This window comes from Pleurodeles waltl, chromosome 4_1, assembly GCF_031143425.1.
Source record: "Pleurodeles waltl isolate 20211129_DDA chromosome 4_1, aPleWal1.hap1.20221129, whole genome shotgun sequence".
Taxonomy (NCBI): domain Eukaryota; kingdom Metazoa; phylum Chordata; class Amphibia; order Caudata; family Salamandridae; genus Pleurodeles; species Pleurodeles waltl.
This window is the reverse complement of record NC_090442.1, coordinates 482,507,024-482,579,112: the sequence shown is the minus strand read 5'-3', so window position 1 is coordinate 482,579,112 and position 72,089 is coordinate 482,507,024. Positions and strand designations below refer to the sequence as shown.

Below are 72,089 nucleotides of genomic sequence, written 5' to 3'. Positions count from 1 at the left end.
ATAAGGAACAAAGCGATTCAAGTTCAATGAGTAAAACTTTCCGGCCTATAGTTGTGAATGTGAAAGCATTTTTGAAGGTAAGCAAATTACAGTTTCATGGGTTTATAGGAAAGCATAATATGTGAAAAGTATATTTAAGCCTTTTGAGAACGTCTAAACTGTGATCAAAACGTTTATGTTATAAATGCATAATTGTTACAGGATTGATATTCAGAGTATGATCATAGTCTAAAGCTCTTGCCATCTCTTGGTTCTAAGTTTGTTCTTGTTCCATGATTCAAAGAAGGGGCTTCGCCGTCAATTCAAAAGGGGTCTCAATCTGATATCACAGAGACACCTTTAGTCAAGAGTCTATTGATTACTTATACTGCTATAAAGGAGTATATGCATATTTGTTCTAACCTTTTCTTTTCAGACCTCTCTCCCTGCAGTTCCCTACCCTAATTCCCTTTCCCCGCCTGGCTTCATCATAACTCTGTGCTATAATAGCTTTCTGAGTTGGTGACGCCGGGAGGCGGGCCTTTTGTTCAGCAACATGCAGATCCTGAGGAAAGGACAATGTGACAGTAGCATCAGGTACCCACTATAAGCCAGGCCAGATTCCTACACTTATGGTTTGTCAATTTACAGATGTTGGTGATATGGCAGCAGTGTCCAGATGTGATTACTACAGACAGTTACAGGTCACTAATTGTATGCTATCATAGTATTCCGATCATTTGCACTAGATGTGACTGTTCCCCTAAATGCACATTCTGAACACATAAAATACTATCAGTCAAGTTGTTTTCAAGGGTGTTTATTGTAGTGCTATAAAATTGAGGGTAAAGTGAAATGGAATGGGGTGATGGTAGAGGAAAGTCCAGGGTTCTATTCCAGTCTGTTTGAAGCACAGGCCCAGTATCCAAGGGGCCATAGGAAGGGTAGCAACGGCAGTTCAAAGGAGACAAGGTGACAGGGTGGGTCACAAGAGGGACAATCAGGAGAGTCTCATTTCCTGGTGGTGGTCTTGGTCTTGGCAAGTGTCTCTGCCTTCTGTCTGGGTCACAGGGAACGTTTACGGGGTGGTTCACCTTCTGCAGGGGGAGAGGTGCTGGTGGCCTGTGGGTCCTGTGGCGGGGCCTCGGTCCACTAGCTGCAGCAGAAGTGGAGGGCTGGTCAATAGGCTTGCTAGTGGTAGGGGCCCGCTGATGTGCTGTTAATTCCCTCATGATGTTGGTCATGTCTGCCAGCACCCCTGCTATGGAGATCATGGCCGTGTTGGGGACCTGCAAGTCCTCCCTGATGGTGTTCCTCCTGCAGCCGCTTGTTCTTCTGCATGTTGTCAAGGATCTGGCCCATCGTGTCCTCCCCAGGCCCCCAGGATCTTGGTGAGTGCGTCCTGGAGAGTTGGTTCCCTGGGCCTGTCCTCCACCTGGCGCACAACGGCCCTCCCAGTGTCCCTGTTCCCCTGTCCCCTGAACGGTGTGCCCACTGCCACTGACCCCAGGTCCCTGATTGTCTTGGGGCGAGGTGTGGACTGGGGTCCCTGTACAGGCGGGCATACTGCTGATTGATGTGTCCTGGGGACGCTGGGTGGGTGCTGTGGTGTTGGATACTGCTTGGGGAGGCTCTGTGGTGGACTGGGAGTGGGCTGGGGTGACCGACTGTCCAGTGGTCCCTGATGGGCCAGGTTGCTTATCAAGATCCAGAAGTCCAGAGTTAGTGTCATCACTGGGGGCACCTTCTGTTGGGAGACTGGATAGTCGTGGCACCTCCTCTCCGCTGACATTTGCTGGGGCACCTGCGGGGATGTAAGTGATGTATTTTGTTTCATACCTGTGACATACTGTACATCCCTAGCTTCCCCTTTATCATTGCTGTTGCCCTGCCACCTTTGATTGTGTATGGTGATGTATTGTGGGATGGTTAGTTCTCCATGCTGTGCATGCTTTGGTGATGGGTGTCCATGCAGGGCTAGAAGAGCTGTCCATGCATTGGTATGGCATGCAGGGCTTGCCATTGGGGTTAGTCATATGTGTATGTGCAGTGTGTGGGATGGAGTGGGATGATGGGAGTGAGGGTGAGAGTGTGAGATGGCATGCAGGTATGGGGGTTAATAAGTAGTAAATGTTGACTCACCAGTGTTCAGTCCTCCGGCAACTCCAGTGAGTCCCTCAGGATGCAGTATTGCCATAACTTGTTCCTCTCATGCTGTGAGCTGTGGGGAAGGAAGTGGGAGTCCATCGCCAGTCCTCTGTATGGCAAGCAGGTGCCTTGCTACCACGGAACGTACCTTCCTCCGTAGGTCATTCCACCTCTTCCTGATGCCCTCCCTTGTTCCTGGATGCTGTCCCACGGCGTTCAACTGTCCACGATTCACTGCCATAGATCCATCTTCATGACAATGGATATTTGCTGTACTTGTGCTCCAAACAGCTGTGGCTCTACCCTATTTCCTCCACCATGACCCGCAACTCCTCATCTGTGAAACAGGGGTGTCTTTGTGGGGCCATGGGTGTTGTGTGGTGTATGTAAGTGTGTGAATGTTGGGTACTGTGTTTGGGTGTGCATATTGGGGTGCGTGAGGGATGTATGGGTGTGTGTGTCTAGTTGTCGCAGTGGTCTTGATGTCTGCGTGGTGGCAATAATTTTTATTTATAAAGGTTTGTGGGTGATGTGGGTGTGTGTTGTATTATGCTGTGGGTGGGTGTGGTGTATCAGTGTCAGGTGTGTGTATTTGGTATTGGCCAATGTTGTGTAGTTTAGTATTTGGGTGGCCATTCTGAGCGTGCCAGTGTGTACTGCCAATGGTTTACCGCCACTGAATGTCTGCCGTGGTGATTTGTGGGTCATGATGTGGTGGGCGTTGTTTTGTTGGCGTAACGGTATGGGTGGTGCTACTGACCGTTTAACACTGATGTTTGGGCTGGCAAATTTGTGTATGTGGCTGTAATCTGTTGCATTGGTGTGTGTGTGTCATAATATGGCAAACGGATATTCGCCACCGCAGCGGTATGTTGGCAGCCGTCACAGTGGCGATAAGCGGGATTTACCACCAATGTCATGATGAAGGCTATAGTGTCCAGATTGTATCCATTACTCAACAACTGTTTGCTGTGGTTGGAAATGCTGACAGCTGAACCAGGTGCAATAATACTTGCATTGTGGTACTCTCCAGATGTGGGGTACAGAAACGTGCAAAATTATGTGTGGTTGACTCGATCATGTAACTCCTGCAGTCAAAGATTCTGTTGCCCTTTTTTCTGTTCAAAAGGCAAATAACGTGCCTATGCCCCCCCCCAAGTAAGGTGTATGTTCCAGGGCAACAATTGCACACATCCTTAGCTTCTGAGACAGAAAGGAAATTCTGCTTATAGCAAAGATGCATGGTTCTCTGATATATGAGAAGACTTGGATGCTTGTATTTCTATGCAAATGGAAATGCAAAATGAAAAATAATAGACTAAATGGGCTTCTCATACATCACATTGTTAGGGTTTGTGCACAGCAAAGAGCATGTCCCCTCTCACTGCACTAGTGGGTTCTGTAATAGCTCCCTTTTAAACTTACTATTGAAAGCCTTTCTTGTTATCTCACCTCCCCCCCCCTAGGCTTCTGTGTATGTTGTTTAATGTGCTGTTTTGTTTACACATTGGGCCTTGCTTTTACCAAGGCTTCTTTAAAACACTCCTCTCTAGGCCATGTGTTAATTTAACTCATTTGCATAATAACTGAAACTCTGCACACCTTTCAAGAACATGTGCAGCATGTGAGGACCACACCCAGCTCTTCAAACCACACCCAGCTCTGCACACCTTTCAAGAACATGTGCAGCATGTGAGGACCACACCCAGCCCTGTCTATAAAAGGCAGCCCTCGAGCCTCGCCCAGTGCTTGTGCTCGTCTACCTCCCGCTTACCTGAGGACAGATCCCTCGGCGCTGGCACTCCTGCTCTATACAGACTTTCATTGGCTTCAATGGGCACAGCTGCTGGCTCTTCCTTCTTCCGGTTTCCGGTTCCTCCTTGCCTCAGCCTCTCTCCTACAAGCAACCTGCAAAAGAGAAAGAAGACAAGGTTAGACTGATCAGTATCTCTTGCCAGCAACAAGTAAGTGCAAAACTTTTATTACCTGAAAGAACTTTGACAACAATTTCTGGATTCGTGTATAGACAATTTGAAACAAGATACCTTCCACGAACATTGTGATTCAAACTCTTTGTTACAACAATACTTTGCGGAACTTTGTGAAGCAAACATTTTTTTATGGAACTTTTAAGAATCGAACCGTGGAAACCATTAACAGCAAGGCAAACAGTAAATCAAGGACTTGCACAAATTACATGCTGTATTTTGACGTAAAAGTACAGTATTTGTTTTATAAAAGATTCTGGAAATATGGGAAAAGTGAGTCTGCTATTGGCAATTTAGGCTTTAGTTATATTAAGATGAATGTTTGATATTGATAATTCTGATAACGGTATTTGTTTAATGTTTTAGAAGCTTTAGAGTAATAGAAAGCACATCCCAGAGCAGTAACACATTCCAAACCTGGAAACTAGAGACCAGGATCCAAGAGGTACTTTTAGAAGAAAATTTCTAATAAATAAAGGGATAGTCAGGAACCCAGTTAGGAATAGGATGTACTTATCTGTTCTTTGTTTATGTTTCATTAGGCACCAGTTTCTACCGAAGTCAGAGAGGGCCGCAGATTTGTGCAGCACTTCAACAGTGGAAACGCAAGAACGCTGTTGTCTCTATTTTATTTTATCCACTTCCCCCCTTCCCTTGAGCTTCTGTTCTTAGTGCACTGTTTTAAAAAACTAGTGTGCTGGAACAAGCAGTTTCAGGGTGGGGTCGGATTGTCTTCAACCTCAATCAGAACTGAACAAGGACTCAGGTGAGCTGGGCTTTGACACACATGGGACAATTTACATTTCTTACTTATTATGTTGGACAAAACTCTTCTGAGATGAAACTTAGGGCCAGATGTACGAAATTCAAGAATTGCGAGTCGCAAATTGCGAGTCAGAGAGACTCGCAAATTGCGAGTCGCAATTCAGGATGCAGAACGGTGTCTCAATATTCATGAGGTGGGTCGCATTTTGCCACCCCATAGCGAGTCCCTGCACTCACAGGGATGGCGGCCTGCTGTAGTCAGCAGACCTCCATGTCTGTGACTGCTTTTTAAATAAAGCAGTTTTTTTTTTTTCATTTTGCAGCCCGTTTTCCTTATAGGAAAACGAGTTGGAAAATGAAAAAAATACCGAAACCATTTGGTTTCATTTTTTTCAGAGTAGGCAGTGGTCCATAGGACCACTGCCTGCTCTGAAAAAATATTTTTGTCGACATTCACAAAGGGGAAGGGGTCCCATAGGGACCCCTTCACTTTTGCGAATGAGTTACCACCAGTGTGACACTGGTGGTAACTGCGAGTTGGTTTGTGACCGCATTCGCTGTCACAAAGCAACTCTGAATTGCGATGCGAGTCGCAAATAGGAAGGGAACACCCCTTCCTATTTGCGAGTCGCATTCCCAAATTGCGAGTCGGTACCGACTCGCAATTTGGGAATGAGCATCGCGTGAGGCCGTTTGCATGGCGCAAACGGCTTGCTACATCTGGCCCTAAGTACACAACCTCTTCAAGAACTTATGTTCCACTATTTCATAAACATAGGCCCTCATTACGAGTTTGGTGGTTTTTGGGCAAGACCGCTTTGTGAAAAGTCGACACCATACCGACAGTGGTGGCAGTATAGTGACCACCGGATTACGTGTCACAAAACACAAACCGCCTAAAATACAGACGCAAAACCAATACCACCAATCCAACCCACGACGAAAGAGTGACTGATCAACCGCTGGCCCTGCCACGCCGACACCATTCCGACCGTCATATTCTGAGGCAACCTCCAGCACAGCGGAACATGCATGGCAGACACCGTTGGCGGTTTGCACCACGGCGGAACAAAAAGGCACTGCTGAAAGTAGCAAACACTACATTGGCTATTTCAAATATCCTAAACCTGCTAACCATAAACACACACCATGCACACGTCACCCTATAACACCCCCCACCAACAATCCTTTGCGACAAATATGAGCAGCCACAGCCATACTCGAGAGGAAGCACACCCCAAACACAACTAATAAATATCACACAGCACACATTGCACAAATTACCACCACAGCTCACCAGCACACACAGCCAAATACCCCTACATCACCACACACCTGCACTTCACCCGACACGCACAACACATACCCACCCCACAACATGTCACGCCAGAAGCACCCACGGTTCAACGACAATGAGTTGCAGGTCTTGGTGGACGAGATCATCAGAGTAGAGCCACAGCTCATGGGAATCTAGGTACAACAAACATCCATAGCCAAAAAGACAGAGTTATGGCAGAGGATCGTCGACAGGGTCAATGCAGTCGGCACATACCCACGCACAAGGGAGGACATTAGGAAGAGGTAGACCGACCTCAGGGGGAAGGTCCGTTCCATGGTGTCCAGGCAGAGGATAGCCAGTAACAAGACCGGCGGTGGGCCGCCTCCTCCTCCCCTACAGTTAATATCCTGGGCGGAGAAGGTCTTGGACATCATGTTTCCCGAGGACCTGACTGGCATCAGCGGAGGGCTCGACTCTGGTAAGTCAGCAATATTCCCTAAGCACCAACCACCCATGCCCAGCATGCCTCCCCACCACTCTCCAACCCACCCCACTGACCCTGTCCCAAACACCCCACGCCCCTCCTCTGCATGCCACACCACCCCACTCTCACCATCCCTATCACACACCCCTAATGCACGGATGTCAGTCACAATGTGAAGAACCATAGCTCCCACAATCCAATCCAAATCAATGTCTGCAGTGCAGCAGCTGCCATTGCTATCACTGGGAAGCAGGTCGAGCTACTGCATGCATCACAACAGGGACACAACAACTACAGTCACACAATTAACATCTACCGTATCCATCCACAGATACCCCTGCCACTGACACCCTGCAGAGGATGCCAGGCTCAGCCAGCCCTCCCCAGGATGAAGGCCCCACTGGATGTCTGGATGAGAATGACTTGTCGGGGCCACCAACGGCACGCCCACCTGAGACACACCGGACACCCCTACCCATGTGGCAACAACACTACAGCCAGACCATGAACCCCAAACCTGTGCCCCAGGCACTCATCAATCAGAGGTGTGCCCGACAGTACAGGGGCCAGGGACAATGATTCCCACCCCAGGCAATGAAGGCCCTGCTGCTACTGGGACAGGGTTGGGACAGCCACACCAGCTGACTGCCCAGGAGGGCCTCAACCAAGTCCTTGGTGTATACCAGTACACCGAGGACACAGTGGCCCAGATCCTCGCTACTGTGCAGGAGACCCGGCAGCTGCCGGGGCAATACCATCAGGAGGCTATGCAACAGTGGGAGGCCCAGAATACCACCATGGCCTCCATAGTAGGGGTGCTCAAGGACCTGACCACTGTCATGTGTGAGTCCACCACCCACCAGCAGGTCCCTACCACTGGCCACATCCCATCACAATCCTCCACATGAGCGGCAGCCAGTGGCATGGAGGCTCTGCCACAGGACTCGCAGGACACTAGCACCCCTACCCCTGTAGCTGAGGAACCCCCACGCAAGCAAGGACGTCCAAGTATACATCCAGCCGGACATTATGGCCAGACCACGACCACCACCAGTTAGTGACCCTCTCCTGAACATTCTCCCTGTGTCACTGTGACACCCTGTCAACTGTCCACTACCGTATTTCTGTCTACCCATGGTCAGCAGACTGTACCTGGATTACCTGCAGCTGGCCTCACCATTCTAGTGATCTCCGCCGCCATGACCCCACTCATCATCACTTACACTTGTCCATCCCAAATAAACGGCAATTGAGCACAGTCCATGTCTACGTATTTATTTGCCATGGAGCTGCCAACTGGTGTACAAGTGGCAACCCATCCCCCTGCACATTCATGGGAGGGTGAGAGAGAGGGGAGCAAAATGCTGGGAGGTCGATCGTGGAGCAGGCATTGGCTGGAGATATGTGTCAATGGAGGCAACAGCCCAGGCCGGGAGCACAGCACACTACAACATTGTCCTGAAAGTACAGCAAGACAGGGACAACAATCACTGTAGGAGTCACAGAGGCCAACTTCACACAAATGCACTGTAGGAAAGGTATCCAAGGCAGATATGCCAGTCAGGTCCACAACCATATGGCCAGTACCAACACACATAAACAACATATACCAACCCAATCGTCCCACCCTCAAAGCACCCAGCGCCAGACCTGAGTCCATATCCACTGCCACCAACAATGTAGCACTGCCACCCAATATCACCTCCCAGGATACATGCTGCACAGATGCAACAACCCTGTGTGGCACACACATAGCACTTGAACTGGCAACTCAGGGAACATTCTACATACACATTGATGGCACTAGTGCACCAGCACAACACATGCCTGACTATAAGCCTGACCTGTACACTGTGACTACCTCAGTCATGGGCACATGTGACACCCCCCAACCCACCCAGAGTAACAGATGCAACCAATACCGTCAGAGGTCACAGAGAACTGGTGGCATCATGGACAAGGCAGACAGTGGTAGAGGACACATACCAGACAATTGACACCTACCTGCATCTCAACCGAAGTAATGTCGAATCAGCTCCGCCCTGGAGTCAGCTGCATCCTCGTTATCCTCCTCTTCATCACTCCCCAAGTCCCCTTCATCAGCCACTGGCACAGCTACCCTCTCCTCTGCATCCAGCAATGGGATGTGATGCCTCAGGGCTAGATTGTGCAGCATGCAGCAGGCCACAATGATCTGGCATACCTTCTGTGGGTTGTAGAGCAGGGGCAACCCCGGAGACGTGCAAACAGTGGAACCTGGCCTTCAGCAGGCCGAAGCATCTCTCAATGACCCGTCTGGTAAGACCGTGGGCCTCACTGTAACGGTCCTCTGCAGCTGAGGTTGGATGACTCACGTGTGTCAGGAGCCGGGGCAGCTTGGGATAGCCAGAGTCGCCTGTGTGCATAGAGGGAAGAGGCATGTCAAGACCGGGAGGGCAAGAGGGCAGAGACACAGGGTGCAGTGAGCTGAGGGGCACATATATGCAGAGGTACATACCGATGAGCCAGCCATGGTCCTTCTGGTGTGGTGCCATCATGTGTGGGATGCTGCAGTTCCGCAGGATGTAGGAATCATGCACTAAGCCTGGGTACCTGGCCGTCACCTGGGAGATGTACTGGTTTGCGAGACACACCACCTGCACATTGACCGAATTAAAGTTTTTGCGGTTTCTGTACACCTGTTAATTCCTCCTGGATGCCACCAGGGCAATGTGGGTGCCATCAACAGCCCCAATGACATGTAGGATGTGTCCCACATCGTATATCGCAGCCTTGACAGTGGGCAATTCTGCACGTCGGGGAACCGGATGTAGCTGGTCATATGTTTTATCAGGTCACACAGTACATCCCTCAGGACGCTACTGAGCCTGGGCAGCGACATCCCTCTTGCGAGGCCCACTATGACCCGGAAGGAGCCTGAGGAAAGGAAGTGGAGGACTGACAACATCTGCACTGTGTAAAGGATGGCATTGGGATTGCGAATAGCAGGCAACAGATCCGGCTCCAACTGGGCCACTAGTTCCATTATGGTCATATGGTTCAGGCGATAGGTCTGGATGATGTGACGTTCCTCCAGGGTGGCAAGGTCTACTAGGGGCCTGTACACTGGTGCATTCCTCATCCTCAAACGCCCATCGTACCTGGGAACAGGAGAGAGTTGGTTTAATGTCGTGCACCATAGACTGTGTCGACGGCGTTGATGTGGCAGCAGCCCAACGTATGTCACCCATGATGCACTAACTTTCACACACATTACACATTGTAAATATGTAAAATGTTGGCTGGCTGTCTGACTGCATGGGACAGATAGAAGTGAGATCATCCCGCCGGCGTAACACGTCATGGCAGTAGGCGGTTACGACCGCCGTGCAACTCACCATTGGTTAACACTGTTGCCTATGGGAGGCAGGAGGCAAGGGTGATTGCCTCCGGTGGTGACGGTGATGTCCGCGGCGACCATTTCATCAGCACATGCTAATTTGACTCCTGAACCTCGTGCACTGAAGACCTCCCCTGCATGTGTTGCTGTGTTCTGACTCTGGTAGCCAAGATGCCACGTTCTGAAGGAGACAGGGACACAGCCTTCACCCAGGAAAAGTTGGTGCAGCTCGTGGGCGGGGTCCTGCCCCTGTTTGGACAGTTGTATGGGGCACCAGAGCAGCAGGTGAGCCCAATGGCATTGTTCTGTATGTGATTTGTGCGCATGGGGATAGGGGCCTTGTTAGGTGGCAGTGTGTATGGACCATGAACATGCGTGAGGGGCCTAGGGCTACGTTGGCTGACGATGTGTGGGTGTGGAAGTGTCTTATGTGCTGTCCACTACTGTCCCAGGGATGCCACTCTACATGACTGTGTCCTTCTGTCTGTGTCACCTATGCAGGTCAGCGCCCATCAGAAGGGGATTTGGCCTGCCATCGCCAAGCAAGTGCAGACCCTAGGGGTCCATGCCTGTCGGAGCACCCACCACAGAAAGCGGTGGGAGGACCTGAGACTCTAGGCCCGGAAGACTGCGGAGGCCCAGCTAGGCACGTGCTCCCAGTGAGGGAGGGGTGCCTGTCGGTCCCTGACCTCCCTAATGGCCTACATATTGGCAGTCGCCCACCCTGAGGTGGATGGGCGCTTGAGGGCAGCACTGCAGCAACATGGGTGTAAGTACTCAGGTGAAGCCTTAAGGCTTTCCTTGCAGTGCCATTGCTTCAGAAAGCACAGAGCTGCTTTGACAGCGGCTCCGTGCTTGCTGAAGTATTTTCATCTCTGTCCCTTGCACGGGCCAGATGCATACCCCCATATTTCGCTAAAATAACGCAATAATAGATATCACTGAATGTAAATATCTTAAAACTTATAAATTAGTCGTACTACCTACCTAAGCTACACAAAATAATCATCTGGGCTCTCTAATATGAAATCCTGCCACACTGTAACTAAATGCGATTGACGGTTTTCTCGCAACGGAAAATACAAAAGTGTATGTAAGCACGTTTTGGGACCCAGCAATCCTCTTTTCTTTGGACACCTTTAACTAAAATAAACATTGCAAAACTTTTACTCCTTCCACAATGAAATGGGTGGAATAAGTCTGCTAAATTTTGTGGACATTTGGCAAACAGGTCTAAAGTTATTAAGGGAGAAATGTTTTTAAAATGCATTAGGATGATAATATATACACATTTATAAACACAAAAGTAAACCTATTACCACTGAAATAAAGTGTTAATAGGTTGTTAATAGCAATAAAGCGATTTGTAATACCCTAAGCCATATGTCAGCAAAACGCTGACCGCACAATAATGCTATTTGTGATAAAAACTAAATGGCTGATTTTTTTGGTAAACAAAGCCATAAACCAATCACATAGCCACTTGGGAGCCCTATGTACCATGATATACTGTGAAGTTAGCCTGGTATAGCATAGCACAATATGTTTTATATACGTTTAACATTACTTACACAATTAACGTATACAACCAGAAAATGTATATTTAGATATTATAATACATATTTTGCAGATATGAAATTGACATCTTTTCACACGTTTTAATGCTAACTTTCCTTTAATTTACACACTCCACTTTATGCCACTCTATAACAATTCACTTTATAGCATTCCACTCTACGCGATTTAAAGTATGCTACTCCACTTTAAAATTCATATAACTCATGCACATCCGTACACCGCCAGTTCACACAACTCGCCACACTACATTAACTATAACTTGCCCTTTCCCCATTCACTAACTATATCCTTAAATCTTACAGAAGTTAGAGCATGTGTAAACCACTGCATTGATAACAACACTTACGATAGCTGAAATTCTATAATTTGGCATAAAAGATTGCTTGGTACGGGGTGAGTTATAGTTAATGTAGTGTGGCAAGTGAGATATTGTGCTGGATTATCCATAGTGTCTTAGATGTAGGGATCTCACAATTTCTTTTTTTTTTTTTAAAGATGTTAAATTATTTTCCCTTTTTTTTTTTAAGGTGTGTCAATCACCGCAGAAAGCACAATAAGAGCAGAAAAACGTGGTGAACTAGATAGAACAGGTGTGCCTATCACCGTTGTAGGCAAGGTTTAAAGAGCAACATTGTTCAAATTTTCAATTGTTCAATTTGCGTCCATTAACACGTATCATGGATAAGAAATAATGGGATTCTTCCCAAAGCAAGAAGATGGCCGCCACACAATGTGATGCGTGCCCCAGTTGCTTGGCAACAACACAATCACAGTGGAAATTCACTTAGATGAGCGCTTCCTAGCGCGGTATGCGTTCCAGTTGCTCACGACGTCCAGAACGTAAGAAGGATGGACGCTCTAACATGCCTCCACGGCGCCGTAAGATGGCCACCAAAAACGTTGTTAGCACGCGTACAGCTTGCCCAAATTGCTAAGCAATGTGAACAGCGCGTATACGAAACAGCACGCACTTTGGAAATGGCACTGAGCCTCATGTTGAAGATACACGCACAGCGGGCCCACGTTGCTAGGCAATGTTAACGGTGCATATGCGAGACTGACTGCGTCTACAAAAAGTCATTGAAAGTCAATATCCGGAATACATACGGCAATAAGTCCTCTTAAAGTAGTATCTGGAAACTCCGATCACGTGGAGCCTGCGGGTGCTGTAAGGTAAGTGGGTCCAGAGCATCCACGATAAGTCGCAGTCAATCACCTCGGCTTGCTGCCCAAGCTCGTCGCCAAAATGAAGTAATTGGAAGCAATCCAATATAGGAACAGGTAAGTGTTTTTATTAAGCGAGAACCTCAATTGCGGTGCTCTCTCTCCCGAGGTCAGCAAGCAACTGCCTAGGGAGAGAACACCACAACCAACATTCCACAATAACATTCTGATGCAGGCTTGTCTCGAGGCCTACAACACAGAGGACCCTCGAGACACATTATAACATATCCCCTATGTCGTCACCAGTTGTGGCGTCCTTCCCAGCCTCCATACATGTAAATTATTATGCCACACAAGGAGCTTGGTTTTACACATCTGTATTCCTCGACATTCTATTCATTATTTTATTAACAACACCCGAACACTTAAGTCACAGGTCTACCGAGTCCATCAGGAGCCTAAAGGGTCCCATCATCTCTAACTCACAAGACACTACAGCTCTCGCAAGGTAATTGTTTTTTTTTTTACCCAGAAGCCCTTTCACCAGTGTACTTATTTGCCACATCAAAAACGGTATGCCACCTCTGTGGGTGGGCCTTGCACACAGTATTGGAAAGGGATAAAACAAAAATGAACAGGAAAAAAATGTATTACCTCTGAGAGAGCGTATCTTATATAATCTATATTAACATGAAATGTTCATGAACTAATGTATAATGCTGCATAGAAACTGTATTAATATATCTTGCTAAAACATGCGCTTGAAATGTGCCCACGGGGAGTGGCTGTCAATATATACGGGGACTAATGAAACTGACTAATAATGTTGAAATTACATGTAATAATATGATTTTACACTAATAACAATAGACATATGTAAGAGTTTTGCTAATAAATCATTAGGCCTTAGTTAGCATGAGTCGAGGCCTAGCTACCTGACTCTCATATTAAATGTATTTTTCTAACGTGCAGTGTGCTGACTTGCTGAAGGACATGAACTCGTTTTTCTCCAAACTAGAAGCTGAATGTAACTGTAGTAGATCCGTTCTCATGAAATTTCACTTGCTTATAGAAACATTTTAGCTGAATGCAACACTGTAGACCAGTCGTAGGTACAAGGTCGCCTGAACAGGTACAGTCAATGGAGCCACTGACCGAAGATGCGCAAAGGACCACAAGACTATGAAATCATACCGGACATTCCACCCGCTAAAGACGTCAATCATAAGAACCAATAAAATACGGGAGAACTGTTATGGGGTGACAAATTTGATGATCTAATGTAAAGTTAATTGGTTAAAGATAGTGGGATGCAACCCCTTGTCCAACCAGATTTTAGGGGAATGTACAACGAAAAGGGGATAAAAACCATTGACACCAGGAACTAAATTAAAACTAGGGAGTAGGAGACTAGGAGAGGGGGAGATGCTGATGCGATTTGCAGTGATCCAGAGACTTTGTCACTTTGCTTAGTGACTTGCTAATTTTTAGAACCATCCTTGCCCTTAGATTGCCCGTTTACACTTTACCTCCTTATGAAGGAAGTGCCCCTTTTTCCGGAGCTGAACCCTTGATGGCGAATCAACTGATGTCGTGAGGACAAAGACCGAACCTGAGTGCTGACCCAATCTGGATGGTAACTATATGACAATGAAATTGTGATTGTCTGTTTGCTTTTCCTTTCTAGGTACCAACTGCTTCTTTTGACAGAGACCATACTTAGATGTTTTCCAAATTGGTGTTTTTTAATTGTTTGCATGAAGCCCAACATGCCAATGCTAATTAGAGGTTAGAGAGGGGTTCCCTAAACTGACGCAAATAGACAAATGACCGACTCTATGCTTTGTTGAATAACGTGATGATACTCTGCTAGAATAACCTATGCTGACGCTGTGTTATATTCTAATGTTTGTGATTCTTGCTTTAGTGAAGTCTTATCAGAGTTGCCATATTGTGACTATGCTAATGTGTTTCTTGGTTTTGAGACTAATAAACTTGCTAGTAGAATTGTAACCAATAGGGAATAAAACTCACAACATCATATTAATCTGGTGTGGTTATTCATGACTGAAAGGTCATGGTGTTTCCCGAGTTTCATTAAATGTCATTGACTAAGGTGAATTGCATTGTTTTAATAAATATTGATGACATTATTGACATGTTGATTAGCTATCTCGTCCTAAGGTGTCTTCAATCAGGGTCAAAAGATTAATTGGCCTAAAAGAGTCCCAACGTGAGTAAACTGATCATAAAGGGACACGTTAACACCTCTTAGAAAGATTCAAAAACAGTTTTAAAAAAATGTTTTTGTACACCCTTGCTTGTTCCTAAAAGCTGGGAAGATGGTAATCCTACCACACCACGTCGTTAGTTGATACAATTTTTAGGAAGTAAACATATGTTTTCTTGCACCTAACTTTAAAAAAAAAAAAAAAAAAAAAAATACAATATTTTGGCTGTGATCTTGGTTCTCGCCAGGTAACCTACACATCCTAGCTAGCTTAAGAACGTCCAGGATAGCTAAACAAGCATTTGTAATGCAATGGGTCTCGCATTTGCACAAGTTAGAACTATTAGCATTGTAAATTCCTAACTGGATTTTTCTTGCATCACAAACTAAAAATAAAAAGTAAAACAGTTGTGTTATGATGCTCTTTATTCACAGAAACCTTCACAGACTGCAAGTTTAATAATTCTGGTTTATTAACTCCAGTAAATACAGAGAACAGGTCTGGTTGGCTCCACTGCTTCAGTCGCTCTCCAACACAGAATGCCGGACAGTGGAATATTGTACATGTCATGACAACCCCACCATTCCATGTCACCCGCCAATAACTAAATAGAACAGTATGTATATAACCACAAAAAGCAAGCTGATTTAAACCGCCACCGCCGCCAAAAGCGTGAGCACAAAGGAGAGACACAAAAGGGAAAAAAAGTTTGCCTGCAGCCAAAGTTATCGACAAAAATGCAATGAACCATGCAACATAGTGGATGGCTAAAGTGGTAACAAAAAACCTCCCCAAGGAGGGAGAAATGTAAAGCACTTACCAACGAAAACAAAGGATTTTTTAAAGGAAAGCCTGTGAACGAGTGATAGTGATGGGCTTGGGGTGGGCGTGATTAAAAACCCAGATACGAACTGTTAACGCGTCCGTCTATGTTAATTTATACACATCAGGACTCGTTTTAGGCCAATGAATCTTTGGACCCAGTGGTGAGACACCGTAGGACGAGATAACTGATCAAAACATCAATCAATAGGTCAATAACATTGTCAACGTTTAACATCAAATTAGACGTTCGGTGCAACCATGACTTTTCAGTCATGAATAACCACACCTTAATGGAGTTAATAAGTTTTATTCCCTATTGTTTACAATCTAGTAGCAAAGGCATTAATCTCGAAGTCAATAAACACATAAGCACGATGACAAGATGGCAACCACAATAAGCCTTCGATAATGCAAAAATTAGTAACATGAATAATCAGATAGATATAAGCGGATTATAGCACTTCGAATTTCTAAGATACTAGTTCAGCATAGCACCACGTCAGTCACGTCAATTTGTCAGTCGGAGTGAATACCTCGTCTAACCTCTAATTAGCATTAGCATGTTGGGCGTCATGCAAAAACAATTTTGAACACCAATTTGGAAAACATCTAACTAAGGTCTCTATCAAAACATACAGCAGTTGGTACCTAGAAAGAAAGGCAAATGAATTTCCATTAGCAATTATATAATTACCCTCCTCTGATTAGGTCAGCATTCAGGATCAGTCTTCGTCTTCAGGACATCGGTTAGATCGCCGTCAGTCTATCTAAGTTAGAGGCAAGAGACACTCTCCTCATAAGGAGAAAAGTGTAAGGGCAGTAATATGGGCAAGGATGGTTTGTCTAAGTCTCAAGTCACAGAATAGTGTGACAGAGTTTCGGGATGTAATTGATATCATTCCCTACCTAATGGACGATTATTTCCTGTGTCATGGGTTTTTATCCCTTTCTAGTAATTCATTCCCCCAAAATTCTATTGGTTAGTCAATACACCCCATCATTGTTAACCTATCAAATTATACATTAAGTAATGCATTTGTCATTTCTCGATAAAATATTGGCTTCTGATTGGTCTTCATAATCAGTCTTCCGTAGGTGGCATATCCGGGGTTACTTCATCAGCTTGGCACACGTCTCAGGTTAAAAGTTCTCGTTCCCTCGTCTCATTGTCCTTGGAAGTGTCTACAAATGTTTCGAGGCACAATCATTTTATACTAAAAGATTCTAGCATGCGGATGGGAACATCTCCCCATGTTTCAAACTAATACAGCAAGAACAATAGCTGGGTCATGGTCGTTTGCAAGTCAGCACACTGAAGAGACAGGAAAAATATGCCTTTAATATGAGAACTACACAGCTTCTGCTTGACTCACGCTAACTTAAGATATACGAGTTTAATGAATGCAGTTCTATACGTTTTAATGTGCTCAGTTAGGCAAACTATAAACAATTATTCCTTACGTTTGACATTAGTTTGTACATGTGAACGATTCTCCATTTTTATGAATACGCTTTTAATAAATGTTTATTAATACAGCATTGTTAGACATAAGCATTTCACGTCTATAATATGTAATATCAAAATACGCTCTCTCAGTCCCTCCTCTGATGACGCTCGTCATCACAAATCCTTCAGGTTTTAACTTTTTGCCTTGCGCATAATGCGCATTTCAACATCTTTTCCTTTATGTGAGCTTTCCCATATTTCATTAAACATTTTCTCTCTTTCACTTTCTTCGTTTCTTTTGGTTCTGTTAGCCAAATTTCTTTTCACCTTTTCATTAATTTTGCATATTCCCCAAAATCCCAATAAACAAATCAGAACAATTAATAATCCCATCATGATTTTTGCAAGTACCCCATTCCAAATGTTGGTAAACCAGCTTCCCACTCTGGCAATTCCCTTTCCAAATTTCTCCAAAACACCCAGTTCTTTTAGATCTTTCAAATCTGTACTATCTCTAGTCAGGTTAGTAAGCATGCTTCTAATTTTCTTACTATTGTCAGGTATATACTTGCAACAATGTTGCTCATTAAGCATTTTGCACACACCTCCACTCATTGCTAAAAGAATGTCTAAAGCAAGCCGGTTTTGAAGAGTCATAGCTCTTTCTGCAGCAAGTTCTGTATCCATCAGGAGTATAGCTCCTGTGAAATTAGTCAGCATGTAATCCACAATAGTAGACAACCTTTGGATTTTCATAGATTTCAAGACAACCCCTATTGATGGGATTATAGCACCAAATATGTCACCAATGACAGCCGCCACTGATTCTCGTTTTTGTCTGGTATGTTGTAATTCAGACGTTTTAGGTAGTTGTTTTGAGTCATCAATCTGGTAAATCTTTGGGAATATTATTCCCAAATAACATGTCCCATACCATCCCTTAGGGAGACGGTAATACGCATTTAACCCACAGATGTAATAGATTCCAGGAATCGCTGGGTCTTGTCCATTTAACATAAAGGTCCATTTGCTCTGAAACAAAAACACATGTCTACATTCACTCGTTCCTACAAACAAATTATCTTGATCAGATTTTGGCCTATATATACAGAGTCTACCTACGTGTAATGCATCTATAGCTAACTTGCCTTGGGTTTTGATTTCAGTATAAGCATAATCATTGGCATAAGTGCGTTTTTCTAAACCTTTTTCTAACCTTTCCTTTAGTGCTTTGCGTCTATCATCTGTGTGATCTAAAAAGCTTTTCTCTACAGGAGACAGTAAGCATGTCAGGTTATTGCGGTGTGCATAAGCAGTTCCAAATGTTAGTGTTGGCTCAAAGAATCCTCTAACTAGTTTTATATCATGTTCTTTAGCTAACTTATTTAAGAATTCAATAACGGGCACAAAAGAAAACACAACATCCAAATTTGAATAAAAATATTGCACATTCTCTTGATTATAAAATCTTGTTAGTAGCAAGCTACAACTAATCCCGTACGTAAGAGGGAGGCTATGATAAGTAACCCCCTCCTGCACAGACGAAGGAATTTTAGTACACACATAACAGTCTTTCGCATTCATAGTTTCCACATACTCATTTAGTAGGCGATAGAAAACATTAGTAGAAAGCTCCCCGTTTGGATTAATTCCCTCATGCAGATGTTTTGCGTCTTGCTCGAATTTCTCCCATGGTGATAGTTTATTAGTTGTAGTAGTAGTCTCAGGTTTTGAAGTTGCATTAGAAGTTTCACTCTCTCTCCATGGCATTCCTACAATCACTCCCACAATCATTATTGCACATACAGCACCTATCATAAGTCCTAACCAGCCACACACTTTACTTCCCTTGTTACTATAAGCCATGTTTGTATAGAATCAAACAGTAGATCAACAATCAACTCTGAGTAGCAAATTCTTTCTGCGTAAATTTACAGCGTCTTCACTCAATCCAGGACCTTTTCCGTCAATTCAGGTTAGCAACTTGTCGTAATCAGGTTTCTATAAGTCAAATCCAGGTTTAATGTCACTTTCCGGTAAAATTTTCTCTTTTTAGCTTTCACAATTTTTAATGTTTTTCTTTTTCAATCTTCCTGTTGTATTTTCTTCAGGTACCGTAGTACTGGCCTGGTACTTCTCTATCAAAACAGAACGCTAAGAATTCTTATTGCCATTCAGCGGTTGTAGCGTATGCCCATTCAGGACCGGTATATCTTCTGTTTGCTATTCTTTTTCTTTTTATTCTTCGTTCACCTTGCTGTTCTCCTTCACTCAGATCGTCTGTTCGTGAGGTATCGCTTTCCTCTATTATTGTTTCATTTGCTATTTCTCTTATTCTAAAGTGTGAATTTTCTGGCCAATTGTCACCTCTGTTCGTCTTGCTTCGGCGTTTTCCTTCAGTACCTCGGACAGCACCCTCCTCTGATAATATGGTGTTTTCTCCTGATAGGCTTGGAACTTGTTTGGCAGATCTTAATTTGTTCTGATTTGAATTTGACACTTCTCCGTTTCTCTCTCCTTGTTCGATACTATATTCAGTTTCTGAATTGTATTCGTCTTCTTCTGGGAGAACCTCTTCTTGACTTTGTTCTCCTGCTGCCTCCACTGAGATTGGCACTTCGTCACCTCTCTCAAACTCACTGATAGTTTGAGGGACACGGCTGTTCTCAGAGGGCTCTCCTGTAGTCTCAGATCCTTCTTGACTAATCTCTGACTCTGAGACTTCTCCTCTTGAGGTTTCTGCACCGGAATTTTCAAGTTCCTCTTCAACAGGACACGCTACCCTTTTTGTATGACTGGCATGTATCCAGTTGGGAACCCCGGTACATTTCACAGCAGTAGTGGTCGTCAATATCACTTGATATGGCCCTTTCCAACGCGGCTCAAGACACGACTTTCTTACGTGCTTCTTGACAACCACCCAATCTCCAGCTTGCAGAGAGTGTCCTGGTTCGCCGATTGGTGGTAACGTGTTAGCTTCCACCTGGTGAGAGAAAGAGCGAATCACGTCAGCCAAACTTTTGCAGTAATCCAACACCATATCATCTGTAATATTCACTAGTGCATTTGCAGGTACCGCCGGTAACCTCATTGCTCTGCCCATGAGGATTTCATGTGGGGACAATCCTGTTTTCTTATCTGGCGTGTTTCTCATAGACATCAGCACTAGAGGTAATGCATCTGGCCACTTCATGTTTGTTGCTGCACACATTTTTGCTATTCTTGATTTCAAAGTACCATTCATCTGTTCGACTAGTCCTGAAGCTTCAGGGCGATAGCTACAATGCAGCTTTTGTTCAATGTTGAGTGCGGCACACAGAAGTTTAATCACCTCATTGTCAAAGTGTCTTCCCCTATCTGATTCTATAGAAACCGGAAACCCGAACCTGGGTATTAATTCTCTGAGTAGTAGCTTTGCAACTGTAAGGCTGTCATTCCTTTGTGTGGGATATGCCTCAATCCAATGGCTAAAAACACACACAATCACCAACACGTATCTCAGACCTCCACAAACAGGCATTTCAATAAAATCCATTTGGATCTTATTAAATGGACCACCAGCTCTCCCAATGTGGCTCAAAGTTACCACAGTTCCTTTTCCAGCGTTCATTTGTTGACAAATGACGCATCTGTGACAAGTGATTTCTGCGGCATGTCTGAATCTTGGATTGAACCAATCGATTTTAAATTATCTGATCATGGCATCTCTTCCCAAGTGAGCCTGCCCATGATACAATCGGGCAAATTGTGACAGAAGACTGTTTGGCAACACTAGCTTTCCCTCTCTCGATACCCAAATATCGTCTTCTCTCTGTACACACTGCATTTTCTGCCAAGAACGTTTTTCTTCCTTACCAACGTGGCTTTGTAGTGTCTTTAATTCGTCTAAGGTATCAACCACTCGTAATGCTAAACTTAAGGTGTTGTCCTTCTCAGGTTGTGGTAACAGCTCCCATTGTTCTTTAAAGGATATACAGTTTAATGCACAGAATCTGGCAACCTGGTCTGCATAACCATTCCCCATTGACACAAAATCTTGTGATCTGGTGTGAGCACTGCATTTCACCACAGCAATTTCAAGAGGCAACTGAATCGCATGTAACAAATCTCTTATCTGTTCTCCATTTTTCACTGGTGAACCAGAGGATGTCATAAACCCTCTTTGTGACCAGAGTTGGCCAAAATCATGCACAATTCCAAATCCGTATCTGCTGTCTGTATAGATTGTGACCTTTAAATTTACAGCAGCATGGCAGGCTTTTGTGAGAGCTATCAATTCTGCCACTTGTGCAGAAAACACTTTCTCGAGCCAGGAGGCTTCGACTATACCGGACATGGTACATACTGCATAACCAGCTCTCAAAGTTCCTGATGAATCTCTTAGACAGGACCCATCAACGAACATAATGTAATCGTTTTCCTTTACCTGGGTATCTTTTATATCTGAGCGAGGTTTGGTACTGAGCTCAGTTACCTCCAGACAATCATGCTCAAATTCTTCCCCATCTTTTATTTCTGTATTCTCAATGGGAAGTAGAGTTGCCGGGTTCAATACAGTGCACCTTTTCAGTGTGACATTTGGTGACCCCAGAATAATTGTCTCATATTTGGTAAGTCGGGCATTTGTCATGTGTTGTGTCTTAGTTCGTGTCAGCAAAATTTCAACAGAATGTGGAACCAACACTGTCAGGGGATAACCCATAACTATGCCCTCGCATTGTGAAAGGCTTTGACCAACTGCTGCGACTGCTCGCAAACAACCCGGTAAGGCTGCTGCGACAGGGTCCAAAGTAGCCGAAAAATATGCTACTGGGCGATTTGCATCTCCATGGACCTGTGTTAAAACAGACAAAGAACAAGCATCACGTTCATGACAGAACAACGAAAATGGCTTCTCATAATCAGGCATTCCTAAAGCTGGAGCTCTGCACATGCATTCTTTCAGCTCTAGAAATGACTCAAGCTCTTCTTTTGTCAATGTGATTGTGTATGGTTCATCCTTAACTTCCTTTCCTGTCAGTTTTGTCAATGGTTTTGAAATAATCGAGAAGTTGGGTATCCACTGGCGACAGTAGCCCACCATTCCCAAGAACATTCTGACATCTCTCTTTGTTGTTGGGGGATTCATTTGTAAGACAACTGTTATTCTCTCTTTGGATATTCTTCGGGACCCTTTCTCAATCAGATGCCCCAAATATTTTACTTCTTTTTGACAGTACTGCAGCTTTTTAGGTGACACCTTATGTCAGTTTTTCCCTAAATGGTTCAATAAGGCAATTGTATCATATTTGCAGCTGTCTTTGGTTTTAGATGCAATCAACAAATCATCAGTGTACTGCACAAGAGTCGAATTGTAAGGTAGCACAAGAGGTTCCAAATCCTTCTTCAATATCTGATTGAAGATGGATGGTGACTCAGAAAACCCCTGAGGAATTCTGCACCAACTGTATACCTTATCCAGGAATTTGAAACTGAACAAAAACTGGCTGTCTTCATGAAGTGGAATCGAGAAAAACGCTTGTGATAGGTCTACTACGGTAAACCATTCAGCATCACAAGGAACCTGGTACATTATTACTGCTGGGTTGGGAACCACAGGGCAGCATTTTACCACGATTTCGTTTATTTTTCTCAGATCCTGCACAATTCGAACTTTCCCACAGGGCTTTCTCAAACCCATAATTGGAGAGTTACACGGACTACTCAGGACTTCTTTCAGCACTCCCTGTCTGAGGAAATCTGCAATTATCTGTGTCACGTCAATAAGGACATCCTGAGTCATGTGATATTGTGACAGTTGTGGAAACACTGCATTCGGCTTTATCTGCACCTTGATTGGTTTAACTCCCTTTATTAATTCAACCTCCTTTCCAGTCAAATCCCATACTTTCTCTATCACCGATCCTTGCAGATCAGCAGGTAGATTGATCAAGGTAAATACTGGAAAAAGGGTAATTAGAGGGTAATCTTCATTCATCTCTCCTCCTTCTTCCATAAGCTGACCCTCATCTGCCTCGTCATCACTGTTTGTCTGAACCTCTATTCCACCATCGGAACAGGTAATTGAACATTTGGTTTTGCACAATAAGTCTCTTCCTAGCAAGGACACTGGACTTGAATCGCACACAACAAATTTATGCAGGCCCTGGAAATTTCCAATTTCAACCTGCACTGGGTCAGTGATTGGATTAGTCAGATACTGATTAGCTACACCAACCACTCGTATGGTGCGCCCTGAGAGAGGTAATCTTGGTACCTCTGCACTGCGAACAGTAGAGCGTGTAGCTCCTGTATCAACTAAAAATGAGACTTTGTAGCCCATTACTTTTCCCTCCACATATGGGCCTCTCTGGTCTACTTCTAAGGATGCGGCGAGTCTGCACTCTTCACTGTCTGAGCTATCATCTGACCAGTCCCCATTCATCTCATTTTCACCTCTTAGTGGGAATTGTTGTACAGTGTTGTTTTGACTTGTTACTTGACCTGTGACCTGTTGAGGAAGCATCACCTGTTGCTGTCCCATCGGAGCTAGGGGTAACTGCATTTGCTGTCTAGGCACCATAGGGATCTGCTGTTGCATCGGTTGTACTGACACTGTTTGGAAACGCTGCATTTGCATTTGCTGCATAGGTTGCACCCCTGTCATTTGTACCAAATTATTGTGATAGTTCTCATTCGGGTGTCTCATTCTTGAACCTCGTGAATTTTGCAATGTACCGGCATTGTTACTCTGCTGAACTGTACCATCCTGCATTATATTTGGACAATCCCGTTTCCAATGTCCCACGCCCCCGCACGCATGGCATGGTGACATCTTTTTCACTCCTTGACCATCACCTTGAACAATAACATTATTCATGTCCGCACCACGGTTCACAAACCCTCGACCTCTACCTCTCGGCTGTGCCTGAAACACACCATTCAATTGCGGTTGTTGCTGTATCATTTGCTGAACACCGTTTCCCTGTATTCCAGCCTGTGCAGCTCTTATCTGCATCACCATCACCTTTTCCTTCAACTTTTTCTGCTTTAACTCAATTTCGTCACTACAGTATTTCGCGTACTGCAATACTTCATCAATCGGTTTAGCTTGCCAACAAATCAAATGATTTTTAATCATTTGGCTGACCTCCGGTCTCAGCCCTTCGACAAATCTGAACACAAGATGATTCATGTCCTTCGGCTCAATTGTTTCAGTACCACTGTAATGTTTGAATGCCTTTAACAATCTTTCGTAATATGCATGTATTGACTCTTTAACCTCTTGAGAGGTCCGGTCAATTTTCTGCCAATCAGTCACCTTCGGCGACACCTTTTGTTTCAAAAACTCAATTACTTTATGATAATATTTCATCACCTCTTCAGAAGGCGCTCCAGTCACTTTATCCCTTGCCGGTTCCCTTGTGGGCCAATCTACCCCTCTCTTACACTCAAGCCACAAGTCTGGCGGAACAATAATCTCAAACAAGGTATTCAAGTCTTCCCAGAGACACTTCGCAAGCTTCACAAATCTATCTGTCTGTTGATACCACTCGATCGGTTTTTCTCTTAACCTGGGATAATCATTTGTAAAGGACAAAATGTCTCCCCTGGACCAAGGCACATGTACCAAAACACCACCAGCTGTTTCTCTCATAGGTAGGATTTTTACTGTCTCTAAGTTTGGTGTGACTGTTGTTTCATTAGACACTGGACTATCTCTTTTTCCCTTATCTTTTTTTTTTATCCATCTGCCTTCCCATTTCTCTAGTGCTCCCCAAATTTGTGCGCTTTGCAGCAGCTCTTTCAAATGTGTCTTCATGCCTGCAGATCTCATGTGTTCAAAATCTTTTGAGTCAAAATCTAATCTGTAACTCCGTTTCAAATGTTTTGTGTTCCCAATGTCGATATTGTATTTGTCTGCCAAATTCGTTAATCTCTGGTGTACTTTGCCTACCTCTTTGGTTATTTTAGGACATAGGTACCTTAATTCTGCCTCAGTGTAAGATTCCAACCTATTTACTCCCATTGTTCCATCCACCAATTCAGCAGCTTCTGCTCCTAGTCGTACTAGGTTTAGGTATTCATCCTGTTTCTCTTTTTCAGGTTCGATTGCAGTTGCTGTAGCCCTTTGCGATGTGCAGGTTTTCTCTAACCATTCATTTAGCTGTTGTACTGTAAAACCCTGCAGTGAAATGTTCCCTGCATGTATCATTGGAGTGTATGAGGTATTTGTACTCATGGTTTGGGGAGTCAGGACTCCCAATCCTGCTTGTCGCATTGCCTCAAGAGGTGCCCCTATTGGACTAAGGTCCATTAAGGGTCTTGATTGTTCACAAGCCTGTCCTCCCTGTGTCATTATTTGTGGAGTTATAAGAGACCCTCCTCTTATCATTTCATGAGTTAGGACTCCCTGCTCACACATCCTTTTTTTTCTCCTGTGCGTATAATGGCAATGGGGGACCAACTGTAATGGGTAGTGATATAGCAGCAGGTGTCTGGCCTGCTCCCAAGCTTCTTGGAGCTTCAACACCATAGGTCTGATTTAATAATCCTGGTGCAGGTTCTTTTAAAGGACCCGCTACTGGGTTATACCCAGGTATCAGTTTCGGCGGTTGTGACACTAACTGCGGAGTTGATTCGATCTGTACTAACCTTGGCTTTGTATATATCGGGTCTGGCTGCACCACCAAGTTCGTAGTAGTCTCAAGCACTGGAACATCAGGATAAATTCTTTTTATCTGTGGTGGAGGCTGTAACTGTATCGGCGGGTCTGGAGCAGTGGGTACACTGACACCATTCTGTATCAAAGCTGTATCGCTATTCTGCACTGTATCAGTAACACCCTTCTCTTTCGTCTGGTTCCCAAGATCCAAGCTAGTACTTGGAGCATTGTCGTTCACCGCGTAAGGTGGCGGACGATCATGTAACAGCCTATCCATAAACGCCTCATCATCTGAATCGTCCTCTTCTTCCCAAGATCTTTTATTCTCTTTGTGTTTGACTGGCTCTTTATCAGTTTTGCAAGAAGCTTTCTTTCCCTGTGTTTCCTCTCCCTGGGTTATTGCCGGAAACAGCTTCAACCCATCCACTATTCCTCGTCTCCACATTTTATTCTCATTATCCCATCTAGCCTCTGCATAGGATTTTTCAGCTCTTGTCAGTCTCCTTTGAAATCTTTCTTGTCTATGTTTAAGAGCCATCAGGTCCCAAATTGCCAAAGCCTCATACTGTGCTGGTCGTGGAGGTGGTTGCTGCGTACTTAACATCCACCTCAGGTTTTCTAACACCTTTTGATTAAATGTTCCATGTTCAGGAAACGCTAGACACCCTTCTTTCTCTGTCAGTTTACGCCATTGTTTTATCCATAAACACGGTGCAACACCCTTTTCTTCCATAACCTTGTAAGCTGGCGTACCCTCAGGTGGTGTAGGTTCCCCATCAGTCGCAATGATATACACATCTCCTTTCAATGCGCTTTTAAATGCCTTAACAAAATTCATTTTATTTTATTTTTACTCAGAAAACGGCTTAGTTCCCAGGACACTGTTCACCTACCCTTTGCTCAACCTATTGCCTCTCACGGACGGCAGCCAATCCGTGCGCGACCCCTCTCGACATCTGACCTATCCCAGCGCGGCACCACTGACGTCACACTCACACACTGCAGCTGACAAAGTCTTGCGGCTTGTCCACACTTCACTAACTCCTTACAACTCATACAAACTAATGCAAATTATTGCTAGCACTTGAATGACAACACAAATCTGCCGGTTTACTACAGGAAGGGTAACACATTCGCTTCAGAACTTTACAGAGATTTCACTTGAAGCCTCGGCCGCTACTCTCTCCTTCTCAGTTCCCTCATACGCAAGCAGAATTCGTCCTGCAAATCCTACTCTCGACTTGTCAATGACTCCTTCTAGTGCACTTTAGAACTTGTCAAATCTCCATCGAAGGTTACACACATGCATCATAACTCAAAACTCGATCTGTCAACCACGCCCGATTGACCTACTAAACCGCACAGATTACAACATAAACCTTTTTATCATCATACTCCGGAGTCTTAGACCTCAATAGGCCTGTATACAACAACCAACCACATGGATAATTTTGAGAAACAAGCGCTGCATTCACATGAAGTACGCCGACATCCCTACTCTCATACTGTGGAGTACGCCCACTCCTTCTAAACAACACTTAATTTGGCCTAATCACACTCAAGTATTCACAATCACCTGCAAAATGCATAAGATTTAATAAGCGCAAAAAAACCCTAACCACACATACTATGGCGCCGAGAACATTCCCAACTCATCTAGGCAGGCTCCGAGATCCCGGGAAAGCCCATGGCAGATCTAGCAACTCATCATCTTTCCAAATTGCATTATCACAAGAAAACAATTGAACAGTGAAAACTCCGTCCTAGGGCCCCCAAGGGCCAAACCGTACTCTGCTACCAGAACTGTTAACGCGTCCGTCTATGTTAATTTATACACATCAGGACTCGTTTTAGGCCAATGAATCTTTGGACCCAGTGGTGAGACACCGTAGGACGAGATAACTGATCAAAACATCAATCAATAGGTCAATAACATTGTCAACGTTTAACATCAAATTAGACGTTCGGTGCAACCATGACTTTTCAGTCATGAATAACCACACCTTAATGGAGTTAATAAGTTTTATTCCCTATTGTTTACAATCTAGTAGCAAAGGCATTAATCTCGAAGTCAATAAACACATAAGCACGATGACAAGATGGCAACCACAATAAGCCTTCGATAATGCAAAAATTAGTAACATGAATAATCAGATAGATATAAGCGGATTATAGCACTTCGAATTTCTAAGATACTAGTTCAGCATAGCACCACGTCAGTCACGTCAATTTGTCAGTCGGAGTGAATACCTCGTCTAACCTCTAATTAGCATTAGCATGTTGGGCGTCATGCAAAAACAATTTTGAACACCAATTTGGAAAACATCTAACTAAGGTCTCTATCAAAACATACAGCAGTTGGTACCTAGAAAGAAAGGCAAATGAATTTCCATTAGCAATTATATAATTACCCTCCTCTGATTAGGTCAGCATTCAGGATCAGTCTTCGTCTTTAGGACATCGGTTAGATCGCCGTCAGTCTATCTAAGTTAGAGGCAAGAGACACTCTCCTCATAAGGAGAAAAGTGTAAGGGCAGTAATATGGGCAAGGATGGTTTGTCTAAGTCTCAAGTCACAGAATAGTGTGACAGAGTTTCGGGATGTAATTGATATCATTCCCTACCTAATGGACGATTATTTCCTGTGTCATGGGTTTTTATCCCTTTCTAGTAATTCATTCCCCCAAAATTCTATTGGTTAGTCAATACACCCCATCATTGTTAACCTATCAAATTATACATTAAGTAATGCATTTGTCATTTCTCGATAAAATATTGGCTTCTGATTGGTCTTCATATTCAGTCTTCCGTAGGTGGCATATCCGGGGTTACTTCATCAGCTTGGCACACGTCTCAGGTTAAAAGTTCTCGTTCCCTCGTCTCATTGTCCTTGGAAGTATCTACAAATGTTTCGAGGCACAATCATTTTATACTAAAAGATTCTAGCATGCGGATGGGAACATCTCCCCATGTTTCAAACTAATACAGCAAGAACAATAGCTGGGTCATGGTCGTTTGGAAGTCAGCACACTGAAGAGACAGGAAAAATACGCCTTTAATATGAGAACTACACAGCTTCTGCTTGACTCACGCTAACTTAAGATATACGAGTTTAATGAATGCAGTTCTATACGTTTTAATGTGCTCAGTTAGGCAAACTATAAACAATTATTCCTTACGTTTGACATTAGTTTGTACATGTGAACGATTCTCCATTTTTATGAATACGCTTTTAATAAATGTTTATTAATACAGCATTGTTAGACATAAGCATTTCACGTCTATAATATGTAATATCAAAATACGCTCTCTCAATACCAATACGTCGGAAAAGCAGCACTTGCTCGACCTAAAAAGGGATGCAAATTAGGAGTGGAGACATTTTGTGCAAAATAGGTTATTATGGTTTAAAAGTGTAAACTTGAACTACGTCAAACATCCAATAGAGGACTTGGGGTAGGTTGTGGGTCGGTTTTGGTGTTCAGTATCGGGACATTGATTGCTGCTACGGTCAGTGAAAAGCATAATAAAAAAATAGAAACTCATTCTCCTTACACCCTGGTGAAGAAAGCAGAATGCAAGTGATCCTCGCTTGAGTAACGCCATACTTCTGTGTTAGAACTTCTTTCACATAAAGAAATCCAACTTGGTTGACAAAAAGGAAATAAAGGAGGGACACCCGCAAGGATCGTTTCTACTATAGAACTAGAGAGAGTCTTCACTTTGCGACAGTAATGGCTGCGAGTTGAACACGCATGAGTACCGAAATCAGAAGGCACCAAAGAGAAGGTCAGCAACACAATAAACACTGATGGTGTATGTAATCGTCATCAACATAACTATAGCAAAATAAAGTTTTGAGTGCTAGATATTTTGAAGAAGCCCCTTTGAAAATCTTTATCGACTGTTTTAAAAAATGTAGCTCTTTTTTTCAAAACCCCAAGACAGGCAGCTTGTTTCTAAAGATTTTAGCGCAAACAAAACGATAAATTTTTAGCAGGTCCTTTTTGCAAGGGTTAATTAAGAAAAAAAACTCGTCAGTAGATGTTCATGATTATTGTATACGATATGTTTTCTTTCCATCATGGCCGCCACGTTTGTGGTCAGCACATCGGGTCGTTTGGGCTTCCGGTTTACGTCTTACTGCACGCTGCCCCTGATGAGCTGGGTCGGAAACCCCATTCTCTCTTTTCCTGCTCTAGCCGATCACGGAGAGGTAAGCGTTTTTGGAGCTCCTTTCTGTGCGCTTGCTAAATTATTTTACCGTAGTCCGTGGCAGCGTTTCCTCATCGTGTTGATTGTTCCTCTCTCGCAGGAACCATGCCGGCCAAAGGACCTCTGCAGTCCGTCCAGGTTTTCGGACGAAAGGTTAGTACGGCACGTGTGCGCGATCGTCTATGCCCGCACCGGGGCACTTTTCGGAGCGAAGTTATATAGCGGAGTACACATAACAAGGTCGCTAGTCTACGCTGTGAGGTTCCCAGGCACTTGTGAAGTATTTGCGTGGTATTAAAGGGTTTGTTCAATTCCTTTCGCCGTTAGGTTGTCAGATTCCTATCTGTCGCTTCGTTTTGTTCTATTGGAAGTAGATGAGTATACTTTATACTTTACTGTCGCTAAAAACCTGCTCTAAGCTCTACATTTTTGTTGCGCATTTTAGTCATGTGACTAATATTCGAGCACCATGGCACTTCAACTTGCAGGTTCTGTTTTCACAGTAATTATTAAATATCCACCATTGCGGCGTGGAGGTGCTACAGGCGAGAGACAGTCGCGTTTAAAAAGCAAAGCGGTAGCAGCAGAAATGAGCCAGTCAGAGATGGTAACAAGCATTTGTAATGCAATAGGTCTCACGTTAGCGAGAGTTAGAGCTGTTGGCGTTGTAAACGATAATGAGACCTTGTGAATATTTAGCCATGCAGCACATTAAGACTTTTTCAGAAATAACTGCATTTGTGCATTCCTTCATACAATTAGCATTAGACTGCAATGGTATGAACATCCCCTACAGAGCACCACAGTAAAAAGAGCATTTTGAGGAAACATGGTCATATAAACACATATTCAGCCCTTAGAGGGCATAATCACATGCAAATTAATAATAAAGATCATTGCCGTGCAATCATCATCAGCCCCTTGAGGGCATAGGCCCATGTGTATACTTTTTTAGTGCTGCACTTGCAGCATTTTTTGAAATTCAAAAAAATGACGCAAATGCGGCTCTAAAAGGTATAAATAAGGGCCATAGTGTGTTAAATGATATTTTAAAGGCCTGGTAGGCCATAACATATTTACCTGTGGTGTCAGTGGCACAAGGGTGCTGTCACAGATCATTACTAGATGTCCCTGTAGAGTCAATATCAGAAGGTGCAGTTCTACTGGTAGTGACTATATGCTCCTGTACAACAAAATCAGAAAGTATGGTACAACTGGTAATGGCTAGATGTCCCTGTAGAGCCAACTGAATTAGTAGTGCCTTAGAATCAATTTAAAGGTGCAATAAGTGGTAGAAGAGGTTATGATATTTGAGCCCCCTTTCATCTAGTGTGACCCACAAGTTTGCCTGACCAGAGAGCACAGCATTCTTAATGTTCCGGAGGGGGTTGGGGGGGGGCCCTAGGACCACTACAGGATGAGTTAGGGGCACAAATGTGTTGTAAACTGAATGCCTGCAAAGCATTATGGGCTGAGTTCCGTGAATACATTAACACTTTATCAGAAATAAAGTCTGTTTATTCATTAGCAGAAGGTGTAGTACCACTGGTGGTGGCTAGATGTCGCATTAGAAGATGCAGTACCACTAGTGGTGGCAGCTGGATGTCCCTGTTAAGCCAATGAAATCAGAAGCACCTTGGAGCAATTACTTTTTATATTGGAGTGCTGCGTATAGACCATTACACACTCACAGGCCAGGCATAATTGTCAGAATATTAACAAAGCCCTTATAACAAACTCTTAAACTGTAAAAACAAATGTTTCAGTTATCAGAGAATTTAGACATGCACTGAGTGGTGGAAGAGGTTATGCAGGACAGGCTAGGCTGCCTTAATAACACACTCCTCACAGCTGTAGAAACAAAAGTTTCAGCTGCAAGAGTTTAAAAAATGCACTAAGTGATGGAGGAGGTTATAATATTTAGGCCCCCTTTATGTGGTGTGACCCACAATATTGCTTGTGCAGAAAGAGCACATTGTTATAAATGTTTGGGGAGGTGGTCCCATTGCCCTAGAACCACCACAGGCTGAGTTATGGGCACAAATGTGTTGTAAAGCGAATGCTTGCAAAGCATTATGAGTCGAGGTTTCCTGAGTGTAATGAATGTTGTAGTATTGGCTCTCCTGCTGTGCCGGAGGGACTGAGGATTCATTTCTAGGTTGATTTCATGTTTTATAGCAAGAAAAAAGTACAAAACAGGTACAACACTATTTGTTAATACTCATTATGTAAAGTAAGGGCCACAAAAGAAAGAAAAATAGTCAATCTAAACCACAGATTAACATGTGAGGCGTCAGTAAACTGTAGTTGGTCTGCGTGCCCGGGGCAAGTACAGGAAGTGACGTATCGGCTGCCAAACGACTTAAAAGGCAGCACAGCAAGAGCAACACTGCCTTCAACATATTCGAAGTGGCAGGCGGGACAAAAATGCCTATGTCCCTAACAGGTCTTCTGGACACCACATGCGCGCTGTCGAGGCTCGACCTAAAAAGGAAATGCTGCATCGGATGCACAATACAATAAGACACCAATAAGCGGTGGCAAATGGGTGACAAAAAAGCCGACTGGTGGTAAGCAGTGGGCGGACTCTAAGATTCCTCTGATCTTGGTAAACCACAATGTCCCGCAGCAGACAGCGCATGTGCAGTTTAGTAGACTCAAACTAAAAATTGTCTTTGTTAACTTTTAAACTGAACTAAGCTTAATTTTTATTGCCATTTCACTCTAAGAACTTAGTTTTCTATGCTGTGGTATCTTATACACGGGGAAAAAAATAGTATTAGTGATTGTGCCAATTGCTGTGGCACATGTTCTAGTCCATATGTACCTTAAAGCCGAAACTAGGTGACAGATAGTTCGGTCTCACCTGCGGATGCGCTGCATGGGTTTTCATTTGCAAAAGTTGTTGTATATTGAAAGGGGGCCCATTGCTTAACATTAGTTCGCTTTATTGTCACTTTTATTTAGCGCCTTCTAACTGGCCAGAATGTGCTGGCTTCACTTCCGCACCATTAGGCTGGAGAATGGACCGGGAACTGATTGCTTCAGCTTGATTGCTGTCCTTGAACTGGTCACAATATGATTGAGATACTACTTTTTTTTTTTTTTTTTTCCTTATTTAACCTTTTGTCATTCATACTTGTGGTTTACTGTGCCACACACGCTTAAGAAAAGCCCTTTTCTCTTTTAAAATTGTTTATTGCGACAAGATGTTTATCTGTTTTTATTGTAAAAACAGATGTTTGCATAGAAATATATTTTCATTAAGACCCGGGCACAACGGCTTTCTTTACCTGGTATGATTTTTTTTTTTTTTTTTTTGGTCTCCTTCCCCATAAGGGGAGATTACTCTTTTGTTCAGTATCACAGGGCTGTTGTGCTGAGCTCTAACAAGTATTGGGAAAGCCAACATCACTTTTGAAACTACTGGCTCTGCTATTGCTTTTTGTTCCTGTTGTACAGCATTGGCGATTGACTCAGGCAATTTGTGGCCATGCTGTTTAGTAGCATGGTTGCTGTGTAGTGTGGCAAAAATCTTGTAAAAAAAGCGACTATGATGTATCCAGGGGTATTTATTTATTAGCCCTGTCTGCAAAAGGGCACTTTTTTTTAATATCCACAATACAAAACAGCCACACAGCTGTACAATGTGGCTACAAAACGTTTCCAACGTAAACCGCTCTCGTGGGCGAGACCCATTGGCTTTGCCAGTGGGTTTTTTCTCATGTATTGTGCTGAGGTTAGTACCTACAAGCAAATAATCTGTTTTTGTGCTTTTCTGAACGTTCAAAATTGCATTTTTTATTATTTATTTTTTTCCCAGAAAACTGCAACTGCTGTTGCTCACTGCAAAAGGGGAAATGGCTTGATAAAAGTTAACGGAAGGCCCCTGGAAATGATTGAGCCTAGAACACTTCAATATAAAGTAAGAATATTTTTTTACTATTTTATAATCTGAAATGTGTACTGTGCTTTGTTTAAACTGTTTTTTTTCTCCAATGATTGTATTTATTGCTACCTCAACTTAACATGCATTCTTTTGCGCGTTTTCAATACGCGTTATTTCTACTGTGTATTATTCCATTCTCCCCTGTGGTTTCCTACAGTTATCTTTTTAATTAGGAATATTGAATTGGTCTTTATTAAAGCTTGCCCTTCTGTATTAACACAATATTGTAGCAGCTCGCACTGTTGAATCTGTTACCTGCTGTGGTTATAGAATTTCAAAGCATGTGAGTTACCCATAGGCGTGTTACAAATTGGGCGTTTCCTTGGTGCGCAGTAAACACTTGGTTGCTTATTAACGTTCCTTAAGTTATTCTCTTTAGTTTAATGGTATTTCCTAATAGCCTGGTGTTTTGTCAGTTAAATTGCGGTTTCAGCAGCTATGTAATGTGGATAGCATGGGTATTTAGCATTATTCTCTAATACAAATAAAACAATTTTAAATTTTACATTTTTTTTTCTTCCTTTTCCTACAGCTTCTTGAGCCCGTTCTTCTCCTAGGCAAAGAGAGATTTGCTGGTGTTGACATCCGAGTCCGCGTGAAGGGTGGCGGTCATGTTGCACAAGTTTATGGTAAGCTCAATAGTTCCTCCTACAAATTGATTATGCCGTTATACCCTTGAGCTTTCAAACTATTCGTGGCAGCGTCGGAACTGAGCAATTTGATTCAGCTCAGCAACAAGGGCGTGCTGTTTAACCTTATATGTTTAGTACTGCATCCTGTTTCTTATTTGCTGTACGGAGTAACAAAGTTTTACTTATGTCCATATATTGCAGTTCAAAAGCTTATGTAGCAAACAATCTGAACAATTGAGCCTATGAACCATTTCAGTATAAGATTTCTTCTGTATGCATACGGTCTTTATAATATTTTCTGTTTTTATAAATAAAACCGCTCGTTACCTGCCGGTTGCATTTCCCATCTGGTAGTGTCGCACCCCACAGCATTTCATTCTTGTTCTGAACCTGCTGTAATAAACTAGAATGGTGCACTGCATTGTAGTGTTTCAAAGAAAGTGAATGATACGTCACCTCTTACCCATTCTTTACCTATGTGCCCCCATCCGCAATTTTACAGACTTAAGATAATAAAGCTGATAAAAATGTTTTTTATTAACAGATTTTATTGAATTTTCAGAAGTAACCGCCATAGCGATCAGGAGGATACCAAAAACAAGACACAAAGCAACAAACATAAAACAGGCACATATTAGTCCCGCCCAGTTCCGTTGTCCCCTCCTTATAGTTAATTCGATAGTTTAAAGCTGTACAATACGAGGGGTTGGACGTCTCGTAGGTTCTAATTTCGTTATCCAAGCAAGATGTTTGTTTGGTCAGGTGTTAAATTGATACCTCTGTTATCCGCCCACATATGGCAAATCTGTTGGTGCTTCTGGGGGTATCCCCTCTCCTGGAACAGTTCTATCTCCAACACCGTGCAATAATCCAAACCATATTTCCACACTGCAGGGAAGGGGGCACGATTTACCCTCCGTGCTTTGGCTATAACTAATTTAGCTGTGTTCAGTCTTCGAAAAAACAAAGATCTCTTGTATCTTTTGCCTCCAAGACCATCCGAGGTATGAAGTAGTCCGTTGGGGATCTATGGGGGTGGTCCAGGCCAGGACCCCACCCAGACAGGTCCTCTCCGGAAGCGATCCAACCCAGTGCAGCTCCAGGCTGTGTGGAGGAAGGTACTGTCTTCTGTTTGGCACCATAGGAATTGTGGGGAGAACACAAGGCACATTTGCCATAAGTAGCGTAGAATGCTTATTTAGTTGTAGAGGGCGTCTGCGAGCGTAGATGGCTGTCTCACGGGGGTGTGCAAAGATTTCACCACCGTGTCGCAAATGACATCGTCTAAGGTGGAGACACCTATGAGATCCCATCCTCCGAAACCTTCCAGACGGGCCACCTGAGGCAGCGCCATGCCATTCCTTAGCGGCGCTGTTGATCTACCCCACCATCCTGTGCGTAGTAGGGTGTTGCACCACATCGGAAGCACAACCCTTGTTGCCGGTGGTAAAGAGGCTATCTCTGACTTCCCACTAAGGTAGTCCAGCAGGTGAGTATTGTCCATTTTTCTCCCGTATATGCTGGATATCGGTGGTGATCATGCCACCACTCATTTATGATCATTTGATGTGAGGCTGAGTAGTAGGAGTTGGTCTTTATTGCTTGTTCTAAGCTGGCTGAGAATAGGGGTATGCGGCCACCCATAATAAAAACTTCCCCATAGACCAATTAAACAAATAATGGTAAACTGTCTCATAACACCATCAAAGTCTTACTGAAAATGTGCACACATGTTGAATTTACAGCTAAGCGTTTAAGTGGCTGGACGAAATTGGTGGCACCGCATTGAGGGCTAAATATGGAACAAAAGAGATTGTTCCAGGCTTCACACGATATAACGCAAGAAATTCCCAAATGCCATTAAGTGAACACCATTTTTTTTCCAAATACACCAACGTAAAGATTAACAATACATATCGCATAACATCTGCTACCGACAGCCAAATTCAAGATTCACCATACTCTCCTGTTGGAAAAAAAATAATAATAATTTGAAGCTTTGAGAAATACCATAATTAAAGTGCCATTTTTTTTTTCAGCAACGGAAATACATTAACTATAATAGAGACATGTCATGACTGAGACTTGGTGTTTTTATAAAAAAAAAATCTATGTGTAGTTTTCAGATGTATCATAGCTAAGCTAATGCGCTTTCAAATGCAGTAGAACACAGCAATCTGAAAACACGAGCAATAACCAAAAAAGCATGTGTAAGTTTTGGCGTGCTGCTCCGTGATAACCAAACACTTGTGGCTGAATGTAGTACGGTATATAATGTCAGCAGCACACCTTTCATTTAAAAAGGGACAAATAAGGTTTAAAATGTACGCAAAATCTCCACGAGCCAAGCAAATTCAGTTTACATACCCATGCTGGAATCCAAACTATAAATTCTGCTTCTTTTAAGAGCTGGTAGTGGTGGAGTTACAGTAAGTATTTGAAAATGGCTGCATGTTATCAAAACACCAATACATATCGCTTACCATCCGTATCATGTCTGGGGAACCAATTTCACGCTTTGACGTGCTCTCACATAATCACACAAAAATAAAAGTGACTTGCTGTGACTAAAACATGCCGTTTAAAAAAAAAAAAAAAAGACTGGTTTATGAATGTTGAATAAATCAAACGCATACGTTTTGAAAAACACACAAACACAACATTTGTAATCCAAACATGCTGCCTAACATCTAGTTTTGTTGACTGGAAAACTGGATACAAGTTGTTTATAGTAGACGCCTAGGGAGCTAAAAACCCGTTTGTGTGCGCTCCATTTAATAACCAAAACAGAAGTCCGAGATATAAGGTGACTAAAACATACCATTTTGTGAGTAAAATGCAGCGTATGTCGTTTACAAACAACAAATCAGGCGCAGTTCTTTGGAAATGCGCACACACCCACAATTCTCAACTAATGTGTCCTGTAACTTGTCTAGGGGAGAGGGAAAAGTAGTGCGGCGACACTTAAGTATAAGGGTGATCGTGCAATAAGCCATGTAACTGGGGTAGCCTGCAAGGCGGTAAAAATACCTCCCCAAGGAGAGACAAATGTAAGGTATTAACCATCTTCAAGGGATTTTTGAAATACAAGTGCCAGAACGCATGAAGGTGGTGGGCGTGCTTAAAGCACATAGACCGATAATACGTCGGAGAGCAGCACTTGCACCTAGAGTGTAACCCTGTTTATTCCAGCCATAGTAACATTTTTTCTGCGTACATTTGAATTACTGCTTCTCGAAATACTTTAGGTGTACTTTTGAGGCAAAGGTGAAGCACAAAAAGAACTGAGATGGCTCCTTAGTTAAGCACTCTTGAGGAAAGGGTAAGAAAACAGGCTGGAAAAAGGAGGCTAAAGGGAGGTAGGATGGAATGAAAAGGGTGTGGAATGGAGGAATGTTGGAAAAAGGATAAGAGGAAGCAAATGAACGACTAAGGAAAGCCAGTAGAAAAGAAAGTAACGCAAGTACAAAGGAGGGAACGAGCAAAGGAAATGAACAAAAGCACACAGTACAAATGGAATAAAGGAGGAAGAAGAAAATGGAAAAGAAGGGAAACAGCGAATGAGAGTGAGCGCTGGAGCAAAAGAAGGAAAAGGGCAAGTGAGAGAAAATATAGGGACAAATAAAGCAAGATGGGAAAGAAGCAAACTGAAGGCAAAGCGAAAACACTTGGGAAAGAAAAACTTTAAGACAAATGTATTGTGCCTTTTATGAATTCATCTTTGGACATTCCCTGCTAACTCTCCAAATAATTTGAGATTGACTTAAATGAAATCGATCTGACAATTTCATGAAGACACTATTTTATTTTTTAAGTTCGGGTTTTCAAAGTGTCTTGATCTGAAGCCTTTTTTACCTGACAGCAGCACCACTTGTTAAATAAATATGGTGGTCTGCATGCAGTGCCTGGAGTGACGCCTTTTCAGGCGTGAAACTTTTCTAGTCCCACAAAACCAGGTGCACATTGTTTTTTAAAGCGCAGCAATTAACAGGGCAGCTGAACCCTTCAAAACTCTGGCAGGCAGTTACTCAAAGATGGTGAGTTACTACAGGTAGCTTGTTATTCACCTGTTGGCATCTAGAAAATAAATGAATGTTGCAGAGATGTAATATAGTGATCACCTGCAAATTGAGGATCCATCTTTTCAGTCTAATTTATGCTCTTAACTGATCGCTTTATAGGGCTTTTATAGTTTGCTTTATACTACTATTCCTTTAAACTCACAACCAACTCCTATCACACAAGCACTATGCACATGAAGGTGCTGAACATTTCTGGCACTACACGTTTAACTGTGAAATGCTCGGTCTCTTCATTTATGTTATGTTGAATTGGCTGATACCAACATGTTAGCAATGATTTTAATAATCTGATTGTCTAGCGAGCTGTCCTTAAGAATTAACCCTGGCTAAGGAGCAAAGATGTGTCCTCACTCATTCACCTAATTCTAATATCTTTAGCTTTCATTTATTGGTGGTGGTGACTTCTTTCGCAGTTAAACCAATTGCTACTTTTATGGTGCAGTATGCTATTTTTACTATATTGGTGCGTATTAAGCTTTTATGTAATATTTTTTTATTTTTGCCTTTCAGCTATTCGCCAGTCCATTTCGAAGTCACTCGTGGCTTACTACCAGAAATGTAAGTTTTTGAGTTAACAGTTTTTGTTTTGGATAGTTTTGTCTTACTATTGTTAGTCATTTAAACTTATTTGTTTCAATATAGAGCGTTGAGTCTTGTGGCACTGGTTCTTTTGGAAGCCTTGGTGCAAGTTTCTAATCATAAAGTGGGATGTTAGATGGGAAGCAGACTCTTGGCAGTAGTCGATCAAAACAGTGACCATGTCATTGGAGCATTTCCTGTGAGGTGTACAATACCCCCTCCCCCCGTTATCTCTAGGCCCAGTCTACATTGTATGTGGTATATTTTGGAGGTGGGAGTGCGGCCTAAAGATGTAGTCATGTCAGCGAGCCCATGGTATCTGTTCGTAGGTTACTCCAATGGATGCTTCTGCTCTTGTAAATTTCACCACCCAACTTGGTTTTAATGGCTTGCTACCTGTGGCTCATTTTGCCCATGAGCGCCACCTGCTTCCATGACTTCTGTATTCTCATTGTGTTTTTATTTTTATTATTTGTGTGTCCTTAATGTATGCCATCTCAAACTGGATTTCTGGCGGTTGGTCCCTTTGTGTGTTTTCTTAGTGAAGATTGTGATTAAACTAAAACTAGTGTTAGGTGTGGGGTTGCAGGGAATTGTCTTTTTACAACTTTCCTGATATCCCGATGAGTGGCTAGACTAGGTTCATGCAAGTTAACATGGAGACAGCGTGAAGTAAGTGTGAATGGAAGTGTAAGGAAATCAAATCTGTTGGCTCGAGCTGCACTTAAAGGCAGTTTACTGTCCGAGAGGTGTAAGTGAAGGGCAAGGGTAGGAGAGTGGAATGGTGGAACAAGTAGGCAGGATGAGTATGGTGGGGGGAAGGGGGAGATGGCTGGGGCTGAAGGAAAGGGCTTATAAAAAGAGGATGCCATACGTTTATATTTGTGGTGGGGAATCCACAGTATTGTTTCACCAATTTTTGTTTGTAAGTCTTTTTGTGGTCTTTATATACATTTCCTGTTTCAGATGTTGATGAAGCTTCCAAGAAGGAAATCAAGGATATATTGATCCAGTATGACAGGACCTTACTGGTAGCAGATCCTCGTCGTTGTGAGTCTAAGAAGTTTGGTGGACCTGGAGCTCGTGCTCGCTACCAGAAGTCCTACCGATAAATGTGCTACATTTTCATGCAATAAATCGGAAATGGAACATATAGTTTGTCTTTGGACTTTTTCTTATAATATATTTTTGTATTGCTGCTATTCTGCAATTATATTTTTTTCCCAGAGGGTTGATAAAAGCGATTAAATCGTGACTAATCATTAATTTCTCCTGATGCTAATGCCATCATAATTGAATTTGTATTATAGGTGTGTCGAGGCATTATGCTTAGGTAGTTTAAACTATTCAGTACATAACCCCCCCCACCCTCCTCCAAAAAGTGAATGATCTGATCATATTTATCTAGGTTGTCTGTTGCCCCAGCATACCAGATATTGCTCCAGTATCATGCGTCCGGTACGTACCTGTTCTGTCGAGGGTGTAGTGGACCTTGATCCATCTGACAAGCGTTCCCAACTCCACAGAAATGTAGTACTTTGAAGTATCTCCATTCAAGGGAGTTGAGCGCCTTTTTAATGTTGACAGTTGATATTGCTACGCCTTGGGCGCGATCTGATATTTTAAATGGATGCTTTGTGAAGTGCTACATCCTGGTCTAAATCCACATGGACAATGTGTGGGATGTCAGTTACCTGCTGCTAGAATTTCCCTATCTATTTTATAATCATCATAGAGTATGGCGGAGGGGCGATATGCTGATAGCTTGTCTGGGGGTTTCCCGGGGGTGGTGGCGGGGGGAAATCACACACTCCAGTGCTTAATTATGGAGAGTCACCAGCGTTGGTTCCAACTGATTAATAAAAATGGAGTAAAGTTCTAGGGCAAGGTTTTCCCTTGCCAAAGTAGATATGGTGCCTTTAAATTCCTCTAAGGAAATCCATAGCCCCAATTCGTTCTGCTCTGTTATGGAACTGCTAACGAGTCTCTTTATGATAATTTATTACACATCAGGACTCGTTTTAGGCCAATGAATCTTTTGACCCAGTTGAGAGACACCTTAAGACGAGATAACTAATCAATGTCAATCAATAATGTCATCAATATTTATCATGATAATGCATCTCACTTTAGTCAGTCATTATTCAATTCTAAGACGCTACCATGACCTTTCAGCAGCCATGAATAACCACACCTTGTGTAGTAGAATTTTATTCCCTATTAATTACAGACTATAAGCAGATGTGTTAATCTCAACCCCAAGAAACATAATAGCATTGTCACGATATAGAAACTTTGGTAAGATTTCATTAAAGCGAGAATCGCAAACATCAGAACATAACACGGCGTGAACATAGATCAAATTAACAGAATATCAATGACGTGTCAATTCAACAAAGCATAGTTTCGGTCGTTTGTCTATTTGCGTCAGTTTGATGAACACCTATCCTAACCACTGATTAGCATTCGCATGTTGGGCTTCATGCAAAACAATTTCGAACACTAATTTGGAAAACATCTATCTGAGGTCTGTCAAAAGTAAGCAGTTGGTACCTAGAAAGGAAAAGCAAACCGACAAATCACAATTGCATTGTCATAATTACCCTCCAAGGATTAGGTCAGCACACAGGTTCAGTCTTCGTCTTCAGGACATCAGTCAAATCGCCATCAGTTAAAACTCCGCTCCGGGGCAAAAGGCACTTTCCTCATAAGGAGGAAAAGTGTAAATGGACAAACTAAGGGGAAGGATGGTTTTAATAAAGTAATAAGTCACCAAGCAGAGTGACAGTTTCTGGATAAAATCAATAGCATTCCCTAACCCACCTAAATGACTCCCAGTGACATGGGTTTTTATCCCTTTTCCGTTGTACATTCCCCCAAAATCTTATTGGACATTTGTTATACCACACTATCTTTAACCTATCAAAGTAAATTAGGTAACCCAACTCTTCACCCCATATTATTTTACAAGTCTTTTATTGGTCTTCATAATTGATGTCTTCAGAGGTGGCACATCTGGTATGATTTCATCCTTGGTCAGCAGTTCCATTGTCTTCACCGGTTTGAATGACCTTGTACATTACATTAATCTACACTGTTTCAGTTTATTTTAACATTTATTCCATGGGCAAGGATAGTATGCCTGAGAACGGATCTAACATGGTTACATACGTCTTCTAATTTGAAGAAAAAGAACACGCAGGGTCATGTCCCTTTGTGAGTCAGCACACTGCAAAATAGAAAAATGCATTTAATATGAGAGCCAAGCAGCTAAGCTTTGGCTCATGCTAACTTCAGGCCTATGAGGATTTCAGTACGGATTCAAAAACGCAGTCATTAGTATAAACTTATTTGAACATAATATAAACATTTTGGTCATTATTAGTGCACGTTTAAGCAAAATTACTATTCTAGTTTCTATACAGCATTATCACACATTGATTCATAAACATTTCATGTTAATATAGATTATATAAGCTACGCTCTCTCAGTCCCTCCTCTGATGACGTTCGTCATCACACAAACCTTTCCCTTTCACTTTAATGTTTCACTTTACGCATAATGCGCATTTCAACATCTTGTCCCTTATGTGAGCTCTCCCAAATTTCATTAAACATTTTCTCCCTTTCACTTTTCTTATTTCTCCCGTTTCTCTTTGTCCAATTTCTTTTAATTTTGTCATTAATTTTGCATGCTCCCCATAATCCTAAAAGACAGGCCAGAGCAATTAATAGACCCCCTAATATTTTTGCAAGTACACCATTCCAAATATTGCTAAACCAGCTCCCTACTCTGACAATTCCTTTTCCTAATTTCTCCCACACACCAGGTTCCTTCAAATCTTTCAGATCTGCACTATCTTTAGTTAGATTAGTAAGCATACCTCTAATCTTTTTACTATTGTCCGGTATATATGAGCAACAATGACGCTCGTTGAGCATCTTGCAGACACCGCCTCTTTTTGCTAAAAGAATGTCTAAAGCAAGCCGATTTTGAAGTCCTAGCACTTTCCGCAGCAAGTTCAGTATCCATCAGGAGTATAGCCCCTGTAAAATTTGTCAGCATGTTATCCACAATAGTAGACAACTTTTGAATCTTTATGGAGTTTAAAATAACCCCTACTGAAGGAATTATGGCTCCAAATATGTCTCCAACGACCGCAGCCGCTGTCTCGTTTTTTGTCTAGTATGTTGTAATTCAGACGTTTTAGGTATTTGCTTTGTCATCAATCTGGTAAATCTTTGGGAAAACTATTCCCAAATAACATCCCTTAGGGAGACGGTAATAAGCATAAAGTCCACAGATATAATAGATCCCAGGGATCGCCGGATCCTGTCCATTTAACATGAATGTCCATTTACTCTGAAACAAAAACACATGCCTGCATTCACTCGTTCCCACAAATAGTGTCATATTCAGATTTTGGCCTATATATACAAAGCCTTCCTACATGTAATGCATCTATAGCTAATTTGCCTTGTGTTTTGATTGAGGTGTAAGCATAATAATTTGCATATGTGCGTTTCTCTAGCCCCTTTTCTAATCTTTCTTTCAATGCTTTGCGTCTATCATCAGTGTGATCTAAAAAGCTTTTCTCTACAGGTGTCCATAAGCAAGTCAGATTGTTGTGGTGTGCATAAGCTGTCCCAAATGTAAGTGTCGGTTCAAAGAAACCTCTCACTAATTTTATACTATGCTCGTTCAGAAACTCGATCACAGGCACAAAAGAAAACACTACATCCAAATTGGAATACAAATATTGCACATGCTCTTGATAATAGAATCTTGTTAATAGCAAGCTACAACTTATCCCGTATGTTAATGGAAGGCTATGATAGGTGACCTGTTCTTGCACTGATGAAGGAATCTTGGTACTCACAACAGGTTTTTGTATCCATTGTCTCAACATTCTCATTCAGTAAGCGATAGAAGACATTAGTGGAAAGTTCCCCCTTTGAGTTAGTTCCCTCATGCAAGTGTCTTTCATCCTGCTCAAACCTTTCCCACAGTGTTAATGTAGTCTCAGGTTTTGAAGCATTGTTAGTCACTTTCTTATCCAACCACGGCATTCCAACAATCACGCCCACAATTATTATTGCACACACAATACCTAATATAAGACTCAACCAACCACACACCTTACTCTTTTTGTTATTACCTCTATTATAAGCCATGTCTGTAAAGAATCAGAACAATAATCAACTTGAGGATGAAAAATATTTTTTTTTCCCTGATGCAAAAGTCTTTCTCTCTGCGTGTATTTACAGCGTTTCACTCACACAAGGACCCTTTTGTCAAATCAGGTTAGCAGCTTGTCACAATTAGGTTCTCAAAGTCAATTCAGGTTATCTGTGTCGCATCCGGTAATTTATAAGTCTTTCTCAACTTTTCAGTTTTCAATTTCGAAATTTAGGTTTTAACAAAGCCTCTTTCTTTTAATTGATTATCAGGTACCGTAATATTGTCTGGTACTTCTCGATCAAAACATAACGCTAAGAATTCTTGTTGCCATTCAGATGTTGTTGCATACGCCCATTCAGGACCTGCGCACCTTCTATTTGCAGTTCTCTTCCTTTTCAATCTGCGTTCATCTTGCAATTCTCCTTCACTTAGGTCCTCTGTTCGGGATGTATCAATTTCTTCTGTTATTGTTTCACCTGGTACAATCTTTTCTTTCGCAGCCTGCTTCTCTGGCCAGTTATTTCCCTTCTGCGTCTTTTTCCTGCTTGTCCTTTTAGGACGCTGAACAGCACCCTCCTCTTGTACTATGGTGTTTTCTCGTGATGGGCATGGAGCTGGCTGAGGGGATGCCGGTGTACTTTGATCTTTTTCTACTATCTCCCCTTCTTCTGAGTCTGTAAAAGGTTCAAGCTCTAACTCGTATCTGTCTACTTCTGGGAGAACCTCTTCTTGATTTAGTTCTCCTGCTGCCTCTACTGAGAGAGGCACACTGTCACCCCTCTCGAACTCGTTTACTGTTTGAGGGACAAGGCTGTTCTCAGTGGGCTCTTCTGCAGTCTCGGTTCTCTCTTGGCTATTTTCAGGCCCTGAGACTTCCCTCTCTGGAACTGTTGAGTCGGAAACTTCAAGTTCCTCATCAGTTGGACACGTTACCTTCTTTGTGTGACTGGCATGTATCCAGTTTGGGACGCCTGCACATTTCACAGCAGTGGTTGTTGTCAATATTACTTGATATGGCCCCTTCCAGCGCGGCTCGAAACACGATTTTCTCACGTGTTTCTTGACAACCACTCAGTCACAGACTTGCAGTGTGTGACCTGGATCACTGATCGGTGGCGATGTGTTAGCTTCCACCTGGTGAGAAAGAGCGAATCCCATCAGCCAAACCTTTGTAGTAGTCCAACACCATATCATACGTGATATTCACAAGAGCATTTGCAGGTACTGTGGGCAGCCTCATAGCTCTACCCATAAGGATCTCGTGGGGTGATAGTCCTGTCGTCTTATCAGGGGTGTTCCTCATCGACGACAGCACTAAGGGCAATGCATCTGGCCATTTCATATTGGTAGCTGCGCACATCTTGGCCATTCTCTATTTTAAAGTACCATTCATTTGTTCTACTAATCCTGATGCTTCAGGGCGGTAGCTACAATGCAGCTTCTGTTCAATGTCTAATGCGGCACACAAGCTTAATCACCTCATTGTCGAAGTGTCTGCCCCTATCTGATTCTATAGAGACTGGGAACCTGAACCTGGGTATTTGTTCCCTAAGCAGCAGCTTTGCGACTGTGAGACTTTCGTTTCTAAGTGTGCGGTAAGCTTCAATCCAGTGGCTGAAAACACATACAATCACCAACACGTACTTCAATCCTCCACAAAAAGGCATCTCAATGAAATCCATTTGCATCTTGCTAAATGGATCACCAGCTCTCCCTATGTGGCTCAAAGTTACCACAGTCCCTTTTCCGGCATTCATCTGTTGACAGATGATGCACCTGTGACAAGTAACCTCTGCAGCATGTCTGAATTTTGGGTTAAACCAGTCAATCTTGAATGACCTGATTATTGCATCTCTCCCAAGATGTGCCTGTCCATCGTAGAGCCTCGCAAATTGTGACAGAAGACTGTTTGGCAAAACCAATTTCCCCTCCTCTGAGACCCACAAGTCATCAGCCCTTTGTATGCATTGCATTCTCTGCCAGGAGCGTTTTTCCTCTTTGCTAGCACAACCTTGTATTGTTTTTAGCTCATCTAGTGTATCAACCCCCCTTAATGCAAGGTTCAAACATGTCATTTTCAGTTTGTGGTAATTCCCACTGATCCTTGAACGATATACAGTTCAATGCACAAAATCTTGCGACTTGATCTGCATAACCGTTTCCCATGGACACAGTATTGCGACTTAACATGCGCATTGCATTTCACCACAGTAATTTCAAGAGGTATCCGAATCGCATGTAACAAATCCTTAATTTGTTCACCATTTTTCACAGGAGAACCAAAAGAGGTCATCAAACCTCTCTGTGACCACAATTGGCCAAAATCATGTACAATTCCAAATCCGTATCTGCTGTCAGTATAGATAGTGACTCTCAGATTTTCAGCTGCGTGGCATGCCTTAGTAAGGGCAATTAACTCTGCCACTTGTGTGGAATACACTCTCGCGAGCCAGGAATCTTCAATAATACCAGCTATGGTACACACAGAGTAACCGGCTCTCAGCATTCCGACTGAGTCTCTCGAACAGGATCCATCAACAAACATAATGCAGTCATTTTCCTTTAACTGCGTATCTTGTATATCAGGTCGGGGCTTGGTACATAGTTCTGTTACCTCAAGACAATCATGTTCCACTTCCTCTTTATTATTCTCAGTACTCTCAATAGGAAGTAGAGTTGCCCCGTTTAAAACAGTACATTGCTTCAGTGAAACATTAGGCGACCCCAAAATGATTGTCTCATATCTGGTAAGTCAGGCATTTGTCATGTGCTGGGTTTTAGTTCGAGTCAACAGGATTTCAACTGAATGTGGAACCATTACTGTCCAGGGATGTCCCATCACTATGCCTTCACACTGCATGAGGCTTTGACCAACTGCTGCAACTGCGCGCAAACAACCCAGTAAGGCTGCTGCAACGGGGTCCAAGGTAGCTGAAAAATATGCTACAGGGTGGTTTGCACCTCCATGGACCTGTGTTAAGACAGACAAGGAACAAGCATCATGTTCATGACAAAACAGTAGAAAAGGTTTCGTGTAATCAGACAAACCCAAAGCTGGTGCTCTGCACATGCACTCTCTCAATTCCATGAATGACTCAAGCTCTTCCTTGGATAAAGCTTTAGTGTAGGGCTCATCCTTAATCTCTTTGCCTGTCAGCTTTATCAAAGGTTTTGAAATAATTGAGAAGTTGGGTATCCACTGGAGACAGTAACCCACCATTCCCAGAAATATCCTGACATCTCTGTTGTCGGGGGGGTTCATTTGCAAAATAGCAGTTACCCTTTCCTTCGATATTCTCCTGGACCCTCTCTCAATCAAGTGTCCTAAGTATTTCACCTCTTTCTGGCAGTACTGCAGTTTCTTGGGTGACACTTAATGTCTGTTCTTTCCCAAATGATTCAGCAAGGCAATTGTCATATTTAGTCATCTTTTGTCCTGGACGCAATCAGCAAGTCATCAATGTACTGTACCAGAGTCGAATTGAAAGGCAGTACTAAGGATTTTAAGTCTTTTTTCAATATCTGGTTGAAGATGGACGGTGATTCAGAAAACCCTTGAGGAATTCTGCAACAACTGTACACCTTGTCCAGGAATTTGAAACTGAATAAAAACTGGCTATCCTCATGAAGAGGTATCGAAAAGAAAGCTTGTGACCGGTCTACAACGGTGAACCATTCAGCATCACACGGGACCTGAAACATAATCACTGCTGGATTGGGCACTACGGGGCAACACTTCACCATAATCTCGTTTATTTTTCTCAAGTCCTGCACAATTCGAACTTTCCCACAGGGCTTTTTCAGACCCATTATCGGTGAATTACATGGGCTTCTCAATACTTCTTTCAGGAATCCTTGTTTTAAAGAGTCTGCATTTATTTGCGACACCTGAATGAGGACATCTTGTGCCATATGGTACTGTGGCACCTGGGGAAACACTGCATTTGGCTTCACTTGTACTTTAACTGGTTCCACTCCTATTACCAGTCCCACCTCCTTTCCTGTCAAATCTCACACTTTTTCTGTCACCGTTCCCTGTAACTCGGCTGGTAAGTCAGTCACTGTAAGCATCGGGAATAATGTTATTAAAGGGTAATCTTCATTTGCGGTTTCTGTCTTCAATTCTGAGAACTGTCCATCATCCCCTTAATCATCACTGTTTGTCTGCACTTCAATTCCATCATTGGAACAAGTAATTGAGCATTTCGTTTTGCAAAGTAAGTCTCTTCCCAGTAGGGATACCAGACTTGAATCACAGACTACAAACTTATGCAGTCCCTGGAAGTTGCCAATCTCAACTTGCACCGGATCTGTAATTGGATTTGTCAAGTACTGGTTTGCTACTCCGACCACTCTTATGGTATGCCCCGAAAGTGGCAATTTCAGAACCTCTGCACTCCTGACTGTGGAGCGTGTAGCTCCGGTATCAACCAAGAATGAAACCTTGTGACCCATTACCTTTCCCTCTACATAGGGTCCCCTCTGATCTACCTCTAGGGACGCTGCAAGCCTGCACTCTTCACTGTCTGAACTATCATCCGACCATTCCTCATTCATTCCATCTTCACCACGCAATGGGAATTGCTGTACTATGTTATTTTGGCTCATCACTTGACCTGTGACCTGCTGAGGAAGCATCACCTGTTGCTGTCCCATTGGAGTCATTGGTAGTTGCATTTGCTGTCTAGGTACCATGGGAACCTGCTGTTGTACTTGCTGCATTTGTGCTGGCTGAACATGCGGCATTTGTATTTGCTGCATGGGCTGTAACCCTTGCATCTGAACCATCTTATTTTGAAAGTTCGAATTTTGATTTCTCAACTTTGGACATCTCACTTTGCAATGTACCGACATTAGTGCTTTTTTGAACGACACCATCCTGCACCACATTTGGGCATTCCCGCTTCCAATGCCCCACACCCCCGCACGCGTGACATGGTGAAATCTTTTTCATCCCTTGTACATCAGTTTGAACTACAACAGTATAAAAGTCTGGACCGCGATTCACAAAACCTCGACCTCAGCCTCTCGGCTGTGTCTGAAACACACCATTCCCTTGCGGTATCATCTGCTGAATTCCATTTCCCTGTATTCCTGCCTGTGCAGCCCTTATCTGCATCACCATCACTTTCTCCTTTAACTTTTTCTGCTTCAGCTCAATCTCATGACTACAGTATTTCGCATACTGCAACACCTCATCAATCGGCTTTGCTTGCCAGCAGATCAAATGATTCTTAATCATCTGACTAACATCTGGTCTCAGACCTTCAACAAATCTGAACTCAAGATGGTTCATGTCTTTCGGCTCAATTGTCTCAGTACCACTGTAATGTTTGAATGCCTTCAACAACCTCTTATAGTAAGCATGTATTGATTCCTTAACCTCAATCAGTCACTTTCGGCGACACTTTCTGCTTCAAAAACACAATCACTTTATGATAGTACTTCATCAACTCCTCAGAGGGTGCTCCGGTCACCTTATCCCTTGCCGGATCCTGTGTCGGCCAGTCTACCCCTCTCTTGCACTCAAGCCATAAGTCGGGCAGAACAATGATTTCAAACAAGGTATTCAAGTCTTCCCAGAGACACTTCGCAAGCTTCACGAACCTATCTGTTTGTTGGTACCACTCGATCGGGTTCTCCCTCAACCTGGGATAAATATTTGTAAAAGATAAGATGTCTCGTCTGGACTACGGCACATGAATTAAAACCCCACCAGCTGTCTCTCTCATTGGTAGCATTTTTACTGATTCCGCATCTGGTGTAGCTTTAGCTTTACTTGATCCTGGGCTGTCGCCTTTCTCCTTGTCTCTTTTCTTAGCCCATCTGCCTTTCCACTTTTCTAATGCACCCCAGATTTGTGCACTTTGCAATATTTCTTTTAAATGCGCTTTCATTCCGGCAGACCTCATGTGGTCAAAGTCTTTTGAATCAAAGTCTAACCTGTAACTTCTTTTCAAATGTTTACTATTCACAATGTCGATATTGTATTTGTCTGCCAGGTTCGCTAATTTCTGATGTACCTTGCCTACTTCCTTAGTAATCTTAGGGCACAGGTATCTCAATTCTGCTTCTGTGTATGACTCTAATCTGTTTACCCCCATTGTTCCATCCACTAATTCAGCAGCATCCACGCCCAGTCTTACAAAGTTCAGGTACTCATCTTTCCTTAACCTTTCCGGTTCTACTGCAGTTACTGTAGTCTTTTGTGTAGTAAAGGTCTTCTCTAACCACTCATTCAATTGTTGTACCGTAAAACCTTGCAGTGAAATGTTCCCTGCATGCATCATTGGCGACTGTGATGCATCCGTACTTATTGTCTGTGGGGTCAGCACACCTAGCCCTGCCTGTTTCATTGCCTCCAATGGTGCTTCAACTGGGCTAAGGTCTATCAAAGACCTCGGCTTTTCAACCGCTTGCTCTCCTGGGGCCATTAACTGAGGGGTTCCTATGGACCCTCCTCTTATTACATCTTGGGTCATTACTCCCTGATCACATACACCAGGCTTACCTTGTGCATACAATGGCACCGGTGGACGTACGGTAATTGGCAATTATATTGCAGCTGGTGTCTGACCTGGACCCAAACCTCGTGGAGCAGCAACTCCAAAGGTCTGATCCAGTGAAGCCGGGGCAGGTATTAATGGAGGTCCTGCTGCTGGATTATATCCCGGTATCAGTTGTGTCTGCGGCTTGGACAACAATTGCGGAGTTGATTCAATTTGCACTATCCTCGATTTTGTATATATCAGGTTGGCGGCACTATCAGATTTGTAGTAGTCTCTAGTACTGGGACGTCTGGATAGATTCTCTGTATCTGCGGTGGAGGTTGCAACTGTATCTGCATGTCTGGCTCAGTGGGTACACTGACACCATTCTGTATCAAATCCGCATCACTAGTCTGTACTGTATCAGTAATTCCCTTTTCCTGTGTCTGGTTCCCAGGACCCGCACTAGTGCTCGGGACATTATCGCTTACCGCATAAGGTGGCGGGCGATCATGTAATATCTGATTCAGGAATTCTTCATCGTCTGAATCATCTTCTTCTCCCAAGGTCTCTTAGTTTCTTTAGGCTTACTAGAGCCTTCGTCTGTTTTACATGTGGCTCTTTCCCTGCGTCTCATCTCCCTGTGTTATAGCTGGGAACAATTTAAATCCGTCAACTATTCCTCATCTCCACATTTTGCTTTCATTATCCCACCTGGCTTCCGCATAAGTCTTTTCTGCCCTTTTTATTCTTCTTTGGAATTTCTCTTGTCTCTGTTTAAGGGCCATTAAATCCCAAATCGCTAAAGCCTCATACTGAGCTGTCCTCGGAGGTGGTTTCTGTACACTTTACATCCACCTTAAATTCTCTAGAACTCTCGTATTGAACGTCCCGTGTTCTGGGAATGCCATACATCCCTCTTTTTCTGTCAATTTGCGCCACTGTTTCATCCATAAACAAGGCACAACACCTTTTTCCTCCATGACTATGCAAGCTGGAGTTCCCTCGGGTGGTGTAGGCTCCCCTTCACTCGCCATAATGTATGCGTCTCCTTTCAAAGCTTTGACAAAATTAATTTTTACGTCTTTTCTTTTGTTGTATTTAATCAGAAAGTGACTTTAATTCCCAGGACACTCTTCACCCACCTTTCTCAGCCTATTGCCTCTCACAGACGGCAGCCAATCCGTGCGCGACCTCTCTCGATAACTGACCTATCTCAGCGCGGCACCACTGACGTCACACTCACACACTGCAGCTGACAAAGTCTTGCAAAATTACTGCGAGCACCTTTAACAACACAAATTTGCCGGTTTACTACAGGAAGGGTAACACATTCGCTTCAGAACTTTACAGAGATTTCACTTGAAGCCTCGGCCGCTACTCTCTCCTTCTCAGTTCCCGCAAGCAGAATTCGACCCGCAAATCCTACTCTCGACTTGTCAATGGTTTATTCTAGTGCACTTTAGAACTTGCCAAATCTCCATCAAAGGTTTCACACATACAATTTGACTCAAACTCGACTTGTCAACCAAGCCCGATTGACCTATTTAAACCGCACAAATTACAATATAAATCCAAGTGTCTCCTACGCTTGTCAATATACTCCGGAGTCTTAGACCATGATGGATTCGTACATGAACAACCAACCATGTGGATAATTTTGAGCACAAAGCGCCACACTCATATGAAGTACGCCGACTTCCCTACTCTCATACTGCGGAGTACTCCCACTCTTACTAAAACAACATTTACCTGGCCTATATACTCACAAACTTCACAAATCACCTGCGAAATGCATAAGCTGAGCAAGCGCAAACCCTACACCATACATGCTATGACGCTGAGAACATTCCCAACTTATTTAGGCGGGCTCCGAGATCCCGGGAAAGTCATGGTGAATTTAGAAACACATTATACCTCCAATTTGCATTCTCAGAAAAACAATTTAAACAATAATTCTCCGTCCTAGGGGCCCAAAGGGCCAAACCATCGCTCTAACGCGTCCCTTTATGATAATTTATTACACATCAGGACTTGTTTTAGGCCAATGAATCTTTTGACCCAGTTAAGACACACCTTAGGACGAGATAACTAATCAATATGTCAATCAGTACATCAATAATGTCATCAATATTTATCACAACAATGCATCTCACTTTAGTCAAAGTCATTAATCAATTCAAAGACGCTACCATGACATTTCAGCCATGAATAACCACACCTTGTTTAGTAGAATTTTATGAATTTTATTCCCTAATAATTACAGACTATAAGCAGATGCGTTAATCTCAACCCCAAGAAACATAATAGCATAGTCACGATATGGCAACTTTGGTAAGATTTCATTAAAGCGAGAATCACAAACATCAGAACATAACACGGCGTGAACATAGATCAAATTAACAGAATATCAATAACGCGTCAATTCAACAAAGCATAGTTTCGGTCGTTTGTCTATTTGCGTCAGTTTGATGAACACCTATCCTAACCACTGATTAGCATTCGCATGTTGGGCTTCATGCAAAACAATTTAGAACACTAATTTGGAAAACATCTGAGGTCTCTGTCAAAAGTAAGCAGTTGGTACCTAGAAAGGAAAAGCAAACAGACAAATCACAATTGCATTGCCATAATTACCCTCCAAGGATTAGGTCAGCACACAGGTTCAGTCTTCGTCTTCAGGACATCAGTCAAATCGCCATCAGTTAAAACTCAGCTCCCGGGCAAAAGGCACTTTCCTCATAAGGAGGAAAAGTGTAAATGGACAAACTAAGGGTAAGGATGGTTTTAATAAAGTAATAAGTCACCAAGCAGAGTGACAGAGTTTCTGGATAAAATCAATAGCATTCCCTAACCCACCTAAATGACTCCCCGTGACAGGTTTTTATCCCTTTTGCGTTGTACATTCCCCCAAAATTGTATTGGACATTTGTTATACCCCACTATCTTTAACCTATCAGAAAGTACATTAGGTAACCCAACTCTTCACCCCATATTATTTTACAAGTCTTTGATTGGTCTTCATAATTGACCTCTTCAGAGGTGGCACATCCGGTATGATTTCATCCTTCTGTAATTCTTTGCACATCTTTTGGTCAGCAGTTCCATTGTCTTAACCGGTTTGAATGACCTTGGACATTACATTAATCTACACTGTTTCAGTTTATTTTAACATTTATTACTGAGAACGGATCTAACATGGTTACATTCGTCTTCTAATTTGAAGAAAAAGAACACACAGGGTCATGTCCCTTTGTGAGTCAGCACACTGCAAAATAGAAAAATGCATTTAATATGGGAGCCAAGCAGCCTAGCTTTGGCTCATGCTAACCTGAGGCCTATGAGGATTTCAATACGGATTCAAAAACGCAATCATTAGTATAAACTTATTTGAACATAATATAAACATTTTGGTCATCATTATTGTAGGAAGTTGTCTTTGTATGCACTATTTCAAAGCAAGAAATAGCATGCACAGAGTCCAAGGGTTCCCCTTAGAGGTAAGATAGTGGCAAAAAGAGATAATTCTAATGCTCTATTTTGTGGTAGTGTGGTCGAGCAGTAGGCTTATCAGAGGGTAGTGTTAAGCATTTGTTGTACATACACAGGCAATAAATGGGTAACACACACACTCAGACAATTCCAGGCCAATAGGTTTTTATATAGAAAAATATATCTTCTTAGTTTATTTTAAGAACCACAGGATCAAGATTTACAAACAATACTTTAAATGAAAGGTATTTCACTTAGGAACTTTAGGAACTTTGAATTAGCACAATAGCATATACAGTTTTCACATAAATGGCAATAAGCTATTTTAAAACTGGACACAGTGCAATTTTCAACAGTTCCTGGGTGAGGTAAGTGTTTGTTAGTTTTGCAGGTAAGTAAACCACCTATACGGTTCAAAGTTGGGTCCAAGGTAGCCCACCGTTGGGGGTTCAGAGCAGCCCCAAAGTTACCACACCAGCAGCTCAGGGCCGGTCAGGTGCAGAGGTCAAAGTGGTGCCCAAAACGCATAGGCCTCATTGGAGAAGGGGGTGCCCCGGTTCCAGTCTGCCAGCAGGTAAGTACCTGCGTCTTCGGATGGCAGACCAGGGGGGTTTTGTAGGGCACCAGGGGGACACAAGTCAGCACAAAAAGTACACCCTCAGCAGCACGGGGGCGGCCGGGTGCAGTGTGCAAACAGGCGTCAGGTTTGCAATGTAGTTCAGTGGGAGACCTAGGGGTCTCTTCAGCGATGCAGGCAAGGGGGGTGGGCTCCTCGGGGTAGCCACCACCTGGGCAAGGGAGAGGGACACCTGGGGGTCGCTCCTGCACTGGAGGTCGGATCCTTCAGGTCCTGGGAGCTGCGGGTGCAGTGTCCTTACCAGGCGTCGGGTTCTTAGAAGCAGGCAGTCGCGGTCAGGGGGAGCCTCTGAATTCCCTCTGCAGGCGTCGCTGTGGGGGTTCAGGGGGGTCAACTCTGGCTACTCACGGGCTCGTAGTCGCCGGGGAGTCCTCCTTGTAGTGTTGGTTCTCCACAAGTCGAGCTGGGGGCGTCGGGTGCAGAGTGCAAAGTCTCACACTTCCGGCGGGAAACGTGGGTTCATTCAAAGTTGTTTCTTTGTTGCAAAGATGCTTCTTTCTTGGAGCAGAGCCTCTGTCCTCGGGAGTTCTTGGTCCTTTTAGATGCAGGGTAGTCCTCTGAGGTTTCAGAGGTTGCTGGAGCAGGTCTTTTGAAGTGGGGAGACAGGCCGGTAGAGCTGGGGCCAAAGCAGTTAGTGTCTCCGTCTTCTCTGCAGGTTTGTCAGCTCAGCAGTCCTCCTTTGTCTTAGGCTGAAGGAATCTATCTTGCTTGGTTCTGGGAGCCCCTAAATACTCAATTTAGGGGTGTGTTTAGGTCTGGGAGGGCAGTAGCCAATGGCTACTGTCCTTGAGAGTGGATACACCCTCTTTGTGCCTCCTCCCTGAGGGGAGGGGGGCACATCCCTATTCCTATTGGGGGAATCCTCCAGAATTAAGATGGAGGATTTCTAAAGGCAGGGGTCACCTCAGCTCAGGACACCTTAGGGGCTGTCCTGACTGGTGGGTGACTCCTCCTTGTTTTTCTCATTATCTCTCCTGGACTTGCCGCTCTAAGATGCCCTCTGTGTGCATTTTTTAATATATCCAACACTGGCAAAAGTGTGGGTTTATTATTCTGAGAAGTTTGATACCAGACTTCCCAGTATTCAGTGTAGTCATTATGGAGCTGTGGAGTTTGTTTTTGACAGACTCCCAGACCATATACTCTTATGGCTGCCCTGCACTTACAATGTCTAAGGTTTTGCTTAGACACTGTAGGGGCATAGTGCTCATGCACCTATGCCCTCACCTGTGGTATAGTGCACCCTGCCTTAGGGCTGTAAGGCCTGTTAGAGGGGTGATTTACCTATGCCATAGGCAGGGTAAGGTTGGCATGGCACCCTGAGGGGAGTGCCATGTCGACTTAGTCATTTTCTCCCCACCAGCACACACAAGCTGGCAAGCAGTGTGTCTGTGCTGAGTGAGGGGACCCTAGGGTGGCATAAGACATGCTGCAGCCCTTAGAGACCTTCCCTGGCATCAGGGCCCTTGGTACCAGGGGTACCAGTTACCAAGGGACTTACCTGGGTGCCAGGGTTGTGCCAATTGTGGAGACAATGGTACATTTTAGGTGAAAGAACACTGGTGCTGGGGCCTGGTTAGCAGGGTCCCAGCACACTTCTCAGTTAAGTCAGCATCAGTATCAGGCAAAAAGTGGGGGGTAATTGCAACAGGGAGCCATTTCCTTACACAAGCCCCCTCAGCCCACAGGCCAGGAGACTCAGCCAAAGCTGGGAGAGTCTTCATAGTCTGTCAGACGAGGAAGAGTAGAGGAAATAGGCTGGTTTGTTGCAGGGCCTACTCTGCCTTACATCCTCCTGTTCAGTTCATTCCCTCTGGGGAACTGACCCACTTCCACAGTGATAGGACCTAGTCTGAATTGCCTCTTGTCTGTGCTTTTAATGTCTTCACCCATTCTCTCTATTTTGGGGTTAGAGGTATCCACCTCTGCTAATCTTATTTTAGCCAGGGTCACCCCTAGCTTACCCAAAGAGGTTACCCAGAGCTGGAGTAACCCCACCATGGCCAATAGGGTCAGGGGGCCTAACTTGCTATTTGGCATGGGGTCAGACCACCATGCCAAGGATAGTGCAGCCATAAAGGCTAACACCCAGCAGAGGCAACTGACAGCTGTCAGTGCCCAGAACCACACCTTTAGCTCTTCACCTACACGGGAAGGGGCTAAGTTACAGGCTTCTTTGGGTTCAGTGTGCCTGTCTGCTTTGTTAGAGTGGGGGGGTTACTACATCTTGTAGTAAACACCCTTCTTCCACTCTTTCTTCTGTTAACTGAGGAGCCACCCACTCAGTTTTAACAGTTGCCTGACTAGCCAGGACTTCTTGTAGGTCAGGTTGGACTTTACCAGTGCCATTTTTGGAGTTCTCCCCTACTGGAGCAGAATCTCCTTGGCTTGCTGGAACCTTGGCTAAAGGTTGTCCACCTTTCCTCCTCTGTTTTCCTTTCTTTTTCTTTTGGGGCCTACTTGCAGTTAGTGCAGGGGTAGCACCTCCAGAATCCTTGGGAGAGGACTGGCACTGGACCAGTTCCTCTCTTGGGCTCTGACTAACCTCTGGGTAGTCATTTCCAAGGAGACAATCAAGGGGGAGGTCTGTACTGACTACCACCCTTCTTCAGCTAAAAGTCCCACCCACTTCTATGGGCACAAAAGCCACAGGCCTACCAGTGACCCTGTCTGGGCTAACTCTCACTCTGGCAGTCTCACCTGGGATGTACTGGTTTGAGAACACCAGCCTGTCATGCACAATAGTGTGACTGGCACAAGTGTCTCTCAGGGCAGTGGCTGGGATTCCATTCACCAGTAGGTGGTGGAAGTGTCTACTTCCCTCTGGAATCTCCAACTCACCTGTTGGGCCCTTTTGCCAGTTGAAGGCCATGAAGACCTCCTCATCTGAGGAGTCATCCCCAATGGCTACACTGGTCACCCCTGGGATTTTGCTAGGGGGTTTGTTTTTGGGACAAGAAGTGTCCTTGGTGTGGTGCCCTGTCTGTCTACAGTTTTGGCACCATGCCTTAGTGGCATCCCAGTTCTTACCCTGGTACCCACCTTTGTTTTGGGTTGTGTCTTGGGGCCCACCCACCTGGTCTGGTTTTTGGGGGCCTACAGAAGACTCTTTTTCTTTTTTTCTAGTGTCACCCACTTTCTCCTGGGGAGGCTTTGTAACCCCTTTCTTTTGGTCACCCCCAGTGGAAGTTTTGGTTACCCTAGTCTTGACCCAGTGGTCTGCCTTCTTTCCCAATTCTTGGGGAGAAATTGGACCTAGGTCTACCAGATACTGATGCAACTTTTCATTGAAGCAGTTACTTAAAATGTGTTCTTTCATAAACAAATTATAAAGCCCAACATAGTCATGCACTTCATTTCCAGTTACCCAACCATCCAGTGTTTTCACTGAGTAGTCTCCAAAATCAACCCAGGTCTGGCTCGAGGTTTTTTGAGCCCCCCTGAACCTAATCCTGAACTCCTCAGTTGAGAATCGAAAGCCCTCAATCAGGGTAGCCTTCATGAGGTCATAGGATTCTGCATCTTTTCCAGAGTGTGTGAGGGGTCTATCCCTACACTTTCCAGTGAACATTTCCCAAAGGAGAGCACCCCAGTGAGATTTGTTTACTTTTCTGGTTGCACAAGCCCTCTCAAAAGCTGTGAACTATTTGGTGGGTGATGTCATCACCATCTTCATATTTAGTTACAGTCCCTTTAGGGATTTTTAACATGTCAGGAGAATCTCTGACCCTATTTATGTTGCTGCCACCATTGATGGGACCAACACCCATCTCTTGTCTTTCCCTTTCTATGGCTAGGAGCTGTCTCTCCAAAGCCAATCTTTTGGCTTTCCTGGCTAGCAGGAGGTCCTCTTCATTGAGGCTGCCCTCAATGCTCCCAGAGTTGCTGTACTCTCCTGTTTGAGAAGCAGCATCTCTGACTATCACTTGTGGTGACAATGTTTGAGGGACCCTGTTCTCCCTAACTAGGACTGGAGGTGGGAATTCCTCCACATCACTAGCTTCCCCCTCTGGGAAGGTATCATCAGAGGGGTTGTTTTTAGCAAACTCTGCCAAAAGCTCCTGGAGCTGTACTTTGGTAGGGTTTGAACCAGTTTTCATCTTTTTGATTTTGCAGAGAGACCTTAACTCTGACATCCTAAGATGCAGGTAAGGGGTGAGGTTGAGTTCCATCACTATCTCTTCTGCAGCAGACATTATGTTTCTAAAAGTTGGAATACATTTTAAGAATCTAAAACTATCTCTAGAACTTAATTCAAACTTTTACAAAACTTTTTAAACTCTAAAAGAAATGCTAACAGGGACTAACATAAGGCCCTAGCAGGACTTTTAAAAATAGCTCAAATTTCTAAAATCAGTTTCTAATGACAATTTTTGGAATTTAGTCGTGTGATCAGGTATTGGCTGAGTAGTCCAGCAAATGCAAAGTCTTGTACCCCACCGCTGATCCACCAATGTAGGAAGTTGGCTCTGTATGCACCATTTCAAAGCAAGAAATTGCATGCACAGAGTCCAAGGGTTCCCCTTAGAGGTAAGATAGTGGCAAAAAAAGATAATTCTAATGCTCTATTTTGTGGTAGTGTGGTCGAGCAGTAGGCTTATCAGAGGGTAGTGTTAAGCATTTGTTGTACATACACAGGCAATAAATGGGGAACACACACACTCAGACAATTCCAGGCCAATAGGTTTTTATATAGAAAAATATATCTTCTTAGTTTATTTTAAGAACCACAGGATCAAGATTTACAAACAATACTTTAAATGAAAGGTATTTCACTTAGGAACTTTAGGAACTTTGAATTAGCACAATAGCATATACAGTTTTCACATAAATGGCAATAAGCTATTTTAAAACTGGACACAGTGCAATTTTCAACAGTTCCTGGGTGAGGTAAGTGTTTGTTAGTTTTGCAGGTAAGTAAACCACCTATACGGTTCAAAGTTGGGTCCAAGGTAGCCCACCGTTGGGGGTTCAGAGCAGCCCCAAAGTTACCACACCAGCAGCTCAGGGCCGGTCAGGTGCAGAGGTCAAAGTGGTGCCCAAAACGCATAGGCCTCATTGGAGAAGGGGGTGCCCCGGTTCCAGTCTGCCAGCAGGTAAGTACCTGCGTCTTCGGATGGCAGACCAGGGGGGTTTTGTAGGGCACCAGGGGGACACAAGTCAGCACAAAAAGTACACCCTCAGCAGCACGGGGGCGGCCGGGTGCAGTGTGCAAACAGGTGTCGGGTTTGCAATGTAGTTCAATGGGAGACCTAGGGGTCTCTTCAGCGATGCAGGCAAGGGGGGTGGCTCCTCGGGGTAGCCACCACCTGGACAAGGGAGAGGGCCACCTGGGTGTCCTTACCAGGCGTCGGGTTCTTAGAAGCAGGCAGTCGTGGTCAGGGGGAGCCTCTGGATTCCCTCTGCAGGCATCGCTGTGGGGGCTCAGGGGGGTCAACTATGGCTACTCACAGACTCGCAGTCGCCGGGGAGTCCTCCCTGTAGCGTTGGTTCTCCACAAGTCGAGCCGGGGGTGCAGAGTGCAAAGTCTCATGCTTCCGGCGGGAAACGTGGGTTCTTTCAAAGTTGTTTCTTTGTTGCAAAGATGCTTCTTTCTTGGAGCAGAGCCGCTGTCCTCGGGAGTTCTTGGTCCTTTTAGATGCAGAGTAGTCCTCTGAGGCTTCAGAGGTTGCTGGAGCAGGTCTTTTGAAGTGGGGAGACAGGCAGTAGAGCTGGGGCCAAAGCAGTTGGTGTCTCCGTCTTCTCTGCAGGTTTGTCAGCTCAGCAGTCCTTCTTCGTCTTAGGTTGCAGGAATCTATCTTGCTTGGTTCTGGGAGCCCAGGCTTGTGCCAATTGTGGAGACAATGGTACATTTCAGGTGAAAGAACACTGGTGCTGGGGCCTGGTTAGCAGGGTCCCAGCACACTTCTCAGTCAAGTCAGCATCAGTATCAGGCAAAAAGTGGGTGGTAATTGCAACAGGGAGCCATTTCCTTACAATTATTAGTCCACGTATATATTGGTGGCCACTCCCCGTGGTCACAATTCAAGTGCACGTTTAGGCAAAATTACTATTATTATAGTTTCTATGCAGCATTATCACACATTGATTCATAAACATTTCATGTTAATATAGATTATATAAGCTACGCTCTCTCAGTACCTAATCAGTTACTGTACAACTGCTTATAGTAGTCCAAGCACGCCCTGTAAAAGTTGGCAGTTTCCCAGTGAAGTCCCTAATTTTAGTCAGAATGGACCTTTGCCTATCCACATTAGCCATCCAGACCAGAAGTCTACTGGATTTGTCCTACTTGGCAGGTTGGTGGGCTATGTACGCTGCATGATCTGAGCACCATTGTTGCTTGACCAAACCCACATGCTTCTCTTTGGCCTGACGCCAGGCTGCTGTGTTTGTAGCGTTTGTGTAGCTGTCCATCAAGTGCGGTTAAGTTGTTTCTCAAGTCTTTTCGCAACCCTTACTGGGATCTGTATGTAGTGTCAATGTATAGTAATGGGTCAACTCTAGAAATGTAGATGTATGTAGAGGTTTATTTACAGCCTGCTTCAGACGTGGCTCCCCTGTTGGCAACACTGAAGTAACTGACTCACAGCGAACTCACAGGCGCTGAGGCCTCTACATGACGTAAGCAGAAAACACTATACACACAATGCCTTAAAGGCATAATATATCTTCCCCTTTTACAAAGAAAGCATTGCAATAAAGTGACATAACTCCTTACCATTCCCCCCCCCCCCCAACAAGCTCAAGGCTATGAAGAGAGGGTAGTCTAAGGTTTCTTTGGCTCCTATTCAAGACCACTTCTACTTAACCACCACCGCACCTTTTCTCCCCTTTACTATCAATCAAGTCAGCATCCTCCATCAGCATGAAACCACTATTGTCCTTATGGTCAAAGTTTGATTATGAAACATTCACCCCCTTTTTTGGTACAATGCAACTCTCCTCTTACTCCATTTTATCTCCATTCTCAAGTACGGCATGCCAATCATGAACAGAGCTGTCTTTATACAGACCCCAGAGCTTGGAGTATCCTGCTTCTACGTGTCCCTTCTTGATCTTTACCCAATCTCCCTACTAAACTTTGATTTCTCCTCTTTTCACTAAACTTTTCTCCACTTTGTCCAAACCTCCCTGTTGCAGTAACTATGCAGACAACAACTTCGTACCCAGCTTCCTCTGCCATGCATTAAAAAGGAAACATTTAAATAGGTGCATTCTCAGTAGACTGATGGGCCCATACCATTCCCTCTACATTCTCTACACATCTTTACCACTTTGCACTTCCATGAAAAGTGTACCCTAAACTAAGCGGTTAGCCATTTCCAAAACACCATTAACTTGTGGGTTGCACAAAGATGTGCACCTGTCTTTAGTACCACACTTCTTCAAAAATCTTGTCATCTCCATAAACGTGAGTTGTGTGCAATTGTCTGTGGTGAGAATCTTGAGAAAACCCTTCTCTAAAACATTTCTCCAACACTAAAATAGTACTTTGTCGCTTCTTTCATAAAATTATCCACAAGCTGCTTAGAATACACGTCCATTATGACCAAGGCATATCTTGACTTCAGTCTTTATATTGGGCTAATAAAGTCCATGCACATATTGCACCACAGTATATTGGGGTTCTCAATATGACCAGTTTCTGAATGCATCCCAGTTTTGAGTCTTTTCTCACTCCTTGCAGTCTTGACAATTATCCACCCAATTTCTTCCTCATCCATCCCTGTCCACCAAATCTTTTATCGTTGCCCTTTTTTTTTTTGTCAGTCTGCCCTGGATGTCCTTCATGAGCCAACTTTATCATACGTTTCCTCAGACCTATTGGAGGTACAAAGTTATTCACACCATACCATGAAAGCTCCACCAGTACTTTGGTGTAAGGCCTAATACAAATCGACAGAGTACTTTCTCTCCTGCTACGATGCAATAACATTTCCTTCCACTTTTAGTACACCATCGCTTTCTATCTTTTTCCCACTCCTCTGTAGAAACCTCACCCCTGCAGTCCTATGTCTGTTGCTACAGCTGCTTCCTGTTCTTTCATCAGTACCACCTGTTTGTCTCTCTCCAATCCAATGCAAGCCGGGACAAGCATCTCCTTGTGCATATTTCCATTTAGGAATGTACTCAACCTTGAAACAGAACTCCTGTAATCTTGCTGCTAACCTTTCAAGTCTGACATAATTTTACCTGCCTCCCCGAAGTCAACGTTTATTAATGGTTTGTGGTCAGAACGAAGTACACATTTCAAACCCCACACATAGGTATGAAAATATGAAACTCGCTGCTAGTGCTTCCTGCTCAATCACAGAATAATTGTGTTCCGCTTCTGTTAATGAACGAGAAACAAAGGCCACCATTTTTTCTTTTCCATTGTGCCATGGGACAAAATTGCTCCAAAACCAGAGGCACTGGCTTCTACAGTCAGAATATTTTTTAGTGAAGTGTCAAATGGCACAAGATCACCTGCCCTACTTGGCTCCTGCTTGATATCCTAAAAAGCATTCTGTTGTTCAATGCCTCAATCATACACACACCTTTTTTTTCAACAAAACATGTAAATGTTCTTTTTTTTTTTGTTGCAAATCTTTCGACAAACTTTGAATAATACTCATCAGCCCGATTAAAGGAAAGCAATAGGTCTTTATCTTGAGAAATGGAAGCCTTCCTTATAGCCGTGAGAAGATCATCTTTGGGCCTGACCCCTTCACTAGATATGGTGTGCCCCAAGTATTCTGTCTCTTGCACCGCAAATTTGCATTTGTGTCTCTTCAAAGCGAGACCCGCCTCTGATAATCTTCTCAGGGCTTGTTGGGAGAACAAAATAGTGTTTTTCCTCTGACTTCCCAAAGACATGTATATCATCTTGGAAATAGATGGTGTTTTTCATTCCACAAAATAAATCAGACCGGATTCTTTGAAAAACACTAGCCGCAGAGGAAATGCCGAACTGCTTTCTTGTGAAGTGAAATGTCCCCTCCATAGTAACAAAACGCAAATCTGATTAGAAGCATTTTTGAGGTTTAGTATGGAAAATAACTTAGCCGTATTCAATAACAATATTGTTTGTTAGGCAATGTAAAGCTGTTGGTTGAAATCTCATGGTTCAGACTTTAGTCCACACAAATGCTGACGCCCATCAGCCTTTTCGGTAATAACCACAGGGGACACTCAACTTGTGGCTTCCACCCGCACAATTTTGCCACCACGAAGCATTTTTGTTAAAGCATTTTCTTCACTTCTAATTATAATGGGTTCTCTCCTAACTTTGTGCTTCCCAGGAATGGCCCCCTTTTTGAGTACAATATCCTGCACAAAACCTCTCAATTGCCCCGCCTTCTGAATACAACCATGGCTTCTTCTATATTCATATCAAGGTTTAATTCACCTACGACCGTCATTTGGTTAGGTGCTCTTTAATTTATAATACTTTGTAAATCATATTGGTGTACCTCTCCCTGTATCGGACCATCTTCCACTGCTTAAATCCTCCCTTGCACTTCTCTGGATTCAAATTTTATGCAGGTATCAAAATTCCCCAAGATATCAATACTTTCACCTTGTTACCTCATTGTATTGTTATCCTTGGGAATAAGGGAATAAGCATCACTTCTGGCCAAGTTTCCAAAAATATTTTTTGGGGAATAAATAGTGAACATGGAGCCTGAATCTACCTTTAGTTTAACCTCTCTACTCATGATTTTAAAACTTGCAATGGGGTGAGATCTCCTACCAACTGGGTCAGAAGTGGCATGCTGTAAACTCAAAACATGATCTTAGCTATTGTTAGTGGAAAACTCAGCTGCTTCTGTCACTGCAACTCTATTTGTTATCCCTGCACACTCTAGCATAGTGCCCTTTGTGTCCACACTTAAGGCACTCCTTGTTGGTGGCGAAGCAAGACTTTGAATCTCCCAAGTGAGTATTACTCCCATATCTAAAACAAATTATTTTTGAAGATTTTTGCCCACTGACAGTATTTTTGTGTTGATATTTTTCACATTCTTGCTTACAATACTTACCGTGTCCACTAACCCTTGTTTTTCCTCTGTGACCTGTGGACACCTGCCTCCTTTCTGCTAAGTACCTTTTATTCATTTCATGCATACAATAATCCAATTCTTCTCCCACAATAGCAATCTGTATGGAATCCTTCAGTGAAGGGTTTTTAGCTGCCCATAATCTCTCCTGAATTTCTTTTACTGCTGCTATTGGCCCCGTATACGTTTGTCCACCATCTGACCAAATTTCAATCTAGAAACAGAATCATCAATAGATTCTTACTGTTTGAGGATGAGTGTCAAATTTATATCTGTCCATGGCGATATGTTTCCTTTGCAAACCTCTTACCTAGATGGAATTTTGCCTCAATATATGGGATTTGAATAGGACGATTCTCTTCAGGACAGGTAAAAATTTAAATGTATGTTGACCACCTTTACCTGTCACTGATGTTGCTGCTGGAATAGCACTGTTATGAGTTATCAATGCTGCCAGTCATTTATTATAATGGTATGCCTATAACATATGCTAACTGGCACCTCGCTGATAATTACAAACCAGAGGGTATGTAATGTTCTTCATGGTAGTCAATGAGAGTCTGCCCAACCACTAAAGATGACTGCTGCGGTGTCATTTCACATCGATTGCTTACCAAATTAGAACTTGTCTTGCTTGCGAGCTGTACGTCACTTTGCTTCTAGTTTCTACACGTGATAGGTTATTCACAAGTGCCTTTTAGAACGTCATGAGATTGGTCATGCAATGTCTCTCACACGCATTAAGATCTTTTAGCACAAGTCCAATTATCTGTCAGGCAGGTATTGCGCATAAGGCCTTGGCGCTTCACGCTTCTGTTGTTTGTGGAAATCGCAGGTTTGAAATGTATTGAAGGGAATAACTGGTCCTACACACGTTAACCTAAGCTGACGCTGCAGCGTATGGTACCATATGCTGAAGAGTCCTTTATAAGCTTCAAATGTGAGGCTTCATTTCTTCAATCCACACGGATGGGAGTCAGGTGCCACAAGACACACTGTATGCTGGCAACTCGTCACCAAGTTGTAGTAACTGGTCAACTCTAGAAATATAGATATAATAAGAGGTTTATTTATGGAATACCTCAGACGTGGCTCCCCTCTTGCCAGCACAGAAGTAACTGACTGGAGTCAAACTCACTGACTCGAATCTTCATAATGGCATAAACTGAGAACACAGTACACACACAATGCAGTGTCATTTTGAAAGCCTGCCAAACAGTGAGGCAAGCTCTAGTTGAATTTACGTTCTGCTCAAAGAAGTGCCCTATAAATTCCCTCATGGAGTCACAAATAGCTGGGTCTTCCAAGGCATTGCTTTGAAGTCTGCTACGGTATGGGTCCCGTAAGAAATGGATAACAGTAATGGACTGTGGTTCTAGAAGATGTGGCCTAGGTTTTCTGCCATGCCAATCTCTGGGAGTAGGGTATAATGGCACACAATACAATCCTAGCGAACCATGACATTGTGAACTGATAATGTTCTGGCAGTGTCTGGTGTTTGTGATGCTAAGTATGCCGTAGCTTTGATGTGTCCGCCACTACTTAAAAGCCCGTGGCTATTGCATGTGCAGGTGAATTGAGCAGAGGGTGGGAGTGGTGTAATTGCACATTTAGTACCCTATTGATATCGCCTATAAAAGCCGGGTAATCAGGCCAATTCAATATGAGCAGGGAAAGAGAGGTACAATATCCCATCTGCCCTACGGTTTGAGCTTAAACACTACCCACAGTAGGGAGTCTCCCATGAAGCCTACTTTCCAGAAAAACACAGCTACCAATTGGGTGTCTGATTTTATTAAAGATTTGAATATGCCCCAGGGCTCAATTTGAAATGTGTTCCTCTGGTATATGATTAATGCCCTGTAGAGATCACCTGACACCGCTATTTCGTGGGAAATCAGTGTCCTTTGTCACCCAGGTGAGTCTTCTAAACCATAGTCCCATGCATCCCCCTGCTTCACAAATATTAATGTACCTTATATCATTTGGTTATTGTGGACATTCTAGATTGAAATAATTATGTGTAATCCCATTGTATGTCTTGACAAGAAGACTGTAAGACCCCTACTGGAGTCTCCATCTAGTGTGTTTTACCCATGAGTGAGACCAAAGAGTTGCACCACTGGAAAAGCCTTACCCCACAGCCCCTGGAACAGAGACCCCAAAAATGAAGTAACTACAAGAGGGGACTATGGCTAGCTTGGGCCACACTCAGTGACTTTCCTATTGGGCATGTTGGAGTATTACATCCTTATCTCTAGTTAAGGATTTTTGCAACTATAGGTTTGGGCGGAGCTCCTAGCGAAGGGTCATTCCTCTGACACGCAGTGGGCTACAACTGTGAAGGAAGTTGAACGACCTTGGGAAGCGATTGTCACAGACAGACAGGACTCAATGTAATTGTAGGGTTGTCGCCCTATGTTCCTTCTTTAAGCCCTATGATGAAAATTTTATTTTGTCTGATGCTTCGCTCTTTATCGTGCGCCATCCCCTTGCAGACCTAAAGTCTGGGGTTGCAACTCTTGTAGCTTGGATTCCGCAGCTCACACCATATTTTATCATTCCTTAACCCCTTGGGTGCCCAGGACATACCAATTATGTCCTCGTTTGCACCGCTTGGGTGCCGATGACGTAACCATTGCGTTCTGCTATGGGCCCTCGGGAGTGCTAGCGCTACCCTGATGGTCTGACACCCCTCTCCCATTGGCAAGGAGGGAAGGGGAATACCTTCCCCTGCCCCCCTTCCCAACCCCCTGTGACATCTGATGACATCAGCACACGATAGGAAGAGAAATGCAAAATCATCTCTTTCGATTACGTGGTGGGGGTGAGAGGCATCAAAGGAAAGGCTTTTTCTTTGAGGTCTCTGAGCATTTCTGCAGCCCGATTGTGAAGCGATCGGGCTGCAGAAATGCCCACTAGACACCAGGGATGTTTATTTACATCATGTAAACAATGAAGGGGAGCGCCCCTTTGGGCAAGGGTCGCTCCCCATGGGGGCGCATTACTTTTGGCCATATATGCCCCCCCCCATGGGGGCAGATCGGCCTATTTTTGTAAGGCCCAGGGGGCAGAAAGCCCACCAAAGACCAGGGAATATTTTTTTACAAAAAAAGAGGGTGGCTGTATGGCCATACCCCACCCCAAATAAATGGGGACAAAGTTGTTCTGCCCACCGGTGGGCAGATGGGGCAATTACCCCTGATCCACTCCTTCGGGGAGTGGGGGGTGGGTAGGGCGGAAAGCCTACTAAATGCCAGGGAATTTAAAAAAAATAGTGGGGTGGTGGCTACCAACCAGTATGGGTATGGTTATGCCCCCACCCCAACTGAAGGCGGTAAATCTTTCACCTCTCCCACCCCGCACACTAAAACATCTTATCCCACGGCCAGCAAGAGGACATTTGATTATTATGTTTTGGTTTTATATTTGGGCCATAAGAGCTTGTCTAACTTTCAAAATTGTCCCACTTGGAACGGTAAGGGCTGCACTTTTTAAACTTTTGGGACGCTGCCATGTTGAAGAATCTACAAGACCTAGACACATCTGAAAACTAAGTATCTGGGTGAGTCCAGGGTGGTGTGCTTCACATGTACCCCACACCGCTTTCTTACCCACAATGCCCTGCAAACCTCCAACTTTGCTGGAAATGTTTCCCACATTTTTGTGATGGAACCTTCCGGAATCTGCAGGAATCCACACAAAATTCCTACCACCCAGCTTTGTCGCATCTATACGGATAAAAAGTCTGCTCCATTTATCAGCCTTAAAACGTTTTTTTTTCTCTTCCAAACTGCCCTTTTGAACCCGCTTTGGTTCCCCCTCATTTTATACATGCTCTTCCCTGTCAGAGGCCCTAGGCCCACCTACACAAGTGATGAATCATTTTTACCAGGAGACTGAGGAGAACGTTGGGTGGTAGGAAATATGAGATTTTTTTTTTTTTTAATATTTGAGGTTTGTTGATTCTGGGTAAGAAAACACTGGGGGATCCACGTGAGCCACACCTCCCTGGAACCTCTGGTGTCTAGTTTTGAGAAATGTTTGGGTTTGGTAGGTTTCCCTATATGGCTGCTTATCCCAGGACCAAAAATGATGGTTTCACCCCTCCCCCTGCCCTAACAAAAACAGGTAGTTTTGTATTTGATAATTTTGATGTGTTCACATAGTGTTTTGGGGCATTTCCTTTCATGGGCACTAGGCCTACCCACACAAGTGAGGTACCATTTTTATCGGGAGACGTGGGGGAACGCTGGGTAGACGGAAGTTTGTGGCTCCCCTCAGATTCCAGAACTTTGCAGCACCGAAATGTGAGGAAAACATTTTCTTTTCCTGGTTTTTTGGCCGCAATGGTTTGTAAAGGATTCTGGGTAACGGAACCTGGTGAAAGCCCCACAAGTCACCCCATTTTGGATTCCCCTAGGTGTCTAGTTTTCAGAATGCACAGATTTGGTATGTTTCCCTAGGAGCCAGCTGAGCTAGAGACCAAAATCCACAGCTAGGCACTTTGCAAAAAAACACATCAGTTTGTCAATGTTAAAATGTGATGTGTCAATGTTGTGTTTCCTGTCGCGGGGACTAGGCCTACCCACACAAGTGAGGTACCATTTTTCTCGGGCGACTTGGGGGAACACAGAATAGAAGCACAAGTGTCATTGCCCCTTGTCTTTCTCAAAATTTTTCCTTCCAAATGTAAGACTGTGTAAAAAAGACGTCTATTTGAGAAATGCCCTGTAATTCACATGCTAATATGGGGACCTTGGAATTCAGAGATGAGCAAATAGCCACTGCTTCTCAATACCTTATCTTGTGCCCATTTTGGAAATACAAATGTTTTTTTGATACCTATTTTTCACTCTGTATTTCACCAAATGAATTGCTGTAATCACAGTATACAATGAAAATCCATTGCAAGGTGCAGCTCATTTATTGTCTCTGGGTACCTAGGGTTCTTGATGAACCTACAAGCCCTATATATCTCCACAACCAGAAGAGTCCAGCAGACGTAACGGTATATTGCTTTAGAAAATCTGAGATTGCAGGAAAAAGAGTAAAACGTGGAGAAAAATGGCTAGTTTTTTACCTCAATTTCATTTTTTTTTATTTCATCTGTTATTTTCCGTAGAAAAACCTTGTAGGGTCTACACAAATGACTCCTTCCTGAATTCAACTTTTCAGAAATGTTTAGCTTTCCGGGATCTAGCATTTGTTACACAACCATTTCTGTCACCAACTTGGAAGGAGGCTAAAAGCACAAAAAATAGTAAAAATGGGGTATGTCCCAGTAAAATGCCAAAATTGTGTTGAAAAATGTGTTTTCCTGATTCATGTCTGCCTGTTCCTGAAACCTGGGAAGATGGTGATTTTAGCATTGCAAATCCCTTGGTGATGCCATTTTCAGGGGAAAAACCACAAGCCTTCTTCTGCAGCCCTTTTTCCCCATTTAAAAAAAAAAAAAAAAAAACATTAGCGGTATTTTGGCTAATTTCTTGGTAGCCTCCAGGGGAATCCACAAACTCTGGGTGCCTCTAGAATCCCTAGGATGTTGGTCTAAGCGCGAACTGCCAAAAAAAGGCCTGGCACCTGAGGGGGCGAAGGTGTTAAGAGGCTGAATTATATAGCCACACAAATGTTAACCCCACAATCCATCTTTTCTCCTTGAGTTGTCTCCATTACTGCCTCCAGGGGTTTGTTTAGTGTTGTCTGTGCTGACTCTGCTGTCTTTGACATTCCAGCAATTTCAAATTTGACTGCAGGCTCCACTGGGAGGGATCCTTTAAAGTCTGCAAACAATATTAACCTTGCAGGGGCTCTGGACCTACCCATTGTGTGGGGCACCTCCAGCCCCCCTCATCTAGTAAAGCGCAAAGGTCTTCCAATGCTGAGTGACACTGAAGATACAAGCAGCTGCAGTGGGACCCTGGGGGCATGAGAGTTAAGGGTATCCCCAATGGCTGTTTGTTATTTTTCCTTGTTATTAATCGGGGAGGGGGGTATTTGTACACTATTGGTGATGAGGTATAGCTTTTGTCTTGTGTCCTCGGAGACGGGCCCTAGGGAAGCCCAGAGAAACATCAGATCGTCCAGTGGATCATGCCTTGAGGTTGTTACCATGTCCCACACAATCTACCACGGTCAACTTTGAAGAGGGCACAAAGGTACAGCTCCTTGAGTGCCGACTTCCTGGTTGCAGATTTCTAGCAGGTGTCTGATTGAGAGTACCTTGGCAGGTGGTAGCAACAGTTGGGGATGGCCTGATCACAAGTGCAGTTGGGAGGGTCAAACACCCCTTAACTGTAGTCCTTGGGGTGGTCGGTGGTAAATAAAAAAAAATAAATAAAAAAAAAAAAAAAACAATCCTTGTGGCGGGTGGTAAAGATTTGGGGGGGGAGGGGGGTGGGTCTCCATGCTTGATGGATATGCTAGCATTGACTTGCGCTCTTCTCGGCATCTCATGGGGAGCCCTACACAAGAATACCGCAAGGTCCCTGTAGTTTGCTCAGCCCAGTATGAAGAAGCTGCAAGTACAACCTTAGCACAGGGGTCGTCAGAACACTGTAATGGTGGATGTCATACCCCCAACTCAAGTTCTAGGCTCAGGCTGGTCTTGAGCAAGGCAAACTAGAAAAATAAAGCTCACACTAGCCATGTGTAGAGTAAACCAGCACCTTAAGTGTTCCTGTCTGTTACTTTGAGCTGACATATACTTTGCCTCTCATTTCTAGACCACTAGGAGTGACTGTCCTGTAATTAACTTCTCTCTCTGTCAGCCAGGCATCTGCTCCCAGAGGTTCATTCTTTTCTGAGAAATGCTTCACCCCGATCAACAGAGGTGGATATAATCACATATTATCTTTTTTTTTTTTTTTTGGCGTAGG

General features: G+C 43.6%; 2 protein-coding genes across 3 annotated transcripts; one reads left to right on the top strand and one right to left on the bottom strand.

The window, feature by feature from the left end:
* Positions 1-17,145: 17,145 nt before the first annotated feature.
* On the bottom strand, positions 17,146-29,565 carry LOC138287857 (uncharacterized). Of its 2 annotated transcripts, none has more exons than XM_069228773.1 (2): positions 29,466-29,565; positions 17,146-20,250 (listed from the first exon to the last, which is right to left on the bottom strand). In XM_069228773.1, the coding sequence occupies exons 1-2, from the start codon at positions 29,514-29,516 to the stop codon at positions 19,432-19,434; spliced, it is 870 nt and encodes a 289-aa protein (XP_069084874.1). In that variant the 5' UTR covers positions 29,517-29,565; the 3' UTR covers positions 17,146-19,431. The 2 variants fall into 2 exon arrangements, with proteins under 2 accessions (XP_069084874.1, XP_069084873.1); XM_069228772.1 differs by lacking the exon at positions 17,146-20,250 and adding an exon at positions 22,497-28,940.
* A 472-nt stretch (positions 29,566-30,037) lies between these two features.
* Positions 30,038-40,520, top strand: RPS16 (ribosomal protein S16). The gene is made up of 6 exons (XM_069228771.1): positions 30,038-30,126; positions 30,226-30,278; positions 33,949-34,050; positions 34,607-34,703; positions 39,299-39,346; positions 40,334-40,520. Exons 2-6 carry the CDS (start codon positions 30,231-30,233, stop codon positions 40,477-40,479), a joined length of 441 nt encoding a protein of 146 aa, XP_069084872.1. The 5' UTR covers positions 30,038-30,126; positions 30,226-30,230; the 3' UTR covers positions 40,480-40,520.
* The last annotated feature ends 31,569 nt before the right edge of the window (positions 40,521-72,089 follow it).

Excerpts from the sequence above, each read along its gene's own strand:
- LOC138287857 (XM_069228772.1), bottom strand. The coding sequence starts at position 25,782 with ATGGTGTTGAAGCTCCAAGAAGCTTGGGAGCAGGCCAGACACCTGCTG.
- RPS16 (XM_069228771.1), top strand. The coding sequence starts at position 30,231 with ATGCCGGCCAAAGGACCTCTGCAGTCCGTCCAGGTTTTCGGACGAAAG. Across the intron at positions 30,279-33,948 it reads TCCAGGTTTTCGGACGAAAG|AAAACTGCAACTGCTGTTGC; the intron begins GTTAGTACGGCA and ends TTTTTTTCCCAG. Across the intron at positions 39,347-40,333 it reads CGTGGCTTACTACCAGAAAT|ATGTTGATGAAGCTTCCAAG; the intron begins GTAAGTTTTTGA and ends TTCCTGTTTCAG.